This window comes from Glycine soja, chromosome 9 (genome assembly GCF_004193775.1).
Source record: "Glycine soja cultivar W05 chromosome 9, ASM419377v2, whole genome shotgun sequence".
In the NCBI taxonomy this organism is placed as follows: Eukaryota; Viridiplantae; Streptophyta; class Magnoliopsida; order Fabales; family Fabaceae; genus Glycine; species Glycine soja.
In genome coordinates this window covers 23112181-23184269 of record NC_041010.1, presented here as the reverse complement: position 1 = coordinate 23184269, position 72089 = coordinate 23112181, and the positions used below count along the sequence as shown (strand labels likewise).

At 38.6% G+C, this 72089-nt stretch overlaps 1 protein-coding gene across 1 annotated transcript; it reads left to right on the top strand.

The window, feature by feature from the left end:
* Positions 1–36867: 36867 nt before the first annotated feature.
* On the top strand, positions 36868–37413 carry LOC114368272. The gene has a single exon (XM_028325591.1). The coding sequence runs from the start codon at positions 36868–36870 to the stop codon at positions 37411–37413; it is 546 nt and encodes a 181-aa protein (XP_028181392.1).
* The last annotated feature ends 34676 nt before the right edge of the window (positions 37414–72089 follow it).

Genomic DNA, 72089 nt, shown 5'->3' with positions numbered 1-72089 from the left:
TTTTACACAGTTCAATAAATGCACACACAAGGTTTCACAATTCCCCAATTCCTTAGAATAGGCCTAACTCACAAAAATTCCCCAGTGGAGTCACCAACTGTCCCAACGTGCCCTTCGCGGGCGAGCGAAGGCGAGGCTCACGGGTGTGCTTTCCAAAGGAGGAAAGATGCGCGGAGTCGCCACCAACGTTTATTTGTGGAAAACGTCGGAAAAACCGAAGGAAACCGGTCGAAACGAAAATTCTAAGTTCGGGAGTTGTATTTACGTTTGAGGAAGGTATTAGCACCTCTCACGTTTGTCTCAAAGGACAACAGCCTATTTTTCAGAATTGTGGAAATTGTGTTATCTTAACTTTTAGTTCTTTTTATTTTTTGAGGTCGACAAAAGCGGGGCTCTTGCTCCTACGTACCCTCCATCGAAGAGGAAATCAGACCTACGTAGTTCTTTCTTAAGCGTGAATCAAGCGATTCTTTTTACTTGAAAGGTGATCATTTTAAGGCGTTGGACCTTAAAAAATGATCCACTTACTTGATAAGGAAAACTGAGATGATAAACTTTCAAACCCTTTTTTAGTGACTTTTTTGTGGACGAGCTTGACTAGGCGAGTTGATTTTAGCCTTAGTTTCACTTTAGTTATTAGTCAATTCGATTAAGAATGAAAAATCTCAAAGAGAAAACGTTCGATTGATTTTTTCGCTTCATTTTACTAAAAGGTATTTTTTGGATTATTATATTATTATTTTACCTCTTTTTTGATTTCCAACGTGGTTACGGCACAACCGAACGGTCGGAATTCATTTTAACCGAAATTAACGGATGATACAATTCAAATGATCGGTGGAAATTTATTTTATTTTTAGATTAGGCGAGAAAACGACTTAAATAAACGGTTAAAGCACGTTAAAAACGGAAGAAAAGAAAACTGAAAGTAAACGAAATTAAAGTGAAAGTACACAAAACAAGAAATGAATTGAAAGTCTCCAATTCGAAAACTTACCCGTTGAAGAACGAAGAACGAACTAAGAATGGATGAAGAACGGTGAAGAACGACGAAGAACGATGAAGAATTTCCACAGAATCGCTTACGGAAGCGTTACGGAAGCACTTCGACTCGATTTTTCTTCACGAAAACGTGTTTTTTGCCCAAAATAACCGAAATGCATAGCCAAAGGGGTCTTGAACATTTAGAAAGAGCTCCCCCCTCCCCTATTTATAGAAAAAAAGGGAGGTGCTTGCCGTCCAGAGACTTAATGAAGAAGATTTCTAAGCACACCCGAATTACTAAGTTCACCTCCCTTTTCATATTTTACGGAAAAGTTACAGAAGCCTTACGGAAGTGTTTTCAAATTTGATTTTCATCCTTTTTCTCTTCCCTTTCACCAATGTTAAGTGGAATATGCTTACCCAAGGTTTTCGGAAATTTTACGGAAGTACTACGGAAGTCGCGGAAGTCCCAGAAACCATTTTTCAAAAACGTGGAGGAGCTTGCCGCCCAGTTGCTTCCTCCTTAAGCAGCCCAACTTCCAAAATGTTCCGGAAGGGCCTAGATTTGAATTGCTATTTACACCCCTATCTTGATAAGTTCACCCCCCCTTTATCTTTTTTTGGTGATTCTTTTTCCGTAACGTTACGAAACTTTACGAATTTCGTAACGATACTTATTTTCCTTCCGCAAGGTTACGAATCCTTACGGATTATGTATTTACTCCTTTTTTAACTTTTGAAGAAGTTACGAAAACTCACGGTTTGCGAAAAACACCTCCTTTCGATTTCCGTCACATTACGGAATTTTCACGGATCGCATAAGCCTACTTCCTTTTGATTTTCGGCACGTCTCGGGACTTCACACATTGTGCAACAAAGGGTGTCAAGTATCTCAAAGCGGCCAATCAAAGGTTGTATATCATCAAATAATAATCCCCGGACGAAATTAGGGTATGAAAGCCCGGTTTGAGTTCGGACATCGTACAACACAGATTACCTCTAAATCCTGAGTGTTCCCCGATAAAACAAAAGCTGAGGAGGATGAAGCCCAAGACATCCTTGAAAATAAAAGAAGAGGTAAAGAAACAATTTGACGGTGGTTTTTTAGATGTCGCTCGGTACCCAAAAGGGGTTGCCAACATTGTACCAGTCCCTAAGAAGGATCGGAAGGTGCGAATGTGTGTAGATTATCGGGACCTGAATCGAGCCAGTCCCAAAGACAATTTTCCTCTGCCACACATCGATATCCTCGTGGATAATACGACCAATTTCGCTTTGTTTTCCTTCATGGATGGATTCTCTGGTTACAATCAGATAAAAATGGCGCCGGAGGATATGGAAAAGACTACCTTTGTCACCATGTGGGGGACGTTCTGTTATAAGGTGATGTCCTTTGGACTCAAGAACACCGGGGCAACTTATCAACGGGCTATGGTAGCTTTGTTCCACGATATGATGCATCGAGAAATCGAGGTCTATGTGGATGACATAATTGCCAAGTCTAAGATCGAGGAGGAACACCTTGTCAACTTGCGGAAGTTTTTCGAAAGGCTTAGGAAATATCAATTGAGGTTAAACCCTGCTAAGTGCACCTTCGGGGTCAAGTTAGGGAAATTGCTAGGTTTCATCGTAAGCCAGAAAGGGATAGAGGTGGACCCCGAAAAGGTAAAAGCCATCCTTGAGATGCCAGAACCCCGTATCGAGATGGCAGGTCCGAGGTTTCCTGGGAAGTTTGAATTACATTGCCAGATTCATATCACAGCTCACCACTATCTGTGAGCCGTTGTTCAAACTCATATGCAAAAACCAATCCGTCTGCTGGAACGAGGATTGTCAAGAGGCGTTTGGAAAGATCAAAAGGTGTCTCATGAACCCTCCCGTGCTTATGCCACCGGTACCCGGAAGGCCTCTCATCTTGTATATGACAATGTTGGACGAGTCGATGGGATGTATGTTGGGGCAACATGACGAGTCCGGGAAGAGAGAGCGCGCTGTTTACTACTTGAGTAAGAAGTTCACGGCCTATGAAATGAACTACTCCCTGCTCGAAAGAACGTGTTGTGCTTTAGTCTGGGCATCCCACCGTCTAAGACAATACATGCTGAGCCATACCACCTGGTTGATATCCAAGATGGACCCGGTTAAGTACATCTTTGAGAAGCCTGCTCTGACAGGGCGAATCGCCCGGTGGCAAGTTTTGCTATCCGAGTTCGATATAGTCTATGTCACCCAAAAGGCGATAAAAGGAAGTGCCTTAGCAGATTATTTGGCTCAGCAGCCTCTCAACGACTATCAACCCATGCATCCTGAATTCCCGGATGAGGACATCATGGCCTTGTTTGAGGAAAAACTAGACGAGGACCGGGACAAGTGGATCGTGTGGTTTGACGGAGCGTCAAACGTTCTAGGCCATGGCGTTGGAGCAGTATTGGTCTCTCCGGACAATCAATGTATACCTTTCACAACCAAGCTGGGGTTTGACTGCATCAACAATATGGCTGAGTACGAAGCGTGTGCCTTGGTTGTCCAGGCGGCGATTGACTCCAATGTCAAGCTACTCAAGGTGTACAGGGACTCAACACTAGTGATCCACCAGCTGAGAGGAGAATGGGAAACTAGAGACCCGAAGCTGATACCCTACCAAGCCTATATCAAGGAATTGGCTGATTTCTTTGAGGAGATCTCCTTCCATCATGTTCCCTGAGAGGAAAATTAAATGGCAGATGCGCTTGCCACTTTGGCGTCCATGTTCCAGCTAACACCGCACGGGGACCTATCGTACATTGAGTTCTGGTGTCGTGGTAGACCCGCACATTGTTGTCAGGTGGAGGAGGAACGAGACGGTAAGCCTTGGTATTTCGATATCAAGCGATACGTTGAAAGCAAGGAGTACCCACCAGAGGCTTCCGACAACAACAAAAGGATAGTGAGGAGATTGGCGGCCGGCTTCTTCATGAGCGGAAGCATACTATACAAGAGAAACCATGACACGACCCTCCTGCGATGCGTGGATGCAAAAGAGGCGAACCACATGATCGAGGAAGTCCACGAGGGTTTGTTTGGAACGCACGCCAATGGGCAAGCTATGGCCAGGAAGATCCTTAAAGCAGGTTATTACTGGCTCACCATGGAAAGTGATTGCTGCACCCATCTAAGGAAATGCCATAAATGTCAAGCGTTCGCGAACAATGTCAATGTTCAGCCACATCCTCTGAATGTCATGTCCGCCCCTTGGCCTTTTTCCATGTGGGGGATAGACGTCATAGGGGCCATCGAACCCAAGGCTTCGAACGGTCATCGCTTCATTCTCGTGGCGATAGATTATTTCACCAAATGGGTCGAAGTGGCTTCCTACACCAATGTCACGAGGAGTGTGGTGGTCAGATTCATAAAGAGGGAGCTGATTTTTCGGTACGGACTCCCTAGGAAGATCGTTACTAATAATGGCACCAATATGAATAACAAAATGATGCGGGAAATGTGTGTGGATTTCAAAATCCAGCATAACAATTCCACGCCCTATCGACCAAAGATGAATGGAGCCGTGGAAGCAACCAATAAGAATATTAAGAAAATTATTCAGAAGATGACAGTGTCGTACAAAGATTGGCATGAGATGTTGCCTTTTGCCCTGCATGGATACCGAACTTCGGTATGAACTTCTACTGGGGCAACACCGTACTCCTTGGTTTATGGAATGGAAGCAGTACTCCCGTTTGAGGTAGAGGTCCCTTCCCAGAAGATACTAGCATAATCGGGCCTAGAAGAATCAGAGTGGACTCAAACACGCTACGACCAACTCAACCTTATTGAAGGTAAGCGTTTGACTGCCATGAGCCATGGGCGCCTGTATCAACAAAGGATGAAGAACGTGTTCGACAAGAAGGTGCCCTCACGCAAGTTCCATGAGGGGGACCTTGTGTTGAAATAGGTGTCCCACGCTGTTAAAGATAATCGAGGGAAGTGGGCCCCGAACTATGAAGGGCCTTTCGTTGTAAAAAGGACTTTCTTCGGAGGAGCCCTGGTGCTCACCAACATGGATGGCGAGGAGCTACCTTCACCCGTGAACTCTGATGTTGTCAAGCAATACTACGCTTAGGATCTGGGGCAATTGAGGAAGTCGCTGCATGTTCTTTTATTTTTGTGTATGTCCTTCTTGGTTTCCCCCAGGGATTCCTGTCCGCTGTAATTTCTCATCACAGTCTTATAAAAGAAAAGAATATGCAATTGAGGTTCTGGTCTTCACTTTGTGTTTCAAGCTATGTCCAAAATTTGATAACCTGAGCCTTTTTGCTCAGTCCATGGGATGCCCCAAGCACTTAATTAAAACTGAACCTGACCAGCTTTCACTAAAAGGATTATTGCATTTGAAAACGCTCATGCATACGCATACGCATGCATATTTTGTTATCTTATGACAGGAGCAAAATCGTCTTAGGCAGTGGTCAAATGCCGGGACGGGTCTAAAGGCAGAAACCAATCGAGGTAAAACGATAACGCGGCCACAGTTTGCTGCGCGATGTCGTTTCCTGCTTTCAGGTACTTAGGGACGGACGCAAGTAGAGGCTAGGATCACGATCGATAGGTCGTCATCTCATGCCCAGCACAGGACAAGCGGAAAGCGCAGTTGGGGGACAACCTAGTTTCCTTTAAACTCCCAGTAATTATTACTGTTGTTTCTTTAAAGTAAAAATCGGATGCCTCATCTACCCAAAAGGGGGTTTGAGTAAGCGAACGCCGACCCATAGAGAGCACATACTTGTGTGTTCCCAAAAAAAAAATACAGGTTAGCTCGCCTGGGCGAGCACCCCTGCACCTGGAAACATAAAAACGAGGGAGGGGGAGTTTTTCTCCACCCAAAACTCTCCTCCCTCATTCAAAAAATGCAAACACCCACGGAATTTGCGGATTTTCACCCCTAGGCCACCATTTTTGCGCTTTTGCTTCCATTCTTAGTGTTTTTGGTCACTCCATACAAGTAAGTGCACTACCCTTTGGTTTCTAGCTTTCCATTGATGCCTTTTATGCTTTGAATGGTATATAGTTTGGCCAATTCCGTGAGACAATTTGGGGCAAATTTGTGCTTTGTTTCTTTGAAATGAGGGGTTGTAGGGGATGGCCTTAGGCCTAGGTTGTGTTCTGAAATAATGGGGCAAGCCACATTGCCCCTATTCCCTTGTTATTGGCACCCAAAAGTGCGCCCACCAAGTGCTCAGTGAAATGCCTCAATGGAGTTTGGGCATGGTTTTGTGAACTTTGGATTGTGGGGCTGAGTTGTGTGTATATGGACAGCATGTAGAGGTTAGAATAAGTGCCCAAATTAAGGACTTAGACCTAGGAATCCAAGCCTTTGGTTTTGAGTGCAAGAAAGCATAAAAATGAGGGCATTGTGATAGGGATTTCCCTTTAGGCCAGCAGCTGATTTTTGGGGCTGCACCATGATGTTTGCCTAGTTGTTTGAGAATGTTGTTCATCATGCACATATAGATGTAGAATAGGTGGCAAAATACCTCACAAGATATATGTATGTTGCATGTGGATAGCAAAAAGATACCTCACCAAATACCTTGTTGAATTGAAATGTAATTTGAGTAGCAAGATACTTGAATACGCATGAAATGTAATTTCTTTTGTAGCAAAGATTCTTTGGATATGCATGTGTACAAATTTAGCAAAGACATGTGTGTATATGATCTTGGGTGGCAGGAATACTTCAAGTATGCATGTGTATAAGTTTAGCAAAGAAATGCATGTATGTAATTTGGGTAGCAAAATGCTTTGAATATGCATGAGTATGGTTTTTAGGTAACCGAGCATCTCGCGTGCATGTATGATCATAAAAGTATGTATGTGAGTTTGCCCTAAATTGATGTTTGTGTTGGAAGCAGTTGTATGCCATTTTTACTTTGTCAACCTTTAAATTGACACTTCCTTGAAAATTGACTTTCCAAACATTTGTCTTCACTGGAAATGGCTCCGAAAAAGCTTTCCACGAAGAGGTCTAGGAGAGACGCCGCGGCGGAAGGGTCCAGTGCCGCCCCCGAGTTTGATAGCCACCGTTTCCGGAGCGCCGAGCACCAACAGCGCTTTGAGGCCATCAAAGGATGGTCGTTCCACAGAGAGAGGCGCGTCTAGCTCAAGGAGGATGAGTATACAAATTTTCAGGAGGAGATAGCTCGCAGACATTGGACGTCGTTGGTGACTCCCATGGCTAAGTTTGACCCTGAGGTAGTCCTGGAGTTTTATGCTAATGCTTGGCCCACAGAGGAGGGAGTGCGAGACATGCGTTCATGGGTGAGGGGTCAGTGGATTCCCTTTGACGCAGATGCCCTCAGCTAGTTCCTGGGTGACTCGCTAGTTTTGGAGGAAGGCCAGCAGTGCGAGTTCAGCCAGAGGAGGAACAGGGCCGACGGGTTCGATGAGGAGGCCATTGCCCAACTGTTATGCACACCGGGGCAGGATTTCGCCCGGACCGCTGCAGGGAGGCGGGTGCGGATCATGCGCACCAATATGACCACCTTGACCCAGACATGGATGACACTGCTGCTCAGCAACGTCCTGCCTAGCGATCATAACTCCTATCTCCCTCTGCCTAAGTGCCAGTTGGTGTATGCCATCCTGACACGGATGAGCGTCCACGTGGCCCAGGTGATTGCTGACGCCATCTATTTGTTTGCAGGTATTCCACCCACCAGGCACCCTCTAGACCCGGATAAATCTAAAAGGGCCCTGGGGTTTTCGGCGTTGATTATGGGCCTTTGCCAGTCATTCGGGGTTCCCGTCGCCCCCAGTAAGGTGATCTGACCGCCGATCACCCGGGCCTTCATCGAGAAGTATTGCACGCCTAGGCAGGCGCAGGGTGAGGCACATCAGGTCGCAGACACACCGTCACCACCTCATCAGGCCGATCCTGTTGGATCACTAGGCATGGAGCGTTATCTACAGCACTTGGTTCGCCAGTAGGCGGCCAACCATCGGGGGCAGGTGCATATACATGAGTGTCTCTACCGGTTCAGCCTCATTCAGCAGGGGTAGGGTTTCGCTCCTTTTGCATGCCCTACTCCAGAGCAGTTTGGGGCTAAGGTCGCATGGCCCGGAGACTGGCCCGAGGCCCAGGCAGGGGAGGAGCCTGCAGGATCCCCAGGTGAGGCAGAGGAGGCTCGTATGGATGAAGAAATGACGGACTTGCTCGATTTCTTGGGAGGAAGCGGAGCCACGTGACCGAGGTCACCACACTTTTGTTATTGACATTATTGTTTTCTGTTAGTTTGCTATTGACATTTTCTGTTATTGTCTATGTTGCTATTGACATTACTATGTTTCTATTTTTGTGTATATGGTTACTAACGTTGTTGTTATTATTTTTTGTTGTTTCCATTTGGCGTTATGGCTCTCAGTTATTTCGTCACCGTTTTTTTTGCGACTTACCATTTCATGCGTTTTTTTCGTTTATCTTGTGGTTAGATGTAAGTAGGTAGTGTGCGCCCTCGTCCGCACGACCTTTTCAGAGAGAAGAAGAGAAAAATAAAAAAGAAGAGGAAATGAACAAATGATAATAACTTAAAAAAGAAGAAAAAAAAGAAGAAAGGAAAAAATAATAATAAGTGGTCTAGCTAAAAAAAATCAATATGCTTTTGAAAAGAGATAACTTCCAACTTTTCTTTGAAAAAATTCACTGATCATGACCAGTTTTTGAAAAAAATGTGTATACACCTGAAGGGTGAATGCTGTGAAAATTTTCCCAAATACCCAAAATGGACTCGGATGAATGCACAAATTGATAAAATAACATATTTTGGTAACATTGGGTTGACTTAAATAAAGGAAATGAATCATGAGCCCTAGCATCACATGACCATAAAAACTTGAGGCTTGAGTGTCCACATGGGTGCATGCATGACCAGTTTTGCATAAAATTTCTTAATCATCATTGTTGCATGTGTATCATGGAAATAATGTAGGACATCCCCTTTATCCCCGAACCGCTGGCCAAACCCTGACAGATATCATGTCCAACAGTTCTACAAGCCTTGAGCCAAAATCCCAACTTACCATAAACCTTTCCCTCGGAAGCAAACAAAAAAAGAAAACAAAAGAAGAAAATTCCCAATCAAAGAGTGAGAGAAAACAAGAACATGAAAGAAAGAAAATTCCCGATAAAGGATCGGAAGAAAACAAAAGAAATATGTAGAAAGGTCTTTAGACCAGACAACATCTGAACAAAACAGAATTGTCACCAAGTAAACAAACAAGAAAAGAAAGGAAACCACAACCTAAAGTGGTTCTCTCCCTTTGATTGCCAACCAAAATCCTGTGTGTCGGTGGCTTGTTCACCTCACACTAAACAAAAACAGAAAAGGAAAAGGCCAAGAACACTCAAAACCATATTTCCCAGCAGAAAGCCCATTCCCAAGAAAAGTCCTATTGATCCCTGATCATGCGTGTAATCTTTGATTTGATAGGGAATTATTTGCAAAATCATATCTATGGTTCGAAATTAGGATGAAACACTTACCCGTGTGAGATTGATACACTTTGAGTGATTTCCTTCTATTTTTGTTGAACCCAGTGTTTCCTCTAAATGGTCATTTAGAAACGAAATGCTAACGTCCAAAATCTCATTAATGGTTATGAGAGAATTTCATCAGCATACTCTCCTTCCCCGATAGACACATTGTTTTTCATCCAAAAAGCATATGTTGCTCTGATCAGTTGGAAGTTTTGTCTCTTTACTAAAGCAAGTTCGCATTTTAGTGAAGAAAACACCGAGGCTATTTTAGTCTCACAAGTTATCCAGAACTACGTAGGTCTGAGTTCCTCATTGATGATACGTAGGAGCAAGAGCCTCGCTTTTGTCGGCCGCCCCACAATCTCTGTCATACTGACCCTAAGGTCGTGTGACATGCGGAGACAAATTATGGTCATTTCGCTCACCTTTTTGCCATCCAGACACAATCGTGTCCGATGGCACGCAGAGACAAATTATGGTCATTCTGTGCCCTTTTGTCATCCAGAGGCGACGAGCCCGATGACATGCGGAGACAACTTATGGTCATTCCGCTCACCTTTTCGCCATTCGGAGACAATCGTGTCTGATGGCACGCAAAGACAAATTATGGTCATTCTGCGCACTTTTGTCATCCAGAGGCGGCGAGCTCGATGACATGCAGAGACAAATTATGGTCATTCCGCTCACCTTTTCGCCATTCGGAGACAGTTGTATCCGATGGCACGCAGCGACAAATTATGGTCATTCTGCGCCCTTTTGTCATCTAGAGGCGGCGAGCCCGATGACATGCGGAGACAAATTATGGTCATTCCGCTCACCTTTTCGCCATTCGGAGATAGTCGTGTCCGATGGCACGCACAAACAAATTATGGTCATTCTGCACTCTTTTGTCATCCAGAGGCGGCGAGCTCGATGACATGCGGAGACAAATTATGGTCATTCCGCTCACCTTTTCGCCATTCAGAGACAATCGTGTCCAAATGGCTCGTAGAGACAAATTATGGTCATTCTGCACCCTTTTGTCATCCAGAGGCGGCGAGCCCGATGACATGCGGAGACAAATTATGGTCATTCCTCTCACCTTTTCGCCATTCAGAGACAATCATGTCCGATGGCACGCAGAGACAAATTATGGTCATTTTGCGCCCTTTTGTCATCCAGAGGCGGCGAACCCGATGACATGCGGAGACAAATTATGGTCATTACGCACCTTTTGCCATCCAGATACGATTGTGTCCGATGGCACGCGGAGACAAATTTTGGTCATTCCGCACCTTTTGCCATCCAGATACGATCGTGTTTGATGGCACGCAGAGACAAATTATGGTCATTCTGCACCTTGTGTTAACCAAAAGGAACGAATTCGGTAGTATCAGGATGATGTTGGTCGTTCGGTGCTGATCATTTTCAAAATTTTTGCAAGTTCCGCTGGCGGGGAGATTGACCGGCTGAATGGTGTTCCGCACGAACGAAATTAGTGTCTTATCTTTACTTCCCTTTTATCTCCAATAAAAGACAAGTAAAGAGGGGCAACTGTCATACCCTAATTTCTTCCGGGGACCATCTGTTTGGTGGGATGCAACCTTCGCTTGACCACTTCGAGGTACTTGACACCCCTCGTTAGGCAATCCGTGAAGTTCCGCGACATGTTGGGAGTTGAAAGGAAGTGTTAATACGCAATCCGTAAAGTTCCGTAACATTTCGGAAGCCAAAGAGGGGATGATTGCGTAATCCGTAAGGTTTCGTGACGTTACGGAAAGAAAACAAATATCGTTACGTAATTCGTAAAGTTTCGTAACGTTACGGAAAAAGAATCAGCAAAAAAAAGGGCAGAGGGGGTGTATTTAGTAAACAGGGGTGTGCAAATAGCAATCAAGCCCACTTGGGACTTCCAGGATCTTCCAACAGAAGGCGGTGCCTTTTGGTGGAAGCAACCTAGCTCGCCTGGGTGAGTTGGGTGGCAACCACCTCCCTCTTTTCCCCTATAAATAGGGGAAGGAGGGAAGAACAAAATTGTTCAACCCTCCTGGTATCTGAGAATCACTTAAAATTAGTGAGAAAAATTGTTTCCGTGAATAAAATCCAAGCCGAGGCGCTTCTGTAATGCTTCTGGACGTTTTCGTGGGGGATTTCGCGAAGATTTGCCACCGTTCTTCATTGTTCTTTGTCGTTCTTCGGTCTTTAACCGGTAAGTTCCTGAAATCAAACTTTTCAATTCATTCTATGTACCCTTAGTGGTCCCCATTTGTTTCACATGCTTTTTTTTTCATTTCATTTACTTTCCGTACCCCCTTTTGACGTGCTTTAGTCATTTATTTAAGTCATTTTCTCGCTTAATCAAAAACAAAATAAATTTCCACCGATCATTTGAATTGTAACATCTTTTAATTTCTGTTAAAATGAAATCCGACCATTCTGTCATGCCGTAACCACGTTTAAAACAAAAAAAGAGGCAAAATAATAATATAATAAGCAAAAATTATCTTTTAATAAAATAATAAAAAAAAAATCAATCGGACATTTTTTTTCTTTGGGATTTTTCTTTCTTAACTGAATTGACTAAATAACCAAAGTGAAACTAAGGCTAAAATCAATTCATAAACCAAGCTTTTGTCATCACCTAAAAAACCATTTTTAAGGTCCAACGCCTTGAAATGGTCCTCGTCGCTTTTATTGGTTAAACGTGGATTTTAAAGACCTAAAACCAACACATAAGCTTTGTCACTTCTTTCAAAAAACCAAGAGATCATTAATGGTCCAATGCCTTAATGTTTTCTCTCCTTTCAAAAGAATCGAAAGATCGTTTAAATGGTCCAACGCCTTAAATGACCCTTCCGTTCAATAAAAATATATCTTGCAAAAAAGGATAAAAACAATTTAACCAATGTTTAGTTCTCGAAGAACTACGTAGGTCTGATTTCCTTACCACAATTGAGGAATACGTAGGAGCAAGGGAAACACCCTTTTCGACCACAAAAAGATAAAAAATATAAAAGGCAAAAAAAGACATAAAGACGTAAAAGGGAACATAAAACAAATTGAAGTCATGTTTGCACACTTGATTAAAGGTTGTCGTCCCTTGTGACGGATGTGTGGGGTGCCAATACCTTCCCCGTGCGTAAATACAACTCCTAAACCTTTCACTTAAAGTTCGTAGACCACGTCTTTTTCGGTTTTTCCGACGTTTTCCTCAAAATAAACGTTGGTGGCGACTCCGTGCATTTTCCTTTCTTGAAAGACGCACCCGTGAGCCCTCACGTCGCCCTCCCGCCGAAGGGTAGGTTGCGACACTTGTGTCCTAACATGATGCCTTCTTGAACCATAAAATGACATTTCTCCCAGTTAAGTACCACATTGGATTCTTCACTACCGCTGTAACACCTTGTCTAGATTTGCTAAACAATTCTCAAAAGATGCACCAAAGACTGAAAAATCATCCATAAAGACTTCAGTGCATTTCTCTACCATGCCAGCAAAGATAGCCATCATACATCTTTGGAACGTAGCAGGAGCATTACATAACCCAAATGGCATGCGGCGATAAGCAAAAACACCGAAGGGACATGTGAAAGTTGTCTTTTCTTGGTCTTAGGGGTCTACAACAATCTGATTATAACCTGAATATCCATCCAAAAAATAGTAGAAAGATTACCCTGCAAGTCTTTCGAGCATTTGATCCATGAAGGGAAGCGGGTAGTGATCTTTTCTTGTGGCTTCATTAAGCTTTCTATAGTCAATGCATATATGCCATCCTGTGACTGTTCTGGTAGGAATTAGTTCATTTTGATCATTCTTCACTACTGTCATTCCTCCCTTTTTTGGAACAACTTGAACAGGACTAACCCATGAGCTATCTGAAATTGGATAAATGAGGCCCGCCTCTAGTAATTTGAGCACCTCTTTTCTTACCTCTTCCTTCATTATAGGATTCAACCTTCTCTGAGGCTGTCGCACTGGTTTAAAATTGGTTTCCAGATTGATTTTATGCATACTATATGATGGGCTGATTCCCTTCAGATCTAAAATGTGCCAACCAATAGCCGCTTTACGACGTTTTAGAATCTGCACCAGTTGATCCTCTTCTTCCTTCTTTAAAGAGTTACTAATTATGACCAGTTTAGTCTCGTCATCTTCCAAGAAAATATACTTTAGATGTGCTAGAAGGGTTTTTAATTCTGCTTTGGGCTTTTCTGGTGGTCTCATTTTCTCCAATTTTTCAAAAACCACACGATCAACACGATTGTCTTTCGGATCATCACACTCTTCATTATCGACTAAGCTGTCTATCTCATCACCCAATTCTTTTTCCAAAGGAAAATGTTGTATCATGGTTGAAGTTGTTAATACTATTTCCTGTTCCACCTCTTCCTCCTCAGAACAAGCATCACCCATATCTGAATGTTTCATGGCCTCAAAGAGGTCAAAAGAGACTTTTCGATCCTCTATAGTGAGTTCCAATCTACCTTTCTCTATTCCTCTAACATAGCCAGCAGCGGCCGAGCAGGAGTATTCTGGAGTACTGGAGACTTCAGACATTTCCTCTTCAGTGGTCATCTGATGATGGATGGAGGTAACTTGAAAAATGCTTTCTTGATACGTTTCAGTATCTACACGTTCTTCCTCTTGTCTGGCCACAGTGTTAGCCATGTCATCCACCAACTTACTAATTTGAGTTGCAGTTCTTCTAAAAGCCTATTGCATTGACTCTACTGTATCTTTAAATTGCATTATTAGGTCATCCAGATTAATAACTCCTTCTGCTTTATCATCATAATCTAGTTGCCAGCATGACTCCCAGTGATAGCCTGCAGAAGATTGGTTCCTTTGAAATTGAGTTCCCTGCTATTGCATTCCATAACAAGATCCTTAGAGCTGGCTTGGTATGTCATGAAGTCTGCCAAAATACTCTCAAGATCAGGGACTCTTTCCTCTTCAAGGTATTCATACATGACCGATTCCTGTCTTCGATCATGGTTATTTATAGAATAAAAATAACAAATGTCTTTATGCTGCTCTCCTCTAGCTAAATCACAGTTCATTAATGGTGTCGCAACCTACCCTTTGGCGGGAGGGCAACGTGAGACTCACGGGTGCATCTTCCAAGGAAGGACACGTTTATTCGAGGAAAACGTCGGAAAAACCGGAAAAGGCGTGATCTATGAACTTTAGGTGTGAAAGTTTCGGGAGTTGTATTTACGGACGGGGAAGGTATTAGCACCCCACGCGTCCGTCACAAGGGACGACAACTTTTAATCAAGTGTGCAAATATGACTTCAATTTGTTTTGTTTTCCCTTTTTTACGTTTTTATGTCTTTTTATGCCTTTTTGTATTTTTAATCTTTTTGTGGTCGACAAGGGTGTTTCCCTTGCTCCTACATTTTCCTCAATTGTGATAAGGAAATCAGACCTACGTAGTTCTTTGAGAACTAAACGTTGGTTAAATTGTTTTTATCCCTTTTTGCATGATATATTTTTATTGTATAAAAGGTCATTTTAAGGCGTTGGACCATTAAACGATCTTTCGATTCTTTTGAAAGGAGAGAAAACATTAAGGCATTGGACCATTAATGATCTCTTGGTTTTTTGAAAGAGGTGACAAAGCTTATGTGTTGGTTTTAGGTCTTTAAAATCCATGTTTAACCAATAAAAGCGAAAAGGACCATTTCAAGGCGTTGGACCTTAAAAATGGTTTTTAGGTGATGACAAAAACTTGGTTTATGAATTGATTTTAGCCTTAATTTCACTTTGGTTATTAGTCAATTTGATTAAGAAAGAAAATCCCAAAGAAAGAAAACGTCCAATTGATTTTTTTGATTATTTTTATTTAAAGATATTTTTTGATTATTTATATTATTATTTTGCCTCTTTTTGGTTTTAAACGTGGTTACGACATAAAAGATCGACCGGATTTTATTCTAACAGAAATTAAAAGATATTACAACTCAAATGATCGTTGGAAATTTATTTTATTTTTTGATTAGGCAAGAAAATGACTTAAATAAATGACTAAAACACGTCAAAAAGGGGTAAAGAAAGCAAATGAAATAAAAATAAAAGCATGCGAAACAAGTAAGGACCACTAAGGGTACATAGAAAGAATGGAAAGGTTCGAATTCGGGAACTTACCGGTTGAAGATCGAAGAACGACGAAGAACGAACGAAGAACGATGAAGAACGATGAAAAACCTTCGCGAAATCGCCCACGGAAACGTCTCGGAAGCGTTACGGAAGCGCCTCGGCTTGGATTTTCTTCACGGAAACAATTTTTCTCACTAATTTTAAGTGATTCTCAGATACTAGGAGGGTTGAACGAATTTGTTCTGCCCTCCTTCCCCTATTTATAGGGGAAAAGAGGGAGGTGGTTGCCGCCCAGCTCGCCTGGGCGAGCTGGGTTGCTTCCACCAGAAGGCATCGCCTTCTGTTGGAACATCCTGGAAGGCCCAAGTGGGCCTGATTGCTATTTGCATACCCCTATTTACTAAGATACTAGATGAGTTGAGATCCCTTAAGTTGTGGAAAGAAAAAGAAGAGAGATAAGAAAAAGGAAAAAAAAAGAGTGGAAGAAATAAGTCAAGATGAAAGAGAGAAAATAAGAGAGGAAGAAAGAAGAAAAATAATGAAAGAAATGAAAAAAGAAAAACATGACTCCTATAGTAGTCATAACTCTTGCAAGAACCTAAGTGAAGAACTTCGTGACTATTATGAAGGAAGGCATAGGTCACATCTTAGACCTCACTCCCATAGGAAAGAAAATGAAAGAAAGCCTCAAGAGGCTAACATTAACCTCCCATACTTCCATGGGAAGGACAATGTAGAGGCTTACTTAGATTGGGAAATAAGGATAGAGCAAAAACTTAAAAGAAAGTCTACTTTAAAATCTTATGGCTCTCATTCTTATCCAAAGAAAGACCAAGGTCTAAGCATCTTAGGGGCAGCACCTTCTAAGCCCAAAGATGATAAGGGGAAGACAATACAAATGCAACCCCCTAAGGCTAGTATGCAAGAAAAAACTAGCTCTATAAAGTGCTTTAAATGTCTTGGAAGAGGACACATTACTTCTCAATGTCCCACCAAGAAAACCATGATTATGAGGAGCCAAGACATTTATAGTAGCCAAGATGAAGCTACTACTTCACCTTCCTCTAGTGAAAGTGAAGAAGCAAAAGGGGAAGAATCTAGTGAAGAAATCTACCCCCAAGAAGAAGGACAACCTTTAATGGTTAAGGAGGAGTGTAAGGAGGTAAGTGTCTCCTCCAAGAGGTTAGCTAAGAAGGAAAGGCATTTTTAAATAAAGATAAATATTAAAGAAATTTCCCCTCTTAGACAACCTCCACATTTTCTCCTTTGTAAAAAGACACTTGTTAGCATTGCCACACCTCTTGGGCTTGAGTTTATTCCTCAGGTAAAGGAGTTGTTGGATGAGGGTTTGGTTCGCAAGAGCTTAAATCCTTGTGCTTTGTTGGCGCCCAAAATAGGTATTATTAGGCACCAAATTTCTAAAATAGGTGGTATGATGAATGTTTTGAGTGGTGCAATCCTCTTTTGTAAAATCACTCATGCACCTAACATCTTCATGATTAGTGTACATATGGACTAATTAGGTAGGTTTGTTCTTATTTTTAGTTTCAATATAAACTTAGGTACTCATATGGGACACCTTAGGTTTGTCATACTTTTTGGTAGGAATAATCAACATGAAAATACAGAAAAAGGTATGTTTATTGCATTACTTTTCTTAATTTTTTAAATAGTGATCAAGGGGTTCCCATGAACCCTAAGAGAATAAATGTCATTCCGGAGTGGCCCACTCCACCAAGTATAAGAAAGATTTGGGGCTTCCATGACTTGACAAACTTTTACAAAAGGTTTGTCCCATATTTTTGTATACTTGTAGCACCACTCATTGAGTTGGTGAGGAACCATGTTCCTTCATGAGAAGATACCCAGGAAATGGGTTTTCAGACCTTACCTTACTTCAACATACCAAACACCACTAATACATATGTTTTTGTTCTTTTTACAGGTGTTGAGGAAAAAAGCCCATAGTTTCAAGAACCTCAGGATTTGAGGTCAAATCCTTTTCAAGGGGGAGGGAATGATGCAATCCTACCCCACAAGGGCATTGGATAGAAGACTCCAAGTAGATTGGGCCAGAGATGCAAGAGAAGGCCCTAAGGTTCTCATGAGCCTTAGGGCAGATTTCGAGCCCATGGACTAAGTATGAGCCCACTTATCTTTGTATATATTAGATTAAGGTTTCATTATTTTTGGGCCTTGTATTTAGGACTCCATAATGTAGGTAGGGTACCCTAGAAATGTAGGATTTTTCAGCCCTTGTATTTTAGGGCACCTAGATTAGTTTTTGTATTAGGGGTAGTTTTGTAATTTCAAATGCATTAAGTGAATATTTGATGTGTGTGTTGGAAAATAAATTTAATTAACTTGGGAGAAGCCCAATCCAATTAAATTTTAGAGGGGGGGTGATGAGAATCATGAAACTGGCCAAATACAGGCTACAGGCCCAAGTGGAGAAGGACAAAGCCCCCGAGTGGAGAAGGATGAAGGCCCAAGTGGAGAAGGATGAAGGCCCAGAAGCAGAGACACTATCAAGACTATTAATTGTTGCTGAAGGCCCAAACTAATTTGAAGGCCCAAGTTAAATATGTTTTTTAGTTATAATTTTTATTTATTGTAATTTTGGCCCAAACTGTTTAGAAGACCCATGTCTATTTTTATCTTTTTGTTCAGATACACTATAAGTATTGGTTTTTGTTTTCAATAAGAAACTTTTGGCATTTTCATAAAATTTGGTGAGAGTTTCTCTCTGGGTTCCTTGTTGAACCAATTATCAGACTTATCAAGGTAATCCTTGTGGCGTCTACCATGACTTATCTTCCTTCACTGGAAGTGGCGTCTACCTTGACTTATCTTCCTTCACTGGAAGTGGCATCTACCCTGACTTATCTTCCCTCTTTGGAAGTGGCATCATCCAAACATTGTAACCTATATCAAGCAATCCGCTCCTAGTCAGGTTCACATCAGGAGGTGAGCATTTGCTTGCCACACCCCATTGCCACATCATATAGTCGCACTTTGTGCATGTCCTTCATGCTTTACATGCCTCATGACACCTAAGCACAATTAGTGCAGAATCTTGGACTTGATCTTGGATTAGTGGGTTGAACCATAACTAAAATTCACTAATCATAATTAGTGAAAATTTGGCTCCACAAATTCAATTTCAAATCCAAATGAAATTTGAATAGAAATTCAAATTTCCCTCCAATTTTGTGTGACACCTAGGCTATAAATAGAGGTCATGTGTGTGCATTTTTTTCAACTTTGATCATTTGAGAATTATATTTCAAAGTTCAGACCTCTTTTGAGGCACAAATTCCGTTCTCCCTCTCTCCTTCTCCCTCCATTCTTCTTCTCCTACCTCCAAGCTCTTATCCATGGCTTCCTATGGTGGTGAGCTTCTTCTTGACTCATCTTCTCCTTGAAGTGGCGTCTCCTCTCAACTCTTTTTCTTCTCCATTCCGCTGCCATTAAAATTCAAGAAGCAAAGGACTCCATTGATGAAGAAGATCCAAGGCCTACAAGCTCCAATGGAGCTACATCAGTAAAGTAGGGTTTCGAGAAATACTTATCGCAGCTTTATTATCACATTAGATAGGGATGCTTCCTTCTTATATATATTGCAGTCTTCCAATTGATTCTTTATCCATATCAGTTGAGTACAACAACTTGTTGCTAATTTGTACTCTGCTTTTACATTGGACAGTGCTACTAATCCTTGCTTTTTGCTAATCCAAGTGACTAGGTTTTCACCAATGAGTGGCAGCTTCCACTAGTGCTTTTTCTTTCAAGTTTGTCACCAACATAGTCAACATCACAGTAACTAATCAACCTAAATTGCTAGCTATGCTTAAAGCAAAGACTAAGATTAGGAGTTCCAATTTAATATCTGAATATTCTTTTGACAACAGTTAAATGAACTTCTCTTAGGTCTTGTTGGAATCTGGCACATTGATAAATGTCAAATTTATCGGATTTTCATATGCATTTTGTGATGTTTATTTGGCATTTTAGTTAACTATAGGCCTTGTTTTGAATCAAATTAGCTTTAAATTCAGTTTTTACTTTGTCTTAGGTAGAATTTTATGTTTTAGTTATTTTTAATGAATTTTTGCTAGTTTTTTTTTTTTGCAAAAACAGGTCATTCTAGCCAGAGCTCCAAAGGCTCAAAATTAGCAAAAAGTTCTACAAAGAGAAATTGGAAAAATTAAAATGAAAAGCTTGGAAAATCAAGAGCAAGATATTTTTTAAGGATAAATCAACTGAAGAAAAAGATAATTACTTGAATTAATTAGAGATATTATTTGTTTGTAATTTCTTGTGATTATCTCCTTAATTAACCCCAACTACAATTTTATAAATAGGAGGCTAGACATTCATTATAACAGTGTAGAAGTTCTGAGCAGTTTTTCAAAATTATATTTTAGACTTCCACCTAATATACGTCTCCATTATTCCATTAGACACTCTATTTTTTATTGTATTATTTTTATGAGTGTAATTCCTTCCACCTAGTAAAGGAAAGGATGAACCTTGTTTCACTTAGAGATAGGAGAGCATAGGTCTAGGAATTAGGAAAAGTTTTAAGTTTGGAGTGGCAATGCACCACTCAAAGGGAAAAAAATAAAGGGTACCAATAAGCTACCACATGAACAAAGGTTGAAGTTATTATTCTCATTCTCTCTTGTAAAGTATTGAAAATGGAAAAATCTAAAAAACAAAAAAAAGAAAAAAGAAAAACAAGAGAGAAGAAAAGTAAAGAAAAAAAAATCAAAAATTGAGGACAAAGCAAACTATGTATGATATTGAAAATATGGGGTACCAAGGATTGGTAGGAAGTTAATGAAAATCCAATGAATAGACTAAATGTTTTCCTTCCTTTGAGTTACTATTGAATATCTAGAAAAACTAATTTTCCTTTTTAGCCAAGCCCCATGTATTTCGACAGCGAGTACGTGATCCTCCAAATAAGCTGGTCCTTAATAAGGCAGCACATGATGAGCAAAACTAAAAAATGCTAGTGTTATGCTACTGAATGATAAGTTTTTTTTTAACTCCAAACTTAAAGCTAAAAACTATCCTAAATGAATGTATTGTAAAAAGTAAGAGTTAGAGAGCTAGGTTGCCTCCCAGTAAGCGCTTCTTTAACATCAATAGCTTGACGTATGGTATGTGGATTGTCAAGGTGTTGTATGATGGTGTTGTTGGAGAGCCGATTCGTTGGGAAAATCTTCAATGCCTTGAATTTATAGTAGAACATTTGTTTCTTGCTCTCTCTAAGTGTGTAGACTCATTTATGAACATTGATGGTTACATGAGTGATTCTCATGAAGGATCTTCCTAGAATGATTGGAACTTGTTGATCCTCATCTATGTCCATGACAAAAAAAATTAATTATAAATATTAAATGATTTACATTTATTGTCATGTTTACCGATTTCCATAGTGTTTTCTTTTTAGAACCATCGACAAATTTTAGAGACATGTTGGTGGACTTTAGGTTAAGGCTCTAAAATCAATAAAAGTTGATGATATCTAAAACACAAACTTGAAAATAATTTAGTATTTTTTATCAGTAGAAAATAACTAACTACTATATTCTTTATTCTCTTTCAATAAAAAAAATTGAAAATATTTTTTTGTGTGATCATTCAGGGACTAAAAATTAAAATTCTTCAATCTGCATGGTTTTAAATTTCAATCAGCAACAACAATTGACTGCAATGTAAAAGTATTTTGAATCGCTGCAACCGAAATGCGACCATAATTGCAACCGTATTAACCATATTTTCCTTGAATTATCTGTAATGTAAATAATTTTTAACTCATTGCAACCGCAACTGTAATTTAAAATCATGATATAAAGTCTCACTGCTAGATTTTTTAGGGTTGTGAAGTTAAGGGCAGAAAGACTCAAAGAATAAGCTGGAACAAAATTGACAAACAAATAAGAAAGGAGGACTGTGATTTAGATATGTTAGAGCCTTTAATATGTGATGACTCATTGACGTCCAAGGTCCTTAATAAAGCTCGTTATTTTTCACATAAATTCGCTTTTGAAGTTGTGATATGGTATAGAGCGAGTAATGTAATTTGGTCTAGCAGGTGTTGAAAGCAAAATGAATTATTAAGGTTTTAGAGCCATAGGTGCATAGTTTTAAAATGCAAATGCGGTCATTGTGACTACTGTGATGCAGATTGTGGCTGTTGCGACGTGAAATTATTTTATGTTTGTCCCAAACATTATTGTAATGATTAGTCAGAACTTGGACTCATTAGGTGAAGGTGTACGTTTAGTGATAAGTGGCTCCCAAAATTTCCTACTTATTTAATTCTACAAAATGAGTACCCGAACTTGGCTTTGGAATTGTGTGTTCGGGATTTAATTCACCAAGATATACGGAGTTGGAATGAATAATTGATTAACAGCCTCTTCTTACTAGAGGTGGCTTGCTATATAACATCTTTTCCAATTAGTCCGACACAAGAGATACACTAATTTGAATGTTTACCCTAGATGTCTTTTTCATAATTAAATCACTAGAAGTTCAACACATATATCATCTAGACGAAGCATTTCCAAGTATGGACGTACACGTTCTAACCCTGTATGCAAAGAAAAAAATTGTGAAACCTCCCCATTGTTCCTAAATGCAAACATATGGTATGGAGAGCTTGCACAAATATTCTCACCTTCACTAAATCATAAAAAGTTTGGTTGGTTTCCCACTGTCCATTTGAATTAACAAAGACAATATCACTTTGTTCAAATATTGGTTTGTCCATTTTTACGATTTCGTGATGCAGACATAAAATCTAAGGTTTTTAATACTCTATGAGCCAATTGGTAAAGTAGAAACCAATAAATTAATTAATGGGGGTTCTATGGGGGAAGAAATGGACTTCATCAACGATCTATTATTAAGAATTCGACTCTCAAATTAAATAAATCAAGCACAACAACAAAGTTTTACTTGAGGCAATTGTCAGTGTGGAAATGACCTACCATTAAGATACCGTCAAAATAAAGTTCATAATGTGAATTCATGTAAAGCTTGTAAGTCTTGGATCTTCTTCATCAATAGAGTTTTTTGCTTCTTAAAGATCGATGACAGCAAAATAGAGAAGGAGGAAAGCTGATTGGAGACGTCACTTCAAGGAAAAGATGAGTAAAAAACAAGCTCACCATCATATATAAGGAGCCATGGATAAGAGTTTGAAGGTAGGAGAAAATGAGTGAAAGGAGAGGGAGAGAGGGGAACAAAATTATGACAGAGAGGAGAGGGAGAATGAGGTTTGAACTTTGATGTCTAATTTCTTAAATGATCAAAGTTGCAAAATACACACACAAGGCATCTATTTATAACCTAAGTGTCACATAAAATTGAAGGAAATTTGAATTTGAATTTAAATTTGTGAAGTCAAATTTAGAGCCAAAATTTCACTAATTATGATTAGTGAATTTCAGCTATGCTTCAGTCTATTACTCCAAGATCAAATCCAAGATTCTCCACTAAGTGTGCAAATGTCATGAGACATGTAAAGCATAAAGGATATGCATAAAATGTGACTATATGATGTAGAAGCAAATGTCCACCTCCCCCTTAGGCTAGTATGAAACTTAATTGGATTGGGCTTCTCTGAATTCAATTAAATTTTTCCCCCAACACACACATCAAATAATGCACTTAATTCATGTGAAATTACAAAACTACCCCTAATACAAAAACTAGTCTAGGTGCCCTAAAATACAAGGTTTGAAAAATCCTACATTACTAGGGTATCCTAAACTTGTGGGGTATCCTCCCTACACTATGGAGTCCTAAATACAAGGTCCAAAAATAATAAAACTCTAATCTAATATGTACAAAGATAAGTGGGCTCATACTTAGCCCATGAGCCCAAAATCTACCCTAAGGTTCATGAGAACCCTAGGGCCTTCTCCTACACCCTTGGCCCAATCTTCTTATAGTCCCCTAACCATGGCTCTCGTGATGGGTCCCCTCCTTGGGAGATTTGCATCACTTCAATGCATCCATTAATGGCAAAAAAGGTAAAGGTTGTGATTGACAATAACATGCTACATATGAACTAGGAGGGGCTAAAGTAGCTGGCTTTCATTGGACCTTATATATGACACATCATATTTAACAATATATTTAGGTATAATAGTTAGTAAAAATGTTTTTAAAGATTTATTGTAACATTTAAAAAATGTCTCTGAATACTAATATGTTTAAGCAAATGTTGTGTATAACCTACTTTATGACGCCCAATTGGTCGTCGTCTAATATGAATAAATGTTACTTCACGACATTTTATTAAATGTTGTGTATAGTTCAAACACATATTAGTTATATTTATTTATATCTGATGATATTTTTTAAATTTTACCAAAAGTTTTAGCAATATTTTTAGGCAAAAAAATATTGAGATGCATGTGTCTATTGGAAGCTATTTTTTGTGGAGGCAATGTCTTCCAAGGTTATTTTGATGATGCCAAAGAATCAAGAGTCAAGCAAAATCCAAAGATTCAAGAATCAAGTTTCAAGAATCAAGATTCAAGATTCAAGAATCAAGTTTCAAGAATAATCAAGATCAAGATTCAAGACTCAAGATTCAAGAAACAAGGGAAGACTCAATCAAGATAAGTACTAAAAAAGTTTTCCAAAACATTGAGTAGCACAAGAAGTTTTCACAAAATCATTACCAAAGAGTTTTACTCTCTGGTAATTGATTACCAGAAGGTAGTAATCGAATACCAATGTTTTAAAACGTTAGATTTCAAATTTCAAGAGTCGCAACTTGTTTTTAAACAGTTTTAAATCATTTAAAACTTGTGTAATCGATTACACAATACTTGTAATCGATTACCAGAGCCTCTAAATGTTTTAATTTTCAAAATTCAAAATGAAGAGTCACATCTGTTGATGTGTAATCGATTACACCTTAATGGTAATCGATTACCAATGACTGATTTCAAAAAATACATTTCCAAAAGTCACAATTCTTCAAGTGACTTGTTTCTGAAGATTCCACTATTAGAAAATACACTTTCAACATCGGTTATTTAGAACATTCTACATTGGTTCTAAAACCGATGTTAAAAGTGTCGATGTTGAATGTATCAATGTTAACATCGGTTTTGGAGAACCGGTGTTAGCATGTATATGACAACATCGGTTCTCTAAATACCCGATGTTAAACACAATGAACAACAGCAAAAAAAGTGTATGCATGATGAACGTTGACATCAGTTTTCCAATAAAACCGATATTAATATGTTATATTAACATCAGTTTTTTAGAAAAACCGATGTTAATGTAATACATTAACATCGATTTCCTACGATAACCGATATTAATATATTTCATTAACATCGGTTTTGCTAGAAAACCGATGTCAACGTTGATGATGCATACACTTATTTGGTGTAGTTCTTTGTGTATAACATCGGTTATGTGTACATAACCGATGTTAATATTCAAATGTTCACATCGGTTATTTATAATTAACCGATGTTAATGTACAAGAGTTGACATCGGTTATCTACAGATAATCGATGTTCAAATACAAACGCTGACATCGGTTATACACAAATAACCGATGTTAATATACAAACGTTAACATCGGTTTTCTATTACAACCGATGTTAAGGTTCATATCGACATCGATTTTTGTAAATAACCGATGTTGTTTTCAAGTATTTTTTTATATATACTTTCTGTTTTTACAGTAAACCCAAAATTGTACCTGTCAAATGCAATTTCAAGCCCAATTCACAGCAAATACACATTTTATTCTGCTTTCAACCAGTTTTAATGATAATAAACATCAAATAATTGATTTATCATAAAGAACAATCATCAAATGAATTCAATGTTCATGTTACATAGAAAATGTAAAAAACGTTAAACCAAAGTAAACTAAAGCTAAAGATAATGTCCCTAAATCCTAGGCCTGAACTCTAACTCGGAGATAAAATTATGCCCACTAGATCCGCAATGCTTTTAATCTCTCTGGCTCCAATGGTCTAGGATCGTTAAAATACTGCATGATGAAATAAATCATAATAAGTTAATAATGTAATACAAATTATAAATAAATCGATTTTGTTTGAAATAAACTTACCGCTTCCCAATTATTCCTAAAAGTTCCTAAAATGATGGTGGACATCCAGTGCATCACATAGTAGCCACACTCAGTACTTCCTTTTTGTCTATTACACTAAATACATAATGAAATTTGGATATTAATTAAATAACTAGTGTACAGACACATAAAGAAATATATATAAGTGGAAGTTTTATGTAAATGACGTACCTTGACGACAATCCACCTAGCAGAAGCCTTTGATTTAGGTTGTGGAGCATCATCAAGACCCTTGATAGCACTATTCCATATGAGTAACAATTAAAAACTGGTGTTGTACGTTGAGGTATTACAATGCAAATGTATTGAAAAGAACACTAACCTATTAATAATCCCCTTAAGGTAGTTGTCTGGCCTCTAATGCAATGAACAAAACCAGACAACTAGGTGTTCCTTGGGCAGGATGACCACCATCTACCAGTGTCTGCTGCAGTGGAACCTAAAATGGGTTAGTACATTAGTAAACATTAATTAAATTTAGTTATTTTGTGACTTACCCATTTAGGTAGGCTCCAAGATAGACATCACGTTGTGAACTCTGCATCCAACTCTTTATGTAACTTTCAGACTCAAACTGCGATTGCCCAGACCTCTAAATGGACTGTGGCTCGAGGAATCCATAGATATCAGAATTCCCCACTCGCATACATGTTTCAATGAGATGCCTGTTTATGTTAAGTCAAAGTTAAATATTTATGAATTGAAAGTCATAACTTAGGTAATTAAAATCCTTTTATATAAAGACTTACAGAATCCACAACTGTAACCCTGATATGCTGAGACATTGACCACCCTGTGCGATTTCGGAGAGATCTTCGTGCTTTATGTAGAGGGGGAAATCTGGATTAAATACCCCGAACACATTGGCATCCCATCTAACCTGATAAGGCCTCAAGAAAAACTCTGGGATGGTCAATGTCATCAAATAAAGCGGATAATCGATCTCCGGATCGGGCTTCGGAGGTGGTTTTGCCGGAGACACAACTACCTGTTCATGAAACAAAGTTAAATAGCCTAATTTGAGGCACGCTTAATGAATTAATTTAAAAAGAAGAAACATATAGTAAGGACAATAAGTACCTGTTGTGATAAAGACTTGACCAGATGTGTCGGCCAAGCAAGGAAGGTGTGAAGTGCCTGCCCCACTAAGGAAACCTCATCAGTGGGTACAGGAACTGGAGCATCTGCATCTGTAACCTCCTCCACACTCACCTTACTTGGCCAGGCAATAAAGGAGTGTTATGAACAACAGTGGATCCCTCATAAACTCTCCCCATGGCAACCAGGCGGGCAGGATCTGCTTCTATGTACAAGCCGCACCTGTCAGAGTCACCCGTCTCAAGATCGTTTCTTGAGGGATCAACACAACTCCCCTTTGTGCTCACTCGAGGACCGGAGGGACCAACCAGAGGCTCAGGAGGCACTGCAAGTCCCTGAGATTGCATTTGCGACTGAAGCTGGCTGAAGGATGCCATGACCTGCCTCGTCACTTTCTCTATGATGGACTCCTCTAGCTTGATGGTGACAGGGACGTCCGTGGAGCCGATCCAAAGTATTGCTTGATGGTGACATCGGCTCTAGCAGCACGGACACGTCCAGGGTGCTCTGGATGTCCAATAGTAGCGGCGAGAACATCCTAACGTCCATGGGGGACGAACGATCCCTATGCGGCCTGCTCCTCAAACGAATCCTGCACAGAAAACACACAGTGGTACATGGCATTCTCAAAATATTGAAACATAATTGTAATGGTTAGTTGAAAATGACTTACAATCTTCTCAGTGATTTCCTTTATGGCCTCAGTCGTCATCTCCTCTGTCTTCTTCGTGCGGGCCATCTTCCACTTCACGTGGCGTCTGACCGGGGATGGAGGGTCGATGACGCCATCAGCACTTCCTGACTGTGCAGCTTCCTCCAGCTTCTTCTTCGTCTTCTCAGCCAGGAGCTTCTGCTCCAAATAATCATAACCCCCACAAGACAAAACATGGGGGGCAGTATTATGCTTCTGGATGGCCTGTGCCTTCTTGCGCACATCCTGAAAAAATTAAACAATAATGTTTGAAATGGGTAGAATGAAGTATAACAACATCATGTTTAATATGAAAAACAACTTAAATGGCAAGGAACATACCTCCCAAGAAGGGTCTCTGTGAGTCTGGCAAAACTAGGCCCACTTTTCCTTGCTGATGCCGTATTTCTCACAGACAGTGTCCTCGACACCGTCCTGATCGGCTGCAAGGGCTCATTTCCTCGTGAGGTCTGATTTAAACTGCCTCCATCTCTCCCCCACAGTCTATAGTAACTTCCTTTTCGTCCTACTGTTAGAAGCCTCTAGGATATCAAATTCCGCCTAACAACATCAAATAAAGTTTATTTGTTACAATAATGTATTTTTTGGCTATTAATTAAACAAAATCAAATAAGAAAAGAGAAATACCTGAATATCCTCCCAAATCAGGTCCTTCTGAGTAGTAGGGACCTCCTTCCAGTTCTCGTAGGTGATGTCCACCTTATCACGCGCCACAATCCCCAAATATGTTCTTAATTTCTTCCTGTGGGGACCGTCGGCCTTCCCGGTAGCAGGATCAACATGCACCACTGGTCTCTCAGCACTAGGTGGTCTAGTGGACAACGATCGTAGACGTGAGGCTTTGCGTGTCCACTTCACGGCAGACGGCGAAGCCGATGCGTTCGAAGGAGGAGGAGGAGGAGGAGTGGAGACAGGTGGAGAACCCATGATCTTTTATACAATAACATACAAAATAGGATTAATGAAAAGAGGATCAGTCATATGTTTTTTTTGGAAGGCAAAAGTATAATATTATTAAACAAAACCCCACCACAGAAGGAGACAAGACAAATTAACCAAAGGACTCTGAAAGATTGGTAGTTGTGCTTTTTAATTGTGATTTGGGGCAACCATGTTATAAAAAGTCTATTACATGTAATCAACAGTCAATGTATGCTTGATGGAATATAAATACTATATCTTCAGAAATACTCATGTACATGGCATCCTTAGGACTTCATCCATGTTTTCTTTGATATTCATTTTCTTTTTTGCAGAAAACAAAGAGGGGAACGAGCAACAATTTGAAGGTTGTACATTCAGGAACTAAAGAATTCAAAATAGCTAGTAATAAGAGGGATTTGTTTTTGGGATTTTCTGAGCACCAAGAGCGACTACGCAAGAAGCTTGCACTTGAGGAGGGAAGGATATTTGCAGCTAATGAACAACTTTCTTAACTATTTGTCCTTCAGATTTTACTGTTTCTTTTTGCTAATATGTAAATATAAATAGTATAAGGCTATGGCTTATGGACATGGTCTTTTTTACCCCTAACAATCTTAGAAGTAAATATAGACCATGTTTTTACGCCATAGCCTTATACTATTTATATTAACATATTAGAAAAAAGAAACAGTAAAATCTGAAGGACAAATAGTTAAGAAAGTTGTTCATTAGCTGCAAATATCCTTCCCTCCTCAAGTGCAAGCTTCTTGCGTAGCCGCTCTTGGTGCTCAGAAAATCCCAAAAACAAATCCCTCTTATTACTAGCTATTTTGAATTCTTTAGTTCCTGAATGTACAACCTTCAAATTGTTATAAAAACTCTATTACATGTACTTGTGCTTTTTAATTGTGATTTGGGGAAACCATGTTATAAAAAGTCTATTACATGTAATGAACAGTCACCTACGGTATGCTTGATGGAATATAAATACTATATCTTCAGAAATACACATGTACATGGCATCCTTAGGACTTCATCCAGTTGATGTTTGTCGCCAGTTTCATCATCCACCACCCTTTTCTTCTCTGCCTTCTCACGTTTGTTGTTGTTAAACCCATATTTATGCCTTCTTCCCTTCATGTCTTGTTTTATCACAACTTTAGCCGAATTTCCTATCTTCAGCACAGTTGAATCTCCTGTCTTATTCTCTAATGACACACTTTGATGGCTTGTATCTCTTTTCATCGTATGTTCTAGTGGTTCAGCTTCAGAATGCATAGAGCAATCAGAATTTTCTAGTGATCACCAAAGGCTTCTGCATCAGCGTTGACACTCTCTACCTTCTTTGGTTTATGCTTTTGTGTTGCATTCCGTGCTTCCTCCTTATAATTCTCAGATTTATTGGAGGTCTCACTAGAAGGATCAGCACCAATCTGTGCCTGCTCCTCCTCTACCAGCTCAATATCTTTCATTTCACCTTTGCTTTTGTAAACTACACTGTAATTTACAAAACAAAAGTTGAAAGGAAAGATATTGAGCTGGTAGACGAGGAAGAAGCACAGATTGGTGCTGATCGTTCTAGTGCAACCTCTAATAAATCTGAGATTTATAACGAGGAAGCACAAAATGCAGCACAGAAGCATAAACCAAAGAGAGTGGAGAGTATCAATGCTGATGCAGAAGCCTTTGGTGATCACTGGAAAATTCTGATTGCTTTATGCATTCTGAAGCTGAAGCACTAGAACACACGAAGAAAAGAGATACATGCCATCAAAGTGTGTCATTGGAGAATAAGACAGGAGATTCAACTGTGTTGAAGATAGGAGATTCGGCTAAAGTTGTGATAAGACAAGACATGAAGGGAACAAAGCATAAATATGGGTTTAACAACAATAAACGTGAGAAGACAGAGAAGAAAAGGGTGGTGGATGATGAAACTAGTGACAAACATGAGCTGTATGAAGTCCTAAGGATACCATCTAAAAGAAAATATCGATGCGTCAATCAGAGAAAAATGTAGTTGTCACTTACTTGCTTTGGTGACCTCTGTCTCTGCACAAAATTACATTAGACGATGTTAATCAATTCTCCTTCATCATGATCATTTCGATTAGCATGAACGTCGTCAGCTTCTTCTTCTCCGACAACGTTAAGAGTGATTTGAGCAGTCAAAGGACTAACATAGGTGTCCATGTATGAATCATCATCTTCTACATTAACACCAATTGTTTTGCCCTGCAGAACCACGCACCACCTTTCATCACAAGGGTCTTGCACGTAAAATACTTGTCTAGCTTGTTCTGCCATGATGAAAGGGTCATTGTGGTAACCAAGTTTCTTTAGGTCTACCAACATAAATCCTATATCATCGGTGTGCACACCGGTGTTGCTGTCAACCCATTCACATTTGAAAACACATACCGTAAATTTCACATAGTTAAGCTCCCAAATTTCATCAATGAACCCAAAGTAAGGGATGGAAGCTACACAGGGATTGGCGTCATTGACACTTGCAAAGTGTTGAGATTCAGCCCTTAGGGTGACCCCGTTGTTTTGCATTGTACTTTTGTCATCTTGTGCTTTTATGTAAAATGAATACTTGTTTATGTCGTATCCTTGCCAGGTTATAACATTTCTTTTAGGCCCATCTGCTAGCTTTCTTAATGTTTCTGAAGCATTCTCATCTGCAAAGATTGTATCTTTAAACCAATCACAGAAAGTCTTGTTATGCTTTTTCAACACCTAATTCTTTGACATTTTTGGATTATTCTGTTTGAATAAAGCTTCATGCTTAACTATGTATGGCAAAACTTCATTACTGTTGTTCAAGACATACAAGTGAGCTTGTAACAAATCTTCTACACTTGGAGTGATCACATGCAGTCCTCTTGAACCCTTACCACCCACTCTGTCATCATGCCGAGACTCAGGAAGCCCAACAGGTTTAGCTTTCTCTAAGTATTCTGAACAAAATTCAATGGCTTCTTCTGCAATGTACCTCTCAACAATAGATGCTTCTGGACGATATAGATTCTTCGTATACCCTTTTAAGATCTTCATGTATCGCTCAACCGGGTACATCCACCGTAGATAAACAGGACCACAACATTTGATTTCTCTGACCAGATGCACAATCAAGTGAATCATGATGTCAAAGAAAGCGGGGGGAAAATACATCTCCAACTGGCACAGTATAATTGCGGCCTCATTTTCCAACTCATCAAACTTGACTGGATCAATGACTTTGCTACATATAGCATGGAAGAAAAAGCACAGGCGAGTTATCGCTAACCAGACTTTGTTTGGCAAGATATCTCGTATAGCCACGGCTAACAATTGTTGCATGAGCACATGAAAATCGTGAGACTTTAACCCTACAAGCTTAAGCTCCTTCAACTGCACAAGGCTCTTAATATTTGAAGAGTATCCTTGTGGAACCTTCACCCGACGAAGACACTGACAAAAACTTATCTTCTCTTTCTTGGACAAAGTATGGCAGGCTGGGGGCAAGTAAATTTTCTTCCCATCAGACCTTGGATGCAACTGTGATCGTATACCCATATAAGCTAGATCTTGATGGGTATTCAAGCCATCCTTCGTCTTGCCTTGAATGTTAAGGAGCGTCCCAATCACACTGTCACAAACATTTTTCTCCACATGCATAACATCAATACAATGTCTAACGTCAAGATCACACCAGTACGGAAGATCAAAGAAAATGGACCTCTTCTTCCATATGCAACTCTGACTTTTATCCTTCTTTTGGGTCTTCCCAAATACAGTATTCAAGTGTTGAACCCGCTGATATACCTGTTCGCCAGTTAACGGTATCGGCGCAATATCATGCTCTTGACTTCCATTAAAAGCTTTTTTCAGTCGTCTATAAGGATGATTGGGTGCTAGAAAGCGGCGATGCCTACTGTACACAGTTTTTCTCCCATGTTTAAGTTGTATGTAACTTGTATTTTCTTCACAGATGGGGCATGCATGATGAACCTTAACACTGTAACCGCTGAGATTCCCATATGCTGGAAAGTCATTAATGGTACAAAAAAGCATTGCACGCATTTCAAAGGTCTCCTTGCAAAACACATCAAACACTACAACCCCCTCGTCCCACAACTTTCTCAGATCTTCAACCAACGGACTTAGATAAACATCTATGTCATTTCTTGGCTGTCTTGGGCCCGATATCATCATAGACAACATCATGTATTTTCGCTTCATGCACAACCAAGGAGGCAAATTGTAAATTACTAGCAGAACTGGCCATGAACTGTGTTGAATGCTTAAGGTGCCATATGGATTCATTCCATCAATGGCTAGACCAAGTCTAAGATTTCTTGGCTCTTTCCCGAAATCCGGATACAAACCATCAATCTTCTTCCACTGTGAGCAATCAGCCGGATGACAGACCAGTCCATCAGAAAGCCTTCCATTTGCATGCCATGTAAGGTCTTTTGCGTCGTCCTCATTAGCAAAAAGATGCTTAAACCTTTGCTGGCGGGCCCTTCTGTGACTTTTCATCATAATTGCTTTCCTCGTCATCCTTCACTTTGTACCGTGAAGTCCCACACATAGGGCATTTAGACATTTCATGGAATTCATGCCTGTAGAGTATGCAATCATTGGGGCAAGCATGAATCTTCTGATACTCCATACCCATGGGACACAGTATCTTCTTCGCCTTATAGTAACTTTTAGGCAGCGTGTTGTCCTCTGGAAGCAGATTGTGCATTACCTTAAGCAGTGAGGTGAAACTTTTGTCACTCCACCCATACCTGACCTTCACATTAACCAGACTTAACACCGTAGACAACAGGGTTAAGGAATTCTTGCACCCCGTATACAAAGGCTTCTTTGATTCACTCTGCAATCCTTCATACACAGGGGTGTGTACTTCTTGAAAACACTCTTGTCCAAGGTCACGAATCATGTCCTCCAAGCGATCTCCCATTTCTACATCAAACGGTTCAGATTGGGACCCACTCTGCATGTCAGTCACTTCACCATGCCATATCCACGTCGTGTAATTCTTCTTCATCCCATCACACAATAGATGGTCCCGTATGTCGTCAAGTAGTTGTCGTCTTCCATTCAAACAGTTGATGCAAGGACAATAATATTTTCCTTCTTCATTCGGTCGACCTCTTTCTAAAGCAAATTGCAAAAACTGCGCGACGCCATCCTCGTATTCTGGGCTCATGCGACTTTGATTGATCCAACTTCGATCCATCTAAGCAAATTCATGCATGCAAATCTCACCTTTTTATTTATAGGTGTGGCCCTATCCCATTTAGGAAGACTGTCTTTTATGTTAGCCTCAAACGTCATGGTTAGCATTATTTTGAACAATTTGAGTAAATTTCGGCAGCATTTCGCATTGGTCTTCAAGTACACAACATGACATCGGTGAAATGAATTTCATGATAATCAAGTATGCACTCAGAGAACAACTTGAAATGCATTCAACCGAAATTTCATCAAATTAATCAAAATAATAATAACCTGATCGAATGAGTCTAACATAAAAATACCAGTCTCCCCAAACTATCCAAACGGACAATTCAAGACTAAATACAATGACTAATGCAAACTATCCGCAAGAATCATTGCATTCAGTCTCAAACGGGAATCTACGGTTCACTCAGCATGAACAACAATTATTTATATAGCAAATTGCATTCAGCACGTATAACAACATTCATGACATACAAGAACATTCATGACGTACAAGAACATACAAGGACATCAACAGTTGTGTGTGTGTGTGTGTGTGTTTTGTGTTTGTCTCTTTATCTGTGTGTGTGTGTGTGTTTGTCTCTTTATGTGTGTGTGTGTGTCTGTCTATGTGTGTGAGTGTGTTTGTGTATGTGTGTGTCTGTGACTCAGTGTGTGTCTGTGGCTCAGTGTGTTTGTGTGTTTGTCTGTCTCTTTATGTGTGTGTGACTCTGTGTATGTGTGTGTGTTTGTGTTTGTCTCTTTATTTGTGTGTGTGTCTGTTTGTCTCTTTATGTGTGTGTGTGTGTGTGTCTTTATGTGTGAGTGTGTTTGTGTATGTGTGTGTCTGTGACTCTGTGTGTGTGTCTGTGGCTCAGTGTGTTTGTGTGTTTGTCTGTCTCTTTATGTGTGTGTGACTATGTGTGTGTGTGTGTGTTTGTGTTTGTCTCTTTATCTGTGTGTGTGTCTGTTTGTCTTTTTATGTGTGTGTGTGTGTCTGTCTGTCTATGTGTGTGAGTGTGTTTGTGTATGTGTGTGTCTGTGACTCAGTGTGTGTGTCTTTGTGTGTTTGTCTCTATGTGTGTGTGTTTGTGTATCTGTGTGTGTCTAATTGCAGGGTAGCAAAGGATCATTAAATTGTAAACATCATCAGCCACATGATGAGAGAAGCAGTATCAAATCAATGCTTTACAAGCTTTTGGTCAATCTGAGGAGTGGTGTCTTCATGCTGCAAACTACCTCAATTGTGCTTTGCTCCAATTTCCTTTCTGGTATTTAGGAATTCTGATTGGTGTCAATCCCAAAAGAAAGGTGGTGTGGGATCCTATAATTAGGAAATTTGAGGATAGGCTGAATAGGTGGAAGATGGGTAGGGGTGACCAAATCCTGTTCTCGAAAGATGGTTGGGCTGAGGATGGGATTCCCCTGAAAGACCAATTTCCAGAAAGGCAGAAATTGATGGTTTCTGGGTGGAAAATCCTAATTTGGTTAAGGCAGAAATTCTGCAGCATTTGCAGAGCAGATTCAAATCAATTCAGCAACCATTTTCAATTCAGCAACCATGACAATATAATTCAAGTTATTTCCACAAGCTCATCAACTATAACCGCAGGACCAATGCAATAAATGGAGTGATGATTGGAGGGTCATGGGTTGAGGAACCAAATACAGTAAAAGAAGCAGTCCACAATTTCTTTGAGAGTAGATTCAGTGAGCCCGATTATGACAGACCAGAAATTAATGGGGCACATTTCCGAACTATTGGACAGCAGCAAAACGCAATGTTGGTTAAGCATCCACAGGCCTTCAATGGCTTCGGGCCTATTTCATTAATAGGTTGTGTCTACAAGATCGTGGCAAAGATTTTGGCAAATAGATTGAAAAAAGTGCTGTCGAATGTAATTGATGAGAGACAAACTGCATTCCTAAAGGGTAGGCATATGCTGCATGGTGTGCTGATTGCCAATGAAGTTATGGAGGAGGCAAAAAGGTGTAAAAAACCTTGTTTGGTGTTTAAGGTAGACTATGAAAAAGCCCAATTCTCTCTCGTGGAAGTTCTTAATTTACATGATGTCAAGACTAGGTTTCTGCCCCAAATGGCTACAATGGATCACAGGATGCCTCCATTCAGCCTCCATATCTGTTTTGGTTAATGGAAGCCATACTAGAGAATTTTCTCTGCATAGAGGTCTCCGACAAGGAGATCCTCTTGCACCCCTGTTGTTCAACATTGCTACTGAAGGTCTTACTGGCCTAATGAGAGAGGCTGTGGCTACTAATCACTATAAAAGCTTCGCTGTGGGGAAATATAAGGAACCCATCAGCATTCTACAATACGCCGATGACACTATTTTCTTCGGGGAGGCAACAATGGAGAATGTGAGGGTTATCAAATCAATTCTCAGAGGTTTTGAGCTAGCTTCTGGTCTTAAAATTAATTTCCCAAAAAGCCGCTTTGGAGCAATCCAAACAGCGCTTCCTATATACTTTTTCTCATTTTTCAGGGTTCCCAACATTGTAGCAGACAAGCTAGTCAAGATCCAGCGCAATTTTCTTTGGGGTGGAGGCCTGGAGCAAAGGAGGATCGCCTGGGTAAGGTGGGATACAGTCTTTCTTCCTAAGGAGAGAGGAGGTTTAGGTGTAAAAGACTTGCGGAAATTCAATATAGCATTGTTTGGCAAGTGGAGATGGGAGCTGTTCCACCAGAATGGATAGTTGTTGACTAGAATATTGAACTCAAAATATGGGGGGTGGAGAAATTTAGATGAGGAAAGAAATAGCAGCTTACACTCCCATTTCTGGAAGGACCTAAGGCAGCTCAATCAAATAGAGGAGTAAATAAAAATAAAAGATCAAATAGAGTGGAAGGTGTGCTGTGGAGACATGACCAGATTTTGGGAGGACAAATGGTTAGGGGGGGACAAAACTTTAATGGACAAATTTCCTACGCTGTATCAAGTTTCTAACCAACAACAGCAAACTATCAGCCTCATGGGAAGCCATAAGGAGGAAGGGTGGGAATGGAATTTCAATTGGAGGAGAAACCTATTCGATAGTGAAGCTTCAATGGCTGCAGAATTCCTAGAGGAAACTTGACTGATATCAGTTCAACAACATGGAGCAGATTCTTGGATTTGGAAGCAACATTCGAGTGGTATTTATTCGACCAACACTGCTTACAAGTTTCTGATGGAGGAAATAAGTGGGGATCCAGTGGATGGGAGTTTTGTGTTTCTGTGGAAGCTTAAGATACCACCTAAGCCAAAGATATTTACCTGGCGACTCATCAAAGATCGCTTACCAACGAAGCTGAACCTAAGAGGGAGACAAGTGGAGATAACTGACCCAATGTGCCCGTTATGCAACAATTCCGAGGAGGATGCAGCACACCTTTTCTTCAATTGCAGCAACGTCCTCCCCTTGTGGTGGGAGTCACTTTCATGGGTTAAGTCAGTGGGTGCTTTCCCCAAAGAACCCAAAGATCATTTTATGCAGCATACTATAAGGAACGCTACACAATCAAAAGATATGAGATGGAGCTGCTGGTGGATAGCCCTCACAAGGACCATATGGCAACACAGAAACAAGTTGGTATTTGATAATCAAACTTTTAACGCAACCAAGCTTATGGATGAAGCACTTCTTCTTCTATGGTCCTGGCTTAAAGCAATGGAAAAATATTTTGATACACATTTCAATCAGTGGTCCTCTAATCTGGCAGATGCCTTTATGTAATCAGAAAGGGAATGTACTGGACTTAGATCATAAATATTGAGGATATAGGAGTTAAGAAAGGTTTGTTGGACTTAGACAAATGGGCTCAATCAAGAATGTATATGAAGTAATTACGTAAAGGAGAAATCCTTTGAAGTAGGAATATGTTAACCTCTAGAGAAGTGAAAAGGTGTACTGAGACTTTACTTTTCTTTTGAAAATGGTCCATTACTTTTTTAACTATTGATTATATAATCAATAGTTATTACTCTGTAATTTTGTTTTATAAAGTACAGTCCATGCTTTAATTAGAGGAGCTAAATTCAAAAAGAATAAAGAAATTCAATTTAACAGTCCAATTTCATTGTTATGAAATAAACTTGTGTATTTTTTTTTTGTTTCACAAAAAACTACAACAACTGGTCTGAAAAAAAACACAAGTTGCTACACACTCCTATAACTCAAGCCATTTAAGCCACTACAATTGATTAATTGTATAAGAGCTTGGGATGTGAATGGAATCAGAAATTTAAATTTCTATTACTTTCACTATACCAAAAAGAGAAAACTCTCTCTCTCTCTCTCTCTCTCTCACACACACACACACACACACACAAGCCTATTTAAATCAGCATTTATAGCAACTGAAATGCTATTCTTTTATTTATATTTGTTGATATGATAGTACATTTATGTCAATATTAAAGCCAGAGCTGCGGGCTACATGTTCCTCCTTGCAACCTCCTCAGCCCCCTCACACTCACACTTTGAATAAACAAAGAAAAGAAAAACGGGTTGCTAATGTTGGGTAATTAATATTCCAACAGCACCCATACATAAAACACTTTAACATTTAATGCAAACACCCCCCCGACTTACAGTTATATTAATTATTAACCTTACTTTCACTTTTACTTTTTCTTACCTTGGAATTCCAGTGGGGTCAACCTCTAAAAGCTGGAATGTTTGGCAACCTCTCATCAGCAAGTTTGAAACTAAAGTAGCAAAATGGAAGCAGAGATGCCTATCTATGGGAGGCAGGATATCCCTCATCAATTCTGTCTTAACAGCTCTTCCTATTTACCTATTGTCTTTCTTTAAAATTCCTAAAAAAGTGGTGCATAAGGTAGTATCTATCCAGAGGAAGTTTTTATGGGGAGGAGGCTCTGAGGCAGCTAAGATTGCCTGGGTTAATTGGGACTCTGTGTGTCTTTCCAAGAACAAAGGAGGGCTCGGGATTAAAGACCTGTCCAACTTTAATGAAGCCTTGCTTGCTAAATGGGGGTGGGAATTGGCAAACAATCAGAATCAGCTCTGGGCTAGAGTCTTGATATCCAAATATGGAGGGTAGAATGCACTATGTTATGGCAGGGACAGTGCACATTTCTCTCATTGTGCTATATTTTTGTAGTTGGGTTTGGCAGAATCTGCCTTTGTAATTATCTATTATTTTCAGTACACCTAGTACTGAAGCTTTATTAATACTATCTCATTTTTGCAGTGAAAAAAAAAACACTAACAAAAAAATGGATAAAAGAGGGGGACAGCAACAACTTCTATTTCCATAAACTAATCAATTACAGCAGGAGGACAAGGGGTTATGGACTGGTGGTTGAAGGACAAGGGGTTCCAGCAACTAGTGGAGCAGCAATGGGGCAACTAGTGGACCACAATTTTGCCTTGTATTTTTTTAATCCTCTCTTCAGTACACCTAGTACTGTATTATATATAATACTATTGATTTTTGCTGTGCAAAAAATAAAAACCATACAAGAACAAAAAATGCTATTCAAGAAATTGAGGCAGCTACCAGATTTTTAGAACATACAACAAAGATTCATATTCATCCACATTCAATACATTGTTGGAAACGGAGAGCAGAACCTAATGGATACACAACAAGGAGCACATACCTTTTGATGCAAGAAGAAGCAACTGACAAAAATAGTGAGGAGAACCTAATGGATACACAGCTTTCCAAGCAACACTACCTGCATTCCAAACCCTAGCTAGTAGTAGTAACTAATTAAGAAACTAACTAACAATCTATAAGAACAAAGAGCACAAACACCACGTACGCGGAAGCACAAACTTACAATGAAGACATGAAGCTTACCTCGAACACAACAGCGACAATGCCGACGAGATTGTACCTCAGCTGACCACAAACACCACGTACTACCAGTCAAATGTACCTCAAGTGACCACCAATTCGCCAATCCTTGCACCAGAAACCAAAAAAGGTCCTTAGCTTAACCACGAGTTCCAAAAACAGACCTAGCATGGTCACGCTCTTCAGTTCAATAGAACAACACAGGTAGACGAAGCGTACCTGTGACGGTCTTCAGTGCAATAGAGAACAACAGCCTTCGATGTTAACAGTGCAATGGAGAAGAGAGCGCGAAAGGGTTCACAGAGAAAAAGAAAGCACGAGAGGGTAAACGGAGAAGAAGGGAGTGCGAGCGAAATAGGTCGCGTCAAATACACTTTAAAATGTTAGTTTAACATCGGTTTTCAATAAAACACCGATGTTAACAAATTGATGTCAATAAAACCGATGTTAACTGATTATATGTTAACATCGGTTTTCTTGAAAACCGATGTTGGAGTCACTTCATTAACATCGGTTTCCATAAAACCGATGTTAAGAAATACACATTATTTACAATTATGCCACCGCGTTTACGTTAACATCGGTTTTTGACAAAACCGATGTTAATCCGCCGATGTTAAATCAGCTTTTTCTAGTAGTGTTCTTTCAAAAGTCACAACTTTTTTAAGTGACTAGTTTTAAAGAAATTGCCAAGAGTCACAAACTTTGACTTAAGTCATCAAGAGATTTTAAATATGTGACCATGGCATGAATTTAAAAAGGATCTATAATCGATCTATTATCTATCTTTCAATCTATCTTTCAATATCTTCTTTCATCTCTTTCAACACTTTAAACAGATCTTTCTGATTTGTTTCTCTTCATCTTTCTAAAAGTTTTTGTTCAACACTTTCTCTTCCAAGAAAAGTTCTTTGTTCAAAAACTTGTGCTATTCATCTTTTTCCTTCTTTTCTCCCTTTGCCAAAATAACAGAAGGACTAACCGCCTGAATTATTTTGTGTCTCTCTTCTCCCTTACAAAAGATTCAAAGGAATAACTGCCTGAGAATTCTTTTGATTCTTCCCTTCCCCTTAAGCAAAAGATTTCAAAGGACTAACCGCCTAAGATATCTTTTGTTTCCCCTTTACAAAGATTCAAAGGACTAACCACCTGAGAATTCTTTGTCCCAACACATTAGAGGGTACATCCTTTGTGGTACAAATAGAGGGTACATCTACTTGAGGATTGTTATACTGAGAACAAGAGATGGTACATCTCTTGTGGATCAGTTCAAGTGGAGGGTACATCCACTTGGTTATTCAAAGAGAACAAGGGAGGGTACATCCCTTGTAGATCTTTGGCTTGTAAAGGATTTTACAAGGTTGAAAGAAATCTCAAGAACTGCATGTTGCTTGGGGACTGGATGTAGGCACGGTTTGTGGCCGAACTAGTATAAATCTTGTGTTTGTCTTCTTCTTCCCTACACTCTTTAATTTCCGCTATGTACTTTTAGTTATCGCTTTTACTTTTGGTTAAGTTTCTTTTTATGTTCCTTACTTTCTTAACTTAGTAGTAAAAGCCTAATTAAATCTAGTAAAATTAAGAAGGATAAGTTTTCTAATTAGTCAAGGCAAATTAATAATTAATTTGACCCCCCCCCCCTTCTTAATTATTCCGAGGCCACTTGATCCAACATTTTTGAAATGGTCTCTAAGAGACTTTTTTATCTATGCCATAGCAAATATTCCTCTAATAGAACCTACTTTAATTTCTTGTGCAATACATGATTGCAAACAATGTTATTAGCTAGACTTGCACTCTTCATTGACTCGGTCGGGGTATTGGGCCACTTTGTCAGGGGTCAACGTAGTGGGTGATCAATTGACCTGTATGTTGGACAAGTGACCTCAATAACTTAAGAAGGATAGACTTAGAATGCAGAAGAAGAAGCAGCAACCAATTTAATAATGTTTTTTAAATATGCAAGACAAAATTGATTGCAATAAAACAAATGAGATAAGGGAAGAGAGAAATGCAAACTCGATTTATACTGGTTCAACCACTTCCTGTGCCTACGTCCAGTCCTCAAGCAACCCACTTGAGATTTTCCACTCTTTGTAAAACTCCTTTTACAAATTATGAACCATATAGGGATAATCCTTCCCTTATGTTTAGGAATCCTTACAACTTAAGAGACCATCGGTCTCTTAAACAATTTCCTTTGAATAAGAAGAAGAAGAAGTTTCTCTCTTTAAGAAAAGGATATTACAATTGAAGAGCAATCAAAATTCCTTATTGAATATGCAGGTGTTAGACCAAGGAATCCTTTTTGAGAGGATAAGACATTTCAGTTCAGAAAAACTCTCTTTCAAAAAATATGTGTCCCAAGTCACCTATATATATAGAAGTTATTTGCCTTGACTAATTAAAATCATTGCCTCGGAATAATTACCTCGGAATAATTAAGAAGGGGGGGGGGTCAAATTAATTATTAATTTGCCTTGACTAATTAGAAAACTTATCCTTCTTAATTTTACTAGATTTAATTAGGCTTTTACTACTAAGTTAAGAAAGTAAGGAAGTTATTTTAATGGTCATTCAAAATCATTTGAAAAGATGTGACTGATAGAAGTTATTTTAGAGAATTCCTCATTGGTAATCGATTACCAAAATGGTGTAATTGATTACACAGTTGTTTTTTGAAGAGTTGTGACTCTTCACATTTGAAATTTGAATTTTAATTCTGGTAATCAATTACATACACTCTGTAATCGATTACAGACTTTGAATTTTAAATTTAAATTTCTAAAGGCTTTTTTAAAACATTCAAAACTTCTGGTAATCGATTACAAGTCTTGTGTAATCAATTACAAGCTTTCAAAAATATTGAAAACATTTTAAAACATTCCAGTAAGCATTTTGGCCACTGGTAATCGATTACAGTCACTGGTAATCGATTACTAGAGAGTAAATATCCCTTTTAAAAGCTTTTGAGAAAAACCTTTTGCCATAACTTATTCATCATCAATTTGGAAACTTCTTGTTGGACAAGTGGCCTCAGAAATTTTAAGAAGGGGGGTTGAATTAAGATTTCGTTGACTATTCCTAATTGAAAATTTCCCTTTCTTAGATATTCCCTAGATTCAATTATTTCTTTAATTGTAAGTTACTCAAATAAAAAATAAGGAGAAGTAAACTTAAAGAAATATAAACACAACAAAAAGTAAAAGAGATTAAGGAAAGAGAGAATGCAAAACTGGATTTATACTGGTTCGGTCACAACCCATGCCTACGTCCAATCCCCAAGTAACCCGCTTGAGATTTTCACTATCCTTGTAAAATCCTTTACAAGCAATGAACCACAAAAGACTTCCCTCCTTTGTGTCCAGTGATAACAACCAAGAAGTTATATCCACTTCTTGCAATGAACCCAAAAGACGTTGGTCTTTTGTGTCCAATGATCAACCAAGAAGCAAATCCTGCTTCTTGCAATGAAGCCGAGGAACGTTGGTCCCTTGTGTTCAGTATTTGCAACCAAGAGTAGGTCTCTTGAAAAGCTTTTTGTAAGAATGGAGGAGAGGAAGAAAATAGAATAGCACAAGTTTTTGTCCAATGAACTTTTCTTGACAAATCAAGTGTTCAACAAAAACTTTTAGAAAGATGTTAAGAATGATCAATTTGAAATTTGTGTCATGGTCACATATTTATAGCCATTTGATGGCTCTTGAAGAAACCATGTTAAAAGTTGTGACTTTTGGCAATTTCTTCAAAACCAGTCACTTTAACAAGTTGTGACTCTTGGCAAAAACCAATCATTTTAAAAGTTGTGACTCTTGACAATTTTTTCAAAACCAGTCACTTTAAAAGTTGTGACTCTTGGCAATTTTTCAAAACCAGTCACTAGTAATTGATTATCATAATGGTGTAATCGATTGCACAGTTTATTTTATCAAAAGTTATGACTCTTCATGTTGAGGTTTGAAATCCAACGTTCAAAAACCACTGGTAATCGATTACAAATATTGTGTAATCGATTACACTATTTTGAAAATATTTTGTCACAAGTTGTGACTCTTGAGATTTGAAATTCAACATTCAAAAACATTGGTAATCGATTACATACCCATGGTAATCAATTACTACTTTGTAAAACAGTTATAAAACTGTTTTGGGCTTCTGGTAATCGATTACTGTCTTATGGTAATCAATTATCAGAGAGTAAAAACTCTGATAAAAGATTTTTCTTTGAAAAATTCTTTTTATACTTATCTTGATGCTTTTCTTGAGGTTCTTGCATATCTTGAGTTTTCACTTGAATCTTCTTGATTTCTTTAATCTTGTTTGAATGGATCTTTAATAATCTTTGGCATCATCAAAATAATCTTGGAAGCTTTGCTTCTACACTTCTTTCTAAGACTCTAGAGACTAACTTCATCATTTATCTTGGATTTCTTGGAGTCTTATTTTGGATCAAACTTGAGAAGCACGTTTCTTTGGCATCAACAAAACATTATGATATCTTTGCTTTTACACTGTATAACTCGGTCTATATTAAAAAAAATAATAGCATGTAAACTTGTACATACACTTAAGATTTAAAGTTTAACAAAATTCAACATATATATTTATAATCATAGCCATGAACTTGTTTAAAATTTGAGCATGCAACATATTTTTTAAGAAAGTATATATAAATTACCTTAAGTTAGAATTTAAAATAGATATTATTGTTGTATAATGGCAAACATAATCTAGTATATATAAAAATTTGTGAAAGGAAAATTGAAAATGATAACAATTTTATCATCTCAAATTTCAAGATGTGGTTATCCTTGGTAAAAAAAAAAAATAAGTATATGTACAACTCAAGTGTAATAAGGTATAAATTTATTTTTTTCAATACGAGTGATGTTCAGCTATATAAAAAAACCATTAAAATGAATGGTCCACCTTGTCAACCGGGTCAATGGTTCGCGACCAGGTCGTGTCGAGTCAGACCGAATCACACCGAATCATATGCAGAACCATTTTAATATGTGACTTAGACCGGTTGGGTGTGTTTAGTTTTTGGACCAACGAATCAACCCAAAAAATTCAAATCGAATTTAATAACTATGGTTTGAGGCCTTTAAGTAAGAATGTGCATTACCAATTCATCTTTAAGTACATTACTCTTGGCAAGAACGAAATTATATGTTCCTCAACTATCAAATTAGAGTTGAGATTGGACTATGTGATATTTGAACTGAACTACAAATTAGTAGTTGACAACATCCCTTAATTATCTCAAGATGGATGATTAATTCTAAATTTAATGTGATCATTGCTCATTATAGAAGTCTCGGACTCTAAACCAAACTACTAAGTTAAGTTGGTAAAAAGATAAGGAAATGTAATTGCTCGTAAGCTTTCGAGCTAGCTGCTGTTCTACTTACTCTCCATAACTTTTAGATAGTTCCAACTTTCAACTTGTATTGCTCTATCTTTTTCTATTAAAATGAAATAAGTTTCTTTCCGTAGAAAAAAGAAGGCTAAAAGTGACCAAAGTAATATGGCCTTATTTTCTACTTAAAAAAACGAATGAATTTGATAAAGAATTTGGGACGAAAAGTAAAACAATTCAAGGACCAAAATAAAGGTAACAAAAGTACATTTTTATTTTCGAATTTCCTCTGTCTTTCACTTTAATTATTCTATTATATATTGGATAACACGCACTCTGATACAAAGCAATTAAGGGAAGCTTGCTTAAGAAAGATACGAGAATTTCACCTTATTCTAACGCACTCCACTCAACAAAGCAGATTAAAGTGAACACTTCAGCAACACAACTCTAGAACATTACATCTATAGAGCTCTCCAATTCAACATTTACGGTCTTACCCTCTTCTGATGGAGCTACTCCTTCTTGTTACAGTCCTCAACTTCTTCCTAGCATTCTGAATAAAATCTGAAAAATGGTCTTTTTCATATTCCTTGTTGGTTTCATTAGCCACATCTACCGGTATAACGTTGTTCCGATCCTCATGGTGGACACCGATGTTTGACTTGCTCTTCATTTTAACCCTAGCATCTTTAATGTAAGTGGTGAAAGCTTCATCATTACCTAGTGGCTTCTTACCATGTTGTTGTGTTTGACTCACATCCTTTGGATTATTTGTGGAGATTTTCCTCGGGTGTGGAGCAGCAACATATTGTAGTTGTGTTGAAGCAACCTTTTCTCCCTGGCTATTACTACTATATTGTGCCTTTGAAGTTGATGAGCTTTTGTTCCCCATTTATCTAGAGGTTGTTGTGATAACAAACTTTGTGGGTGTGTGGTTTTGGAAATAGGTAATAGGGCTTTTTTGTTTTTCTTGTAAGGTGAAGGATTTGAGTTAGTGTTTGATTGGTAGAGGTGCAGAGCAAAGATTGGTTTTATAGTGTTTTAATCTTTGGTGTGAAAAGGATATATGGAGGGAGAAGAGACAAAAGAAAGTGAAAAGTGTTTTGAATTGCGCGGAGACCAAACGCTAATAGTATCTGCAGAATTATTTAATTTGTTACGCTGGGGAAATTATTGTATAGCTCTAGATCATTTCTTATAAGAAAAGGATTCTTTGGACATCCTTCAAGGATATGTCGGTTGAGAGGGATAGGAAAATAGAGGAAATATATATTAGTGATGCAATGTGACAAGAAGAGAAAAGAGAAAAAAGAACAAAAAATTAGAAATGTTGATCGATTGGGTGCTTTTAATTTGTAGGTGTTCACATATTATTGCCATTTTCTTTAATAATGTCGGACAATTTTCATATAATACTGATTTTTTCAATTTATTAGAAAAAATTGATAAAACTCATACATATGCATCACACATGGAAATTTATTTAAGACTACAAACACATTATGATTTTGCATCATACAATTAATAATTATTTTCCTGAGTAAAGTCCTTAAGTCAGATAAATACGTGATGATTTATCTATTAAGTAATGATGTGACATTTTATTAATCTATTATATCATTATTTAATTGATGATATAACACTTTTATTAGTATCATATCATCAGTTAAGGAATCCTAACAAACAACAAATATTAAAATTAAATATAAAAAAATTCAGGTAGTCAAATAAAAAAATATAAGTTTTGATAATAAAATCAAAATGGATTATATTACATGTCAAAAAACATATTTAAGATTTAAAAAATATAATAATAAATTATTTATATTTTTTATCTGGCAAAAATTATTTGTATTAATTAACAATATAAGTCTTTTTTAATTGGGAAAATTTTTGTAAACACTTACACAAAACCCTATTCAACATCTAGAGAAGAAGGAAGAAAGATAAATGTATAATAAGAATAATAATATGATACGATATAATAGAAAAAAAATGATAAATATTAATGAAATATTTGATATATTGGCCATTGAGTATATATATATATATACTCCATTGAACCTGATTGTTGGGAATATAAAGACAGTTCTCCACGTTTTTTTTCTCAATATGGCTGTTGACGAATTTAGCTTGGCAATTGGCATCCTTGATGGAAAACAACTTTTTTATAGAAACCTGATGCGTTTCCAGAGTGGCATTGGATTCTGAAATGAACGGTACAATTGGATTTTTTTATGACGTGTAAAATTTGATATATTAAACAGAGCTCTTGATCATTTGCAAAAACCACATTTACAGTACGTTGTGCGTAACGTTAAAAGTACCAGCCCAAATCCTAATTCATATTTATATATTTTTCAGAATATTAATTAAAAACTAAGAAAAGGTATCTTTACTAAGAAATAGTATATGATATAAATATTATATTTCTATAATATAATTATCCTTAACTATACTCAATAGTAAGTCAAATGGAGGTAGTTTTTGAATTAATTTCCAGATAGTAGTAGGTCATATAGTTGTTCACGACTTTATAGACGAAAGTGGTGAAACTTTATACGACTTATAATTCTTTTTTTTGTTAATTTTGATTAAACATTATTAGAAAATAAACTTTTAACATTAGTTATTAAGGACATTCAACATCGATTACTAACTGATGTTGAAACTACGGACCTTAAAAGTATCAATGTTAACATTGGTAAACTTATGCTAAATTAAATTACATAACATCTGTTTTCTGAAAAATCGATGTTGTTTTCTGCTCACCAACATCAGTTTTTTTTAGAAAAAACTGATGTTGTCAGTAAATCACAACATCAATTTTTAGAAAAATTAATGTTGTTTTTGCGCAACAACATCAGTTTTTCTAAAAATCGATGCTATTTTGAAAAAAAATTAATATCCTGACTATTTTTTTAATTATCAGCTATAATTATAAATAACATCACTTATCATTCAAAGTTGTAAAAACTCTAAAAATAAACATAAGTCATCCTTGAAAAGAAGTAAATGTAATAAAATTATAATATGTAATATATTTTATATAATAAATTGTCGATCCACAAAACGAAAAATTGACAAAAAGATTTCTAGCAGAAACATTCTGAGCGTCATTTCTGACAAAATATACTACCAAGAGTTATAAACAAAAATTTACATATATTAGTATAGTATAATGTACTTAAATTACAAATAAATCCAAAATAAAACAAAGTTGGATGTTGCATTTGGGAACTCAAATATAATTTGAGTTTCAGCTTCCAAATTTTGTGATTGTGCAAAAATTCTCAATCCATAGCCAATTTTTGCAGACTTCCTCCAATGATTATAAACAATCATGCATTTCATAATCCCTTCCAAATTTAGATGGGTGAATCTTGTACCTTTCATAAATTAGTACATGATAGTCGATACATCTTGAAATTAGCATTAAGTTCATCTTAGATATGTATATGATTTTAAAATTTGATAGATAGAGGTGCTATTGTATAAATTATATACGGTGTTGAGTTACTCACCAGATTACTGCAAGTCACTTTGTACTTATTCAGCAGGACTTTAAAAGTAACCGAGTTAGGCATTTGGTAGTACAAAGAGTGGCATTTAGGATAAGCTTTTTAGTTGAGAGCTACTTTTGAAGATGGTCAGAAAGAAAACACGCTGTCCAAAATGGATCATGGGCACTTGATGATTTCCTATAGGTCCATAGAAATCTCTGAGCTCTGTCCATCCAACCAGTGTAGTTGGGTTGACCAGAACTTGGTTGTATGTAATAGAGTGCATGTTGCCATTACTATCTAACAAATGTCAGGTATGCTTTAGTTGATCTTTCCATCTTACAACAAAAGGCCTACTCACTTCACCATAAGGATACATTTAAAGTAAACAAATATAAGCAATACTGATGTGTTATATCATGTCATGTTTATTTGAAAATAGTCTTAAAATTCCTAACCCAATCCTTAATATGAACTGCATTGAACATTTCCTCTGGTTTGATCTATTAATCTTCACCATCATCTTAGTCATTTCATTCCAATTCTTTTGATCTCCATTCATCGTTTCTAAACTCCATTTACAATATAAAAGTTACTATTATTAGATGGTGAAGTATAAATAAACATATAAAAAGAATAACATCTCAATAAGCTTAGTATACAATTGTATGAAAAACCTGTTCATACACTAATACTAGAACACTAATCTTTTCGTTTTCTTTGGACCATTTGTAAAGCTCCATGCCAATTAAAAGTAAATGTGTAGCATAACTATTTGTAGCAAAAAGTAAAATACTAGAATACTAATAATACTTATTTTATGGATTAATTCAAAGATGATAATAAAAGAAAAGGAGTATGCGGATTGGTAAAAAAATGCTCATTTTTTCTATTTTAAGAACCACAAATTTGCTTGCTTAAAGTAGTGTATCTCTTAAGTACTACACTACATATGGAAGAAAACCAACAACCATAAAACATGATCTTATGATTGGTTATCATCTAATTTATACATCTTAATTAATTGAGACCAGCTAATGCAACTAAATTGTAACCATTGGTACAACTAACTACCATAACTACTAAAGCTTTCTGTGACCAGTTTATGTATTAGGTGCATTGTAACTTATGCAAATTTTATAAAACCACCATATACGCAACATTATAGAAACAAAACTATGCCACCAAAGAGTTTTACTAAGAGCTGCCACTAACAGGATGACCAACCATTATGAACAATGCAATATGTGAATACACTTAATCCAAAGGTTCTTATATATAAAGGGGCAAGGCCAACCAGAGTTGAATGTTAAAATATTGAAACAATGTTCATGGTTGAAGCGCTACCATCAAGGTCAACCATCACATTTTCAGACACGAAGCAAAGGCGTTGCTCAGAAAACACATTTTCAGGAACTAACCTGGAGAGGAAGCGACGAGGGAACAAGCCACAAAACCAAATAGGGTTTCAAGTCGTGAGGTATCGAGAAGATGAAATGATGACGACGTTGCAGTAGAACATGGGTGAGGAGGTGACGGTGTCACAGCTGAACGCGGGGGAGCACCTTTGTGAGTGATGGGGATGAGTCGAAGTCATGAGGGAGAGGACCATCGCGAGGCTGAAGGGTGAGAGTAGAGTAAGAGCAAGATTGAAGCGTCACTGACAGAGAGAATGAGAGTCAGAGTGAACACAAGAAGCATGAAAAAAATATTATAAATAGGATAACATAATGTCGATTTTTTTTCTTTCAAAAATCGATGTTAACGAAGTCAAATCATTTACAATTATGCCACTAGGTTTTCATTAACATCGGCTTTCTATAAGAACTAATGTTATTCTAACGATGTTAAAAATATATTTTCTAGTAGTGAAATGATGAATATTCATCCAATTTATCATTAGATTTCTACATGACTTAGAAGTTAAAATTTTCTTTTCAGGCCAGAAGTTGTAAACTTTATTATGACTTCTTTAATTTTTTTTTTAAAAAAATACTGTGCAGATTTTTCATATTTTTAATGTAAATTTTATTTAAAAAATTGTTTAATATTTCAAACATTTATGAATTAAGTAAAATAATTATTTTGTATGAACTCTATAATATTATTAATTTATTTGATTTAATAAAATTATTTTAATATTAATGACAGAAAACTTGATAGTTTAATAGCACAACATGTATTATATCAGGAAGTACATAATTTAAAGTCGTATAGCTAACCATGATTTTGAATGCCACGAAATTAGGATTTTGGTTAAAATTATATGGGGCTTTAGGACTTTTAAGTCGTGTGTATTTTCATGACTTCTAAGTGGTGTGGAATTTTACGATTTTGAGTTGTCAAGTGAAAAAAAATGCATAAGTGGTATAATTTCTTGTGACTTTAGTGAGAATCAATTAAAAAAAAATAAAAGTTAGATAAAGTTTCACAACTTCTTCCTACAAGGTTGTGACACCCAAACCATTTATCTTTATTTGAATATTAATTTAAAAATTAATCTCATTTTTTTAATTCACAAAAAAAATTAACCCTATTGATCAAAAGGCCTGATTCATGAGACTAATATCTAAAATAATAAAGTTTTCATGTTGTTATTACTCCTGCTATAATTTTAAATAAATATATAATACTTATTAATTTCTTAATAACCATCTTTATTGTTTAATTATAACACTCGATGATAAGATTTATATTAAAAAAGTGTGGAGAACCCACGTAAATTCTGCATTTTTTTTGCCTGTCGTGCTTGATTGTAACTTGTTTTGTAGATTTTCTTTTCCCGATAATGAGTTAATATTTGGCAATCATCATTTATCAAATTTCTAATCATTTTTCCTCCTTGTATAGTGCATACTTTAATGATTTAAAATTGAGGTTGCCATCGCCTTCCACTACATGTACAGCGTTTACATCATCGGGGTTTTATGCCCATGACGCACGTACAAGGCTCTATGTAAAGACTAAAGATACAGAAATAGGTGTTCAATCCTTCTAAAAAAAGTGTTCAATCCTTCTAAAAAAAGTGTTCAATCAAATCATAAACAGAAAAAAAAAAAAAAAAAAGATGAAGAAGAAGGATTCTACCTCTAGAATACGGCTACGTTGTGGCTAATATCTTAGGAGGAAAACTAAACTAAGGGGTCGGACTAATAGCATATTTAAATTAAAGAACTATTATCTTCTCAAAATTAAATGAAAACAAACATATCTTGATTTGATGAAAATATAAATTATAATAGAATTCGGATCCCTCATGGGGCTCGCCTATAATTTTTGTTCTAGTTTGAATTTTATAGTTTAATTTTTTTTTCTTTCATCCTTTAAAGTATTTGTGTAAGATCAAATTGATAGTCAAAATTCCATTTTAACTGGAAAGATATTTTAATGATATTTTAATATTTTTATGCATAATGGGAATATTTAAGAGAACATTATCTTACATTGGGAAAATTTTCTACCTGTAGCTAATAAGAAATCATTTTAAATGACATAAAAAATAATTATTGTTATAAAATTATCATACCCAACAAATGATAATTAGATGACAAATGAACGAAAAGAAATGAGAATTGAATTTGCTGTTTTTGGGTTGGCCAGCAGCTTAAGAGCATCTTTAACGGCCGGTTCTTATTGAAAATTTGAAATTCTTAAAGAACGATTCTTGTAAGGAGACACCATAGAGCATACTAGTGAGAAAACACGTTCTATATGTAAGAACAAGTTCTTGTAAAAAATAAATAACAAATTCAAGTTCTTAACAAATATTCGATCCCAAGTAATAAGAAAGCTTTTGGTATACTTCTCTTGTTTGTTTTCATTCACACCATAGCTTCCACGTTTTACCCACCTTTTCAGAAAGATCAATATATTCCATCCTATAAACTTTTCCGCCATCAGTTTTTGCCTGTCAAGTTCAAGGTAACTGCACTATTTTGGAAAACCATTTTATTGGATCATTCACGTAGTTATTACTAAATAAAATTTTATTAAAAAATTTAGCATATGAAAGTTTATTTCTCAAAGGTTAAATCAATATGAAGGTTCCTCCCAAATCATTTAAATTTTTTTAATTAGGTCTTTGATTTTTTTTATCAATTGAGTTCTTTAACTTGTATTTATTTTTTAATTAGATGTTATCGTCTAACTATTAATTACCTTCGTAATTCTACGCTAAGGGTCTGTTAGGGGTGATTGTGAGGTTTCGGTTTTTGGGTTTCAAAAGTAATTTTTAAAATAAAATGTGTTTAGCAAAAATTAAGTTAAAATGGTTTTTAAATCATTTTCAAAATATTTTTACACTCATTTTCAAAACCAAAAAAAAGGTTTTGTGAATTTAGTTTTAGTTTAAAAAAAACATATTTTCCATGTTTGACAATGATATATTTTATCGTCACCATCATCACCATTATTGTCACCACCACCACCCTCCACCATCACCACCACCACCATCACCTCTGTCATTACTATCACCTCATTACTGTCAACATCACCATCATTGTCACCACTATAACAGTTGGTTGTCACCACCACAACCATCAACACCACTACCACCACCACCATTGTCATTGTCACCACCATCATCACCAACATTGCTACCACTACCAACACCACCATTAGTGTCATCATCATTATCATCACCACCTTTGTTACCGCCACCACTAATGTTGTCATAACCACCACAATCTCCACCACTTGGTGCCATCACCAACATCACTATCACTGCCACCATTGTCGCCATCGACATCACCATCAACAACTGCATTGCTACCACCATCACCACCACCATCAACATTACTGTCACCATCGTTGTCACCACTATTAAAAATACCACTGCTGTCACCACCACCACCCCACCATTGTCATTGTCAACACCATAGCCACCAACATATTAGAACAACAACCACCACCACCATCAATGTCGCTACCACCACCATCTCCCTCACCACCACTAGCAACAAAGTGGCCACCATTAGCTACCACCACCAATGTGTTTGGACGACTATTCGTCTCATCCACCTTCAATTTTGATTAATAACAATAAGTATAAATTATTGATGTTCTAATGAGTTTTTGACAAGTGGACAGGATCAATATGTTAAAGGACTTAACAATATTCAGTATTGTCACAATCCAAGAGAGAATTCTTTATTTTATCTTGCATCCAACACACTAAAACCAGAGAGCACCCACTGTTATGAAAATCAATATTATACACTGTCTTTTAGTTAACTTGCACGTCCAATCTCAAAGAAACTCAAGAAGATTGAGAATGATGAAATAGGGAAGTACATGTGTTCTATTTTATATAGATTCAAAGACACTCAGACACGTTGCCTTATCCTTGAATGTGAGACAACGGTTTTTCATGGAATCGATGTTGATCCCATAACAAATCCTTCACTAAAGTCTATAAAATGCCATCTTCATCCAGGAAGTTTTTGATGAAAATATCTTATAAGAGAGCAAGAAAATATCTAAAGCAAAGTTATTTTGTATTTGAACTAAATTGTTTACTCTTTGCTAAGCAATTTTCAATTTTCATTTGTTTACTCTTTGCCAAGCAAAGTTATTTTGTATTTGAACTTAATTGTTTATTAACTCGTTGAGTGTTACAAAATAATTGTATTCATTCAAAATTTTGTTTTTGAAAGCTAAGAGTAGCTTAGTGTTATACAATACTTGAGTTTCTTAGATTCAGGGGGGTTTAAGAAAGTGTCATAAGTGGTATTAGAAATACTTGTAAAGCCAAAAGTGGTAGGTTAGAATACATGTTTTGTAATCAAGTTTTGATTAGTGAAACCTTTTACTAGTGAGTAAAGGAGAACTCAACCTAGCCCCGGTTGAGTGAACCAGTATAAACGAAGTGTTTCTACTTCTCTCCATAACGGTTTATTGAGCATTCTTATAGCACTTTCTATCTCCAACACCAAGTGTGTATTTGAAAAACTATTTTAAGAACTCTCTCTTTTATCAAGTCACTGGACAACTATGTTGATCTTCATTAAATATTTGTTTTATCTTCAATAGACGACTTGCCACACACACACACATATCACTATCTATATTCACTTTTATATTGCAAAAAGTGTATATATTTGATATACACACTATTCAAATCCTTCCTTTAGTGTGTTTATTATTATTTTAGTTGGTATTAGAGCTTGGCCTCAGGGTTGAGTATCTAACAATACTAAGGAAAAGATCCAATATATCAAATATATGGAAGAAGGATTCTTCACCAACAAACCACTTTTGTTTAAAGGCATAAAGTATGACTACTTGAGAGGTCTATCTAGGAAGTGGAGACTGTTGGTAACAACGCTAAAAGCATTAAAGAATCTTGACTTTATGTTCCTTAAGGAACTTGTTAGTACCCTCAATTTTCATGAACAAGAACTTCAACAGGATGAAGGACTCAAAATAAAAAAAGTCCCCGGCTCTCAGTCGTCATAAGAACAAGAAGGCATCATCATTTAGAGAACAAGTCTTAAGAAGTTCTTCCAAAGCTCCTAAAGTCGATGACTCATCTGATTATGTATCTAAGGATGACTCAAACGAAGATGAGCTCGCCTTTATTTCTTAGAAGATCTGCAAGATGTGGAGAAACAAAGGAGGGTCCGAGTGGAAAAACTCTTCAAGAAGAATGCCCAAAGAAAATAAGGATAAAGACAAAAGCTCCATAATTTACTATGAGTGCAAAGCTTGGACATTTCAAGTCTGAATGTTCAAATCTGGAGAAGAGTCAAGATAAGAAGAAATTCTTCAAGACTATTGAAAAGAATGGTCTTATGAGTACCTGGGAGGGCCTAGGCAATACCTCGTATGATGAAGATGATGAGGAAGCCAACATATGAATGATGGTAGATACAACTTTTGAGGGGTTTGAATCAAACCATGAATATGAGGTAAATTTCAATGACTCTAAATATCTTTGAGAAGCTTATCACGAGCTTCCATCCAACTCATCTATTCTCTCAAAAGCTTAAAAAACCCAATTTTTTTTTCAAGAATCCACCCAAAGATCATTTAAAACTTGAGAAAACCCTTCAGGATCAAGTAGATGTTTCATTGGATGAGTCCACTCAAACATGTGAAGCTTGTACAACTCTTAAAGAAAAAAAGTCAAATTATTGGTGATCCAGAGACAAAAGCATTCATTCAACAAGAAGTTTAAGAAGAGGTAAGGGAACCCATTGGATGCATCATGAGAGGAAATCATCTAGAAAGTCAAATTATTGGTGATCCAGCAGATCATGTTCAAACAAGATAATTACTCAGAACACAAGGGCATACTGCATTGATTTCTAAAATGAAGCCCAAACACATTGATGATGCAATGTAAGATGACAACTAGGCTAAAGCAATTCAAGAGGAGCTTAATTAGTTTCAAAAGAATGGTGTTTGGAAGTTAGTCGAACTACCAAAAGGAAAGAAAGTTGTTGGAGCAAAATTGGTCTTTCGCAACAAACTTGATGAAAATGGTAAGGTTGTGAGAAACAACGCAGGGTTAGTTGCTAAAGGATACTCACAACAAGAAGGTATAGACTACAAAGAAACTTATGCACATGTAGCTCGTTTAGAGGCAATATGCATCATACTTTCATTTGCAGCTTAGAGCAATATGAAGTTGTATCAAATGGATGTAAAGAGTAGTGCATTTCTAAATGGCTTAATCCAAGAGGAAGTTTATGTTGAACAACCTCTAGGGTTTGAAAGTGAAAGCTTTCCTCAACATGTTTTCAAGCTCAACAAAGCCTAATATGGACTTAAGCAAGCTCCTAGAGCTTAGTACGAAAAACTAAGTTCATTTCTCTTGAAAAATGGCTTTAAGTGAGGAGAGGTTGACACACCACTCTTTTGCAAAAACTACGATTATCAATTTTTATTAGTGCAAGTATATGTGGATGATATCATTTTCAGTGCTACTAATGAGATGCTTTGTGAATATTTTTCTAAGTTGATGCAAACAGAATTTGAAATGAGCATGATGGGAGAGCTTAAATTCTTTCTTGGATTACAAATAAAACTAACACCTGAAGGTATCTACATTCATTAGACCAAGTATATGAAATAATTACTGAAGAAATTCAACATGGTGATGCAAAAGAAGTAAAGACTCCAATGCACCCCACCACATACCTTGGACTGGACAAGGAATCAACAAAGTTGGATGGTACTCAGTACTCGGTTCATTACTCTATCTCACTATGTCTAGGCCTGGTATCATATCTTTAGATATCTAATCGACCAAGGGAAGTTCACCTAACTGAAGTTAAACATATCTTTAGATATCTAATCGAATCTTCTAATCTTGGTCTTATGATAGAAAGTTTCAGACTTACAACTGTCATACCCTTATTTCGTCCAAGGACCTTCATTTGCTAATGTTTTATTTCTTGCTAGCCAAATTGAGCTGCTTGACACCATTTGCCGCGCAATCCGACAGGTTTTCTGACTTTTCAAAAAAGAATACGGAAAATACTCAAAAGGGAGGGCAAAAAGGTCATTTTTACACTTTTCTGACCCCTGGCTCGGCCAGGCTAGCCTCTGGCTCACCTAAGCCACCAAATAACCTCATGGTGAAGTAACCAGCTCGCCTAGGTGAGCTGTCATGACCCCAAATGCCTTGTTTTTCTATAAATAAGAATGAAGAGGGGCTGAGAGGGAGGTTATGAAATCCATAGGTGAAGGATTGGAGAGAAAGAAGAGAAAAGAAGAAGGAAGAAGAGAAAAAGAAGCTAAATCGCTGCCAAAGTGCGACCATAATCGATTTCTAGATCTTTCTTCGTTCATTCATTGTTCTTCATCCGGTTAGTGTTTGTCTTTAAGGATTTAAACATGATTCATGGACCCTTAGGGGTCTTCTTTATTGTTTTGTTCATCTTCATCTCCTTCTCCTATCATCGGTAATCACTTTTCTTTTTTAAAGTAAGTTTTAATCGATCATTAGTGCTGAAATGATCTTAAATAAAGGTTGAAGGTTAATAAGCAAAAACCAAAATAAAACTAACTCATAAATTTCTTCACTTCTTCAAAAATCAAAAGAGATCGTTTCAAGGTCCAACGCCTTAAACGACTCTCTCCGCTTTTCAAAAAGTGAAACTTAGTTTCAAGGTCCAACGTCTTAAACGACTTTTGTTCGCAATTAAAATCAATCTTTCAAAACAAATAAAATCAATGTAACCTCAAAATTTCAGACTTAAAAAACTACGTAGGTCAGATTTCCTCATCACGCCTGAGGATATGTAAGAGCAAGGGCAACACCCTTGTCGACCCCAAAAAAATAAAAAAATATAAAAAGGGAAAATACATAATAAACATAAAAAGGGAAAATACACAATTTTAAAGTCATGTTTGCACGCTCGATTAAAGGTTGTCGTCCCTTATGACGGGCGTGTGGGGTGCTAATACCTTCCCTGTGCGTAAACAACTCCCAAACCCTTATTTTCAAAATTCTCAGACCTTCATCTTTTTGGTTTTCCTGACGTTTTCCTCGAATAAACGTTGGTGGTGACTCCGCTCATTTTCTCCCTCGGAGACAAACGCTTTGGCCTACTATTTTGGCCTTTTCGCTCTCTCGCCGAAGGGTAGGTTATGGCAGTTGGCGACTCCACTAGGGATTGTTTAAGAGTTTGGCCTTCAGCAATGTGCAATGTTTTTATCATGACTTCCTCTTTATTTATGTTCCCTTTTTCCTTTTATCTTTTGTTTTGTCCATATTTGTATATAACCTTTGCTATGTTATTGTGTTTGGTGTGTGCCTATCTATTACATTCATAGTTAGAAATATTTTTTCTATGCACACATGGCACCTACACCTCGCACACACATTAAGATATTAGGCCCTATACCTGGGTCAATGTGAGCCATAAGGAGTGGAGGTTGATCTGTGGTCATGCTGGGTCTTCGACTTGCTTGATGACAGTGGAGCCTCATCTAGAGTTTTCCTCTTTTGGTGATGCATTTTCGCTGATAGTCCCTATCACCACAATGTATTACCTAAGAGGATGATATCTCTAGAAGCCAGTAAAGTTACATGAAGCCACCCTTGGGAATTATCACTAGAAGTGAACTTTTGTATCCTTTCCATTAGTTTCCTGAATTAGGGGGCATGTTGGATTTCCCCTGCAGTTACTTTTTGGTCCACTTTTTCTTTATACAAATATGTTCAAGGGAAATCCGATTTGCCGGAAAGTGCACCGGATCGTCAAGTATTTAAAATTGAAATGGATGAATCCGAGTATCAAACTCAGGGAACTAGTCTTAGACAGGGTTAAATTAAAAAATAAGGCATCGTTGAAAGAAACATTGATAATTGATGATTTAGAATAGAATTAAACTAAGTCTAGGCTAAAAACAGTAAAAGTGCAAGTAAGTAAAATTGACAGTAGTAAGTAAAGATGTTGGGTCTTTCTAATAAACCAACTGATGTATATAAAGATGTTTCTCTAATCAATCAAGCTTTTGTATTCTATGTTGTAGCCTAAATTACTAAACCTCGATCCCTAGTTAGACTGAATCAATCCAAGCTTCGTCCTCAGATCCCTCTTGTTGGACTAGGCTTAATTTAGACAGCTTTCCTAGGTTAAGACTAACTTAAACTAAGCTTCATCCTTAGATCCCTCTTGTTGGACTAGACATAGCCTAAATAGCTTACGAAGCCTAAGCTTTGTCCTCAGATCCCTCTTGTTGGAGTAGACTTTAGACCAAATAGCATTATTGTAACAACATATTTAAAACCAAAACTTAATCTGCAGATCCCTCATTTAAGACTAAGTTTCAATTCTGCTTCATTCAAGTTCAAAGGCAACAATACATTTCCCAATGCTAAAGTCACCTAATCAGGCACACAAATGGTTGATCAGACCAAGAGCATACAAAATTTAAGCATTGAAAGAAGCATTGAACACAACAAACACAATCAATTAGATATTAAAGTAATTACATCAACTGTTCTTTAGAAATCCGCAACAAGGGTGTTTAGCCAACCATTACAGAAAAACCCCTAACAATAATGAGATTACAAAACATAGGTATCTCTGCAAAAGCTGCTCCTCTTGCTGCCTCCGGAGCTCTATTCCCGAAATAGGCACTATGGTGCGCTCTGGAATTCTGTGCCAATCAACTGCTTTAGGGTGTGTACCCTAATTCTGCACAAAACAGGCTTTAAATAGACTCTGAACCCGCGAAGTTGCACTTAGCACCACCCTCGCGCTTGGCGCGAGTAAGTGGATTTGAGCTTAGCGCCAGTTGTGCGCTGAGCCTGGCTGAAGACAACTGCTGCGCTTAGCGCATTGATCTCACGCTTAGTGCGCGGCCTTGATATTGATTCTCTGCCAAATTCTTCTATTGTGCTAAGCGTGCTGAAGCTGCACTTAGTGGTGGATGGGCGCTTAGCCCACTGATGAGCTAAGCTCAACTGTCACTTTTAGAACTTCATGACTTAGCCTTTTTTTCACCTAAAATTGCACATATTTCATCATTAAATCCAATGGACATATTCTAGAGATAGCTTTAACAATAAAACAAGATTTATTTACAAAATAACCATAAATTGGGGGAACTATACAAGTTTTGAAAAAAAATTTCTATACAAACGTTAGTCGTATAAGACGACTAACAAACTCCCCCAAATTTATAGTTTTGCTTGTCCTCAAGCAAAGAAAGAAAAACATACTTGTCCTCAAGTGACAAACTACAATGATCACTCAAAATGGTGTTTGCTTCACAAAGAAATTCAACCATATGAACAGAATATCATGGACTGCTTCAATCAATTGCTTTTCACAAACATGCAACTTTTCAAAGATAGGAACATACACATTAGAGTCACAACTGAAATAAGCTAGTAAGGATGGAAGAAATCAAGGAAGGATCATCAACCACAACCTCACAGTCATTATTTCACTCAACCTCAAGTGTTTAGGCTCATTCCCTCATAAACAACTAACACAAGTCCCAACCTTTGCATTTCATCTCATGTCATACAACAATGAACACACAAAATGAATCTGAAGGACTTTCTAGGCTTGTAATCGGGTTAGGCTACCAACAAATCATGGTTTTTCTAGGATTCAAAAGCTTAGATTCTAGGAGAGCATTCATCCATAGATAAACCTTCACTTTTTCATTCATTCACACCCCATACCTGCCTTTTGTCATACCCTAATTTCGTCTGGGGACCATCCGTTTGTTGGGATGCGACCCTTGTTTGACCACTTCGAGGTATTTGGCACCCATCGTTAGGCAATCCATGAAGTTCCGTGACATGCCGGAAGTCGAAAGGAAGCATTGTTGCACAATCCGTGAAGTTTCGTGACATGCCGGAAGTCGAAAGGAAACATTGTTGCACAATCCGTGAAGTTCCGTAACATGTCGGAAGTCAAAAGGAAGCATTGTTGCACAATTCGTGAGGTTCTGTAACATTCCGAAAGTCAAAAAAGGGATGATTACGTAATCCGCAAGGTTCCGTAACATTACAGAAAGAAAACAAGTATCATTACGAAATTCGTAAAGTTCCGTAACGTTACGGAAAAAGAATAAGCAAAAAAAAAAAGCAGGGGGTGTATTTAGTAAATAGGGGGGTGCAAATAGCAAATAGGCCCACTTGGGCCTTCCAGGAAGTTTTCCAGAACCTGGGCGAGCTGGGTGGCAAGCTTCTCCTTCTTTTCCCTATAAATAGGGGAAGGAGGGAAGAACAAAAATGTTCAATCCTCCTAGTATCTGAGGATCACTTAAAATTAATGAGAAAAATTGTTTCCGTGAAGAAAATCCAAGCCGAGGCGCTTCCGTAACGCTTCCGAGACGTTTCCGTGGGTGATTTCGCGAAGATTTTCCATCGTTCTTCGTCATTCTTCGGTCTTCAACCGGTAAGTTCCCGAAATCGAACTTTTCAATTCATTCTATGTACCCTTAATGGTCCTCATTTGTTTCGCGTGCTTTTATTTTTATTTCATTTACTTTTCGTACCCCTTTTTGACTTGCTTTAGTCATTTATTTGAGTCATTTTCTCGCCTAATAAAAAAATAAAATAAATTTCCACCGATCATTCGTATTGTAACACCTTTTAATTTCTGTTAAAATGAAATCCGACCGTTCGGTCATGCCGTAACCACGTTTAAAACCTAAAAGAGGCGAAATAATAATATAATAATAAAAAAATATCTTTTAGTAAAATAATCAAAAAGATCAATCGGACGTTTTTTCTTTGAGATTTTTCTTTCTTAATCGAATTGACTAATAACCAAAGTGAAACTAAGGCTAAAATCAATTCATAAATCAAACTTTTGTCATCACCTAAAAAGCCATTTTTAAGGTCCAACGCCTTGAAATGGTCTTTTCCGCTTTTATTGGTTAAACGTGGATTTCTAAAAGACTAAAATCAACACGTAGCTTTGTTACCTCTTTCAAAATAACAAGAGATCCTTAATGGTCCAATGCATTAATGTTTTCTCTCCTTTCAAAAGAATCGAAAGATTGTTTAATGGTCCAACGCCTTAAATAACCTTTCATTCAATAAAAACATATTTTTGCAAAAAAAGGATAAAAACAATTTAATCAATGTTTGGTTCTCAAAGAACTATGCAGGTTTGAGTTCCTCATTGAGGATACGTAGGAGCAAGGGAAACACCCTTGTCGACCACAAAAAAATAAAAAATATAAAAGGCATAAAAAGACATAAGAACGTAAAAAAGGGAAGATAACACAAATTGAAGTCATGTTTGCACATTTGATTAAAGGCTGTCGTCCCTTGTGACAGACGTGTAGGGTGCTAATACCTTCCCCGTGCGTAAAAACAACTCCCGAACCTTTCACTTAAAGTTCGTAGACCACGTCTTTTCCGATTTTTTTGATGTTTTCCTCAAATAAGAGTTGGTGGCGACTTCGCGCGTATTCCTTTCTTGGAGGACGCATCCCGCGAGTCATGCGTCGCCCTCCCGCCGAAGGGTAGGTTGCGACAGTTGGCGACTCCACTAGGGACTATTGTTAGAGAGTTAGGCCAATCAATCAGTGTGCTTTCTTTAATATGACTTCCCTTTTGTTCTTATTCTTTGTCTTTTCTTTTTCTTTCTTATGTTCTTGTGTATATAAACTCTTTTGATGCTTTTAGTGTGTTTTAAAATGTATGCATGAGGTAAATATTTATTCATTTGGTGCACACAAACACCAACATTATTTGCACACACAGTGAGTTGAAAAAGGGCCCTATACCCGGGTTCATGGGAACATAAGGAGTGGAGGTGAATCAGTGATCATGCTAGGTCTCCGACTTGCTTGATTACAGTGAACCCTCATCTAGAGTTTTTCTCTTTGACAACATATTGTTGCCAGTAGTCCCTACTGTTGAAATATGTTCTTCAAAGAGGATGATACCTCTAGAGACCATCAAGAAAGATATGACCACCTTGGGAATTATCACTAAAAGCCCTTTTAGCTCCCTCCCATATAGGTCCCTAAAATAGGGGCACGGAGCAAGCACGCTGCGTACCATTTTTCACACTGCCATGCATGTAGTCAAGTGTCATGTACCCTTTTGCTTATATTTGTTTGTGAATATTGTCGTACTTTGTACATCCCCGTGTTGTACCTTTCGCATATGCATCATGCGCGGGTTCTGTCTTGATCCCCTCTCTTTGGCAAACCAACGAAGGGTCTATGTCACCTTCTTAAATACATACGGCGGGCACTGTGCTACCCCAAGACGTTGTATCTAAGAAGGGGACAATTTCTCGGGCTCCCGTATTCATAAATTGCATCTGGGTCATATGCATTTCTTCATGCATTCATCCATTCCACCCATGATAGATGTCGGAGTTTTGATTCGAACTAGATTTTGTTTCACTTTAGTAAAACATGGGATCTAGTCAGACGCCTTCGCTTAAAAAGAGGTTCTATCAAGTCAAGGTCAAGAGCCTAGGAATCATCAGTCTAAAGAAGTTAGGGCAGTTGATGGGTCAGCTCCAGCGGCAAGCTTTTCGCAAAGCTTACGGTAAAATCTGGGACCTAGCCATGGCAGAAGTCTCCACAGAGGCCATTGCCTCCCTCGCCCAGTATTATGATCAGCCGTTGAGGTGCTTCACCTTTGGGGACTTCCAACTATCACCCATGGTGGAAGAATTTGAAGAGATCCTAGGATGTCCTCTAGGGGGAAGGAGACCATACCTCTTCTTAGGGTTCTATCCCTCATTAGCTAGAATTTCTAAGATAATCCAAATCTCGATGCATGAATTAGACCATAGAAAGCAAGTCGAAAATGGGGTGGTTGGAATACCGAGAAAATGTTTGGAGGCAAAAGCAAGAATCTTGGCAGGTAGAGGCGAATGGGCCCCGTTCATAGACATTCTCGCACTGTTGATCTTCGGAGGAGTCCTCTTTCCAAATGTGGATGGGTTGGTGGACCTAGCGGCGATCGACGCTTTTCTCGTCTATCATGACCACAAGGAAAGCCTGGTTGTCGCAATGCTAGCCGATCTATATGACACCTTCGACCGAAGATGTGAGAAGAGCAGTACGAGAATTGCTTGCTGTACTCTGGCTCTTTATGTATGGTTGGTTTCACACCTTTTTCGCCAAGAGGTGAGGCATGCTTGCCTGCTAGAAAGCCACCATTCATGCATAGAGAAAAGAGGGGCAAATTGGGACCGACTCTTAGCAAACAAAGAAGGAGCGTCTATCAACTGGTTCCCTCGATGGAAAGAAGGAAGAACCGGGGTTCTTATTTCGTGCGGAGGATTTCTGAATGTTCCCTTGATGGGGACAAGGGGTTGCATCGGTTACAATCCCATTCTTGCTATAAGGCAACTTGGATACCCCATGAGAGGGGCACCACTAGAGGAAGAGCTCGCGCCTGTCATTTCACGAGGTTTCAATAAGACCAACGTGCAGACACTTCAGAAGGTCCGCAAGGCATGGGAGGTGGTGCAAAAGAAGGACAAAGAACTCAGGGGCAGTAACAATGGGCCCATCGGTGGCTACTGTAAGTGGTTGAAACCTCACGTGCAAGGTTTGGATTGGCTCCGGAGTTTGAGAACCGCTAAAAGGGAGGAAGTTGAGGCACCGGAGGAAGATGAAGCGGTGTAGGCCCTTAGGGCAGAACTTGAGCAAGCCCAAACAGTCAAAGAAAGGTTCAAATCAGCAGCTCTTAAGATCCGAAAGGGGAATGCCGAACTGAGAGATATAAATATAGCTACCACCAAGGCCTTGGAACAAGAGACCAAGAGGGCTCGAAGGGCTCTGTGGGGCAGTAACAGTGAGCTTAAGCTCCGGAGAGAGGAAAGGGACCAATCACGAGTAGACAGTTTGATCTTGAAAGATGAGTTGAAGGTTTGCTCAAGGTCCAAAAGGAACTTGTCTCAATGTTTATGCGAGACAGAGACCAACATGTTAGCTATCATCAGCAAGTACCAAGAAGAACTAAATCTAGCCACGGCCCACGGGCACAAAGTGGCGGATGAGTATGCCCAAGTGTACGCGGAAAAGGAGGCTAGAGGAAGGGTGATCGACTCGTTACATCAAGAGGCAACAATGTGGATGGACCGATTTGCTCTTACTTTGAACGGGAGTCAAGAACTTCCCCGATTGCTAGCCAAGGCCAAAGAAATGGCGAACACCTACTCCGCCCCCGAGGAGATCCAAGGACTTCTCAGCTATTGTCAGCATATGATAGACTTAATGGCCCATATAATTAGAAACCGCTAGGAAGTTTGTATTGTCACTCAGATCTTGACTAGTTATAACTTTCTGAATAAAATGAGTTTACCCCGCGTTTTTACTCCAAAGATCAGTGCAAATCGAATCACTCCCGCATTTTATCTCTAGCATGCATTCACATTTTGCATGAGTCATTGCATCAACATGCATATGCGTTCAACATACTTTTTGTTCTACAAACTGCATACCTTTTGTTTTCATGTTCACTCATGCATGATCCTTGCATTTTCCTCTGCAAAACAAAAACAAAAAGGGAAGCATGAAAATTCATGATGCATTCTTAGTTGCATATATTCGGTACCATGAGCCAACCATGTTGGGATCATAAACCCGTTTCACTTAAAAACAAAATGATTGAACATGGTACCTAATGCATGGTTAACTAGGAAATGATGTTTCTTCGGGCATCTCAATTTCATAATTACATTTTCCATGCATAGCTTAAAGTATGCCAGAGTCATTCATCCCTATGAAATGTTGTTGAAGTATTGGCGATCAGAATTTCCATTCCTTGGATTATAGGGTTGAACCAAGCTCATGCTTTTACGAAAAGGTTCATCAAGTCAAGTTAAAGTACGGAAGTAACCATCTTGCAAAAATTGGGGCAAAAGATGGATTGGGTTACATCGCTGCTTTGCCTACTGCCAAACACATTTAGGACTGTTGCTGTCCTTGTTACTTCCAGCTTCACCTTGACAAAGATGTCATGGACCATGTTGAAAATCTAAATTGATTCAACCCCATATCCTGCATAAAAATTCACAATACTTCAACTGTGAATCATTCGCATACATCCATGCTTTTCATTGGTTGCATTGCTCATTGCATTCTTTCCTTGAAAAAAATGAACTTAATCATTGTTATCAATCGAACACGCTTTACGGCGCCCTTACCGAACTCGTGCTAGAGCTAGAGTAATGGGTGAAGTAGAGGAGGTGCAAGAGTAGAGGAAGGCCGACATGGAGGCCATGTGTCATACCCTAATTTCGTCCGGGGATTATTACTTGATGACATGCAACCTTTGGTTAGCCGCTTTGAGATACTTGGCGTCCTTTGTTGCACAATGAATGAAGTCCCGAGACGTGTCAGAAATCAAAAGGAAGCAGGCTTGCGCGATCCGTGAAATTTCGTAATGTGGCGGAAATCGAAAAGAGGTGTTTTCGCGCAATTCGTGAGTTTCCGTAACTGCTTCGAAAGCTAAAAAAGAGTAAATACATAATCCGTAAGGATTCGTAACCTTGCGGAAGGAAAATAAGTATCGTTACGAAATTCGTAAAGTTTCGTAACGTTACGGAAAAAGAATTACCAAAAAATAGAAGGGGGTGCATTTAGTAAAAAAGGGGGTACAAATAGCTATCTGACCCACTTGGGCCTTCCAGATCCTTCCTCCAGAAGGCTGTTGCTTCTGGAGGAAGCAACCTTGCTCGCCTGGGCGAGCTGGGTGGCAAGCTCCTCCCCTATTTTGCTATAAATAGGGGGAGGAGTGAAGAAGAAAAGGGTTCAGCCTTCTTGGCACTTCTCCCTCTCTCGAAATTGCTGAGGAAAATTATTTCCGTGAAGAAAATCCAAGCCGAGGCGCTTCCGTAACGTTTCCGTGACGTTTCCGTGAGTAATTATGCGAAGATTCTCGACCGTTCTTCAACATTCATCGTTCGTTCTTCGTTTTCTTCAGTCTTCAATGGGTAAGTACCTCAAATCGAGCTTTTCAATTCATTCTATGTACCCGTGGTGGTCCACATTTTGTTTCATGTATTTTTATTCTCGTTTTCATTTGCTTTTTATACCTCCTTTTGACGTGCTTAAGCCATTTATTTAAGTCGTTTCTCGCTTAATCTAAAAATAAAATAAATTTCCACCGATCGTTTGAATTGTATCATCCGTTAATTTCGGTTAAAATGAATTCCGACCGTTCGGTCGTGCCGTAACCACGTTGGAAATAAAAAAAGAGGTAAAATAATAATATAATAATCAAAAAATACCTTTTAGTAAAGTAAAATGAAAAATCAATCGGACGTTTTCTCTTTGGGATTTCTCATTCTTAATTGAATTGACTAATAACTAAAGTGAAACTAAGGCTAAAATCAACTCGCCTAGTCAAGCTCGTCCACAAAAATAGGTTTTGAAAGTTTATCATTTCAGTTTCTTACCAAGTAAAATGGATCATTTTTAAGGTCCAACGCCTTAAAATGATCACCTTTCAAAGTAAAAAGAATCACTTGATCCACGCATAAGAAAGAACTACGTAGGTCTGATTTCCTCTTCGATGAAGGGTACGTAGGAGCAAAAGCCCCGCTTTTGTCGACCTCAAAAAAATAAAAAGAAATAAAAGTTAAGGCAATACAATTTCCACAATTCTAAAAAATAGGCTGTTGTCCTTTGAGACAAACGTGAGAGGTGCTAATACCTTCCTCAAACGTAAATACAACTCCCGAACTTAGAATTTTCATTTTGACCGGTTTCCTTCGGTTTTTCCGACGTTTTCCACAAATAAACGTTGGTGGCGACTCCGTGCACCTTTCCTCCCTTGGAAAGCGCACCCGTGAGCCTCGCCTCGCTCGCCCGCGAAAGGGCACGTTGCGACAGTTGGCGACTCCACTAGGGACTGTTTTTGTGAGTTAGGCCTATTTTAGGAATTGTGGAATTGTGAACTTTTGGTGTGCTTTTATTGAACTGTGTAAAATGTAAATAACTGTTGTCTATTTTCGCATTCCTTTACACTGCATTCTAAGCACCCACGGGTTTGAGTAAAAAAGGGGCCCTACACCCGGGTTCATGGGAATTTAAGGAGTGGAGGTGAATCTATCATCATGCTAAGTCTCCGACTTGCTTGATAATAGTGAAACTTCGTCTAGAGCTTTCTCTCTTTATAATGTGTTGTCGCTGGTATTCCATACCGCCACAATATTATTATCTTGAGTGATGATACCTCTACAAAACAGCCGTGTGAGTTATGAATTTTTGGGGAGTAGTTATTAGAGACCCCTAGATATTGTCCTATAGGTTCCCAAATAGGGGCAAAGAGCAAACACACTCCATGCCATTCATTCTCATGCATCTTTGGATAAATAGCACCAATTTATAGTTTTGCTAGTGATGTTTGGTTTCTTTAGAGTAATATGTAACCTTTTTAATGCTACGTCGAGGCGCCATCATGCCCAAATGTAGCATTAAAGTTGGATCTCTGCAGTCTCGTATGTGTGAATTACCCATTTGTGTTGTTTTCTTTCCATTTCATGCATACACATTGCATCATTCATGTCGGAGTCTTGATCCACCCCTTTTTTAGGTAAATGATGGGGACAAATCCAAACGGCAAAAGGTTTTATCAAGTCAAGGTTAAAAGTCTAGATGTCACTAGCCTCAAGGAATTGGGACAATTGATGGGACCCCTCCAAAGGCAAGCCTTCCGCAAAGTCTACGGGAAGATTCTAGATTTGACCGCAGCGGAGGTATTTATGGAAGCTGTCGTATCCCTCGCCCAATACTATGACCAGTCGTTGAGGTGTTTCACATTAGGGGACTTCCAAATGGTACCAACTATTGAAGAGTTTGAGGAGATATTAGGATGCCCTCTTGGGGGGAGAAAACCGTATCTTTTCTCCGGCTTTCTTCCTTCCTTGAGCAAGATTGCAGCTGTGATTGGAGATTCAGCAAAAGAGTTGGATCGCATGAAACAAACTCGCAATGGAATAGTGGGCCTGCCACGGAAATACTTGGAAGGCAAAGCAAGGGATACGGCGAGCCAAGAGAAGTGGGGCCCGTTTGCGGATATTTTAGCTTTGCTGATTTTTGGGGTTGTCCTCTTTCCAAACGTTGAAGGTTTGGTAGACTTAGCCGCCATTGATGCTTTCCTCGCATATCACCATAGCAAGGAAAGTCCAATGGTGGCTATCTTGGCAGATTTGTTTGACACCTTTGACCGGAGGTGTGAGAAAAACAGTGCATGGATTGTCTGTTGTTTAGCTGCTCTCTGTGTGTGGTTGATTTCACATCTATTCCGACAAGACACGAGATACCCGTGTCCGCTTCAAAGCTATCGCTCATGCGCCGAAAAAGGAAGAGTCGATTGGGACCAACATTTGGCTGGGATAGGGGGCAGCACGATCAATTGGTTTCCTCGTTGGAAGGAAGGCAAGGAAGGAGTTCTTTTCTCGTGTGGGGACTACCCTAATGTTCCACTGATAGGGACTAGGGGTTGTATTAATTATAATCCCGCACTCGCCATAAGACAGCTAGGGTATCCCATGAGGGGAGCGCCAATCGAAGAAAGTCTCTCGCCTTTCCTTGTGAGGGATCTAGGCGCGCAAGGCCTCAAGGTTATACAAAGAATCCACAAGGCATGGAGGAGTCCGTTGAAGAAAGACAAGGAGCTTAGGGGCATCCGAAATAGCGTCATCGGAGGTTATCATGGATGGCTAAGAATTCATGCGAGAGGGTTAGATTGGCTCTCCAAATTGAAAGTTATCGATGAGGAGAACTTCGAAGCTCCGGAGGAAGATGAAGAAGTCCGAGCTCTAAAAATAGAGCTAGGGAAGGCAAGACTCGCCAAGGAGAAGTTCAAATCAGCTGCTACACACATCCGGAAGGAGTGCACCGAGTTACAAGAGGAAAACGCGGCCACTGCAAGAGCCCTTGAACAAGAAACCAAAAGGGCCCGCAAGGAGGAATATGGCCGAGAGAAATTCCGAGGAGCACTGTGGGGTAGCAACAATGAGCTCAAGCTCCGAAGAGAGGAGAGAGATCGGTCACAGGTGCATGGCATGATCTTAAAAGAGGAGTTAGTTGCTTGCGCGAGGTCCAAAAGGGATTTGGCTCAACACTTGGAAGCCACGGAGCAAAGCATGCTAGCTATCATAGGGCAATACAAGGAAGAGTTGAACCAGCCTGTGGCCCATGAAGAAAAGCTAGTGGAGGATTTTGCACAAGTGTACGCCGAGAAAGAAGCAAGAGGGAGGGTGATTGATGCGTTGCATCAAGAAGCGACTATATGGATGGATAGGTTCGCCTTGACCTTGAATGGAAGTCAAGACCTCCCGCGTCTATTAGCCAAAGCAAAAACCATGGCCGAAGTGTGTACGGCCCCCGAGGAGATTCATGGGCTAATCAATTACTGTCAACACATGATAGATTTGATGGCCCATATAATTAGGAATCATTAGGTTCTCTTGTAACACCTTTGTATAATCTTGGCTAGATGAAAGCTTTGTTCTTTTTATAAAATGAGAAGTTATGGACTCATCACGTTATCTAAAAACCTTGGGGTGGATCCAAGTGCTTCGATCATCCATTTGCATACTCATGTTTTGGTGGCATACTCACCGTTGTTTATTTCTTTAGGAATTTCATCATAACTAAGAAAACACCAAGGCACCCCTATAACACTCGATCCAGAAAAATGGATAATGAAGAGGGCGTGCAGGAACAGATGAAAGCTGATCTATTGGCCTTAAAAGATCAAATGGCTTCCATCTCGGAGGTCATGTTAAAACTCCAGAAAACCATAGAGGATAAAGCCACGACAACCGCCTCCAGTACGGTTAGGGAAGCGGAGCCGGTACTGCAACCCGCTTTAAATTCGGGCCGAGACAGAAACACGGCCGTATTTGGTTGAAGGTATAGTCCGCAAGCTTATCCTTATGGTACTGCAACCCGCTTCACCCCCCGTGCCACCCCGGAAGATTTAAGCCAAGCCCCTCCTTTTGAGGGGCAACTCCCGCCTTATGACGACTATCCCGGGCAAGACGATGAGGAAGGAGATACCCATCTTGGCCCCCTGCTCCACCTCAAAGATCCGTCCCCACATGAACTACCCCAACCGAACATAGTCTGCCATATCCCGGCCTCACCCACACCCGTAAAAGAATCTGTTCCCTTCACGGAAGATAAGGGAAAGATTGAGGCACTTGAAGAGAGGTTAAGAGCAGTCGAGGGCCTTGGCAATTACCCATTCTCAGATTTAGCGGATTTATGTCTCGTGCCCAATATCATCATTCCTCCCAAGTTCAAAGTGCCGGACTTTGATAAGTACAAAGGGACGACATGTCCGAAGGGGCATCTTCGGATGTATTGCCGAAAGATGGGGGCGTATTCTGCGGACGAAAAATTGTTGGTCCATTTCTTTCAAGACAGCTTGGCCGAGGCAGCTGTAGCATGGTATACCAATCTGGAAGCTTCCCAGATCCGATCATGGAAGGACTTGGCAACTGCCTTCATTAGGCAGTACCAGTACAATACGAACATGGCTTCCGATCGGAACCAGCTTCAGAGTATGACTAAGCGAGAGCATGAGTCCATTAAGGAATATGCCCAAAGATGGAGAGATCTCGCAGCCCAAGTCGTACCGCCCATGACGGAAAGGGAGATGATCACAATTATGGTAGATACGTTACCCACGTTCTACTATGAAAAGCTGATAGGCTACATGCCAGCTAACTTTGCGGATCTCGTCTTCGCCGGAGAAAGGATTGAATCTGGACTACGGAAAGGCAAGTTCGAATATGCTTCCAATGTGGCCCCCAATAACAGCAGAAGAGCCCCAGTAGTGGGCACGAGGAAAAAAGAAGGAGACGTCCACGCAGTCACCACCGCCCCGACGTGGATGAAAGCACCCCAAAATATCCAAAGCTCATACCAGCCCAATCCCCCAAATTTTTTAATCCGAGCCGAAAATTCTCTCCCGACTCAAGTAAAAGGACCACCCGCAGCAGAAAGAGCGCCAGCCCAACGCACAGCTCCAGCCGCTCCCCGGCCAATTAATAATACAGCCCCCGGCACGAGCTATAAATATGCACAGCACCCGCCCCCGAAAGATAACTTCTCCCCTATTCCCATGGCATACTCCGAGTTATGGCCTTCATTATTGGAGAATCATTTGGTGGTGGCCATACCCGGGAAGGTCTTCCAGCCACCCTACCCCAAGTGGTACGACCCGGGTGCCAAGTGTGTGTACCATAGTGGAGTTCCCGGACACAATATTGACTCCTGCATCCCGTTCAAGTATAAA

Coding starts and splice junctions, on each gene's coding strand:
- LOC114368272 (XM_028325591.1), top strand. CDS start 36,868: ATGGAGGAAATAAGTGGGGATCCAGTGGATGGGAGTTTTGTGTTTCTG.